The sequence below is a fragment of the Primulina huaijiensis genome, chromosome 12 (genome assembly GCF_012295235.1).
Source record: "Primulina huaijiensis isolate GDHJ02 chromosome 12, ASM1229523v2, whole genome shotgun sequence".
Classification (NCBI taxonomy): domain Eukaryota; kingdom Viridiplantae; phylum Streptophyta; class Magnoliopsida; order Lamiales; family Gesneriaceae; genus Primulina; species Primulina huaijiensis.
In genome coordinates this window covers 8,714,075-8,786,163 of record NC_133317.1, presented here as the reverse complement: position 1 = coordinate 8,786,163, position 72,089 = coordinate 8,714,075, and the positions used below count along the sequence as shown (strand labels likewise).

At 35.5% G+C, this 72,089-nt stretch overlaps 4 protein-coding genes and 1 pseudogene across 5 annotated transcripts; 1 reads left to right on the top strand and 4 right to left on the bottom strand.

The window, feature by feature from the left end:
* Positions 1 to 12,008: 12,008 nt before the first annotated feature.
* LOC140990426 (tRNase Z TRZ2, chloroplastic) lies at positions 12,009 to 15,252 on the top strand. 2 transcript variants are annotated; one of them, XM_073460105.1, is made up of 8 exons: positions 12,009 to 12,464; positions 13,080 to 13,242; positions 13,322 to 13,392; positions 13,504 to 13,599; positions 13,684 to 13,797; positions 14,086 to 14,154; positions 14,340 to 14,414; positions 14,927 to 15,252. In XM_073460105.1, the coding sequence occupies exons 1-8, from the start codon at positions 12,075 to 12,077 to the stop codon at positions 15,014 to 15,016; spliced, it is 1,068 nt and encodes a 355-aa protein (XP_073316206.1). In that variant the 5' UTR covers positions 12,009 to 12,074; the 3' UTR covers positions 15,017 to 15,252. The 2 variants fall into 2 exon arrangements, with proteins under 2 accessions (XP_073316206.1, XP_073316205.1); XM_073460104.1 differs by having other exon boundaries at positions 14,292 to 14,414.
* Positions 15,253 to 15,724: 472 nt separating this feature from the next.
* LOC140990428 (uncharacterized) lies at positions 15,725 to 16,375 on the bottom strand. Its single transcript, XM_073460106.1, has one exon. It carries the CDS (start codon positions 16,328 to 16,330, stop codon positions 15,857 to 15,859), a length of 474 nt encoding a protein of 157 aa, XP_073316207.1. The 5' UTR covers positions 16,331 to 16,375; the 3' UTR covers positions 15,725 to 15,856.
* A 7,255-nt stretch (positions 16,376 to 23,630) lies between these two features.
* LOC140989874 (uncharacterized) lies at positions 23,631 to 32,750 on the bottom strand. The gene is made up of 3 exons (XM_073459365.1): positions 32,615 to 32,750; positions 29,118 to 32,492; positions 23,631 to 23,754 (listed from the first exon to the last, which is right to left on the bottom strand). The coding sequence occupies exon 2, from the start codon at positions 32,481 to 32,483 to the stop codon at positions 29,331 to 29,333; it is 3,153 nt and encodes a 1,050-aa protein (XP_073315466.1). The 5' UTR covers positions 32,484 to 32,492; positions 32,615 to 32,750; the 3' UTR covers positions 23,631 to 23,754; positions 29,118 to 29,330.
* LOC140989388 (uncharacterized) lies at positions 27,563 to 28,554 on the bottom strand. The gene is made up of 2 exons (XM_073458594.1): positions 28,200 to 28,554; positions 27,563 to 28,083 (listed from the first exon to the last, which is right to left on the bottom strand). The coding sequence occupies exons 1-2, from the start codon at positions 28,552 to 28,554 to the stop codon at positions 27,563 to 27,565; spliced, it is 876 nt and encodes a 291-aa protein (XP_073314695.1).
* Positions 32,751 to 37,468: 4,718 nt separating the features above from the next.
* On the bottom strand, positions 37,469 to 50,564 carry LOC140989387 (ABC transporter G family member 9-like; annotated as a pseudogene).
* Between the last annotated feature and the right edge of the window lie 21,525 nt (positions 50,565 to 72,089).

Genomic DNA, 72,089 nt, shown 5'->3' with positions numbered 1-72,089 from the left:
CTACGAGGCGATCATCACCACACTTTGTGAGCCGGGTACGGTTTGGAAGCTCAATAATCAACGAGATTCCCATCGACATCCATGACAAGGGAAGGCATATAACCGGTATCATTTTTTAGCCTTGTGGTTGATGCCATCTGGGCATGTTATAGATGTGACGAAGACGAAGGCAGCGTTGGTTTACTGTATCATCACCGGCAAGACAGTGGATGCAGACCGAGTGATCATGACTTCGATCTTGTAGGTTGGTCAGGGCACCTCCACAGTTAACATGCCCCATTCTTCGACCATCACGGATCTCTGCCACCTGTAGGGGGTTACATGAGATGATAGTGAGCCGGTGTTGCACACAAAAGACGGTATCTTACTAGTTGGGAAGCTCCCGAGGGATAAGAGACGGAGGCAGATTGATAGTGGTCCGGGCGACGCTTTCGGGAATGGAGCATAGCCACAACCCGCCCCCCAGGCATCACACACATGACAGGCAGGGACCGGGAGAGGACAGATTGTAGCGCCCAAATTCTGTACACGTATAACCCATTCATTTATTTAATTGTTAAATCATTTGATTAATTGATTTTTACCATGCATGATTTATTTAAATGCATTATTTTAAATTACTTATGTTATATGATGCACGTTAAAATGTTTTTCAAGTTTCATGTTTCAGGCGATTACTCGAGGCGGGATCGAGAAAAAGACCGATGACGATCTTGGCAAATTAAAATGAAGTATTTTTTATTTTTAGTTAAGGATGGGGCGATTTAATGATTTATTGAGTTTTAGTGTTCTTTTAAGCTTAAATCATTTAGTTAGTAATTATAAGAGTTTAAAACTTTTAAAATTTTGCATTTTTGGGTGTTATTTGAATTAAGGAGTTATTTAAAATTAGTGTGTATTTTACTTTAATTAGGGGAGACTTAGTATTCTTTTTAGATTGGCTAGTTAAGTTAGTGTTTTAATTGGTGACTAATTATTTAATTAAGAAATATTTTAATCCCCTAATCTAGCCAAACACACACACTACACAATTTACACACTTTTACACACACCGAAACCGTAAGACACACACACTATCACAATTCAGATTTTTCTATTTTTGAGAGTGCAAAACCTAGAGTTTTCATATAAGAAGCGGCCGCCCTTCTCCTCCAAACCTTCCAGCAAATTTTCTTTAATTTCGTTGCAAGATTTTAGCGCCACGATCATCCCGGATCAACCTCGCATCTCTCCCTGCTTCGGTATCGTCGTCACGGTATTTTTGAATATAAAAAGGCACGTATATTCTGTTTCTTTCTGCGTCGATAATGTCATAGTATGCGTTGCGTCGTATTTTGTATGAAAATCATGTGAATATTGTGTAGAAGTTTGAGCAATTAAGTTTAGATCATTTTTGAAACCATTTTTGGATCTAAAATCACGTTTTTGCTGTCTTTTTAAATACTGTGATTTTTTGGTCATGATTTTGAGAAAACTTTTAACACAAAAATCGTAGAACCATTTGATACCTTCGATTTGATATAATATTCAAAAATTTTGGATAAGAATTGAGTGAGTTATGACGTTTTTCGTGGGACTGCTCAAACTGCGACTTTTATGTAAATTGTGTTGTTGAAATTATTTGTTGCAGGCTTCGTTGGGAATCGACGGGCGATCGTTAATGCGTTTAAGTAAGTCAAGATCGATGTTTGGATTATTGTTGATGTCTCTTTTTGTGTCGTTAAGCACAAGGTTGAACTAAGAGTCGTAGGAAGAAAAGTGGTGTCGAAACCTCGGGTTGTGTCGTTTGTTATTATTTGTCGTGTTTGGTGGCAATTGTAGTATCTTGTATGGGTTGGAGTCATCACCTTAGTGTCCTAGGAGGGGTCTCGGGGTATCGATTCTCAGCCCTTATGGTTTAGTAAGAAGAGGGAAACGTCATGTTAAGTTTTCGCGCAGGCTTCGGTTTTTCCGAGACTACACGGACCAGAGCGCGGGGTCCGTGCCTTTGTTACATTCGGAGTGTCAATTTCCAGTATGTACACGGAGGTGTACACGGACCCGGACACGGGGTCCGTGTCTTTGCTTTCTTCGGAGTCTCTTTTTCCAGTATCTACACGGACCCCTACACGGACCAGAGCACGGGGTCCGTGCCTTCCCTTTTCTGCACGACTCATTTTACAGTATCTACACGGACCAGGAGCCGGACCTGAGCACGGGGTCCGTGTACTACTTTTTTTAATTTAGGTTGAATACTTTGAGGTTCGTTGTCTTAGTTTAATGCAATGTTTTAATAAGGCCGAGTCACGGGAATTTTAGAGCGTACTAGGGAAATGAATGAGCTTGGATTTGAGCATGATTACTACGTCTAAGCTATTAAAGTTAAGTGTTTGAACTCACGTTAGTATGTTGCAGTAGCGGCCCCAAACAAGATCCAACGAATCCCTCAACGCCAAGTAAGTATGTTCGACGTGCAAAGAAAATATTTTCAAGCTTTTGAGGTATGCTAATTGTCTTGTGACCAAATTATGTTTAGGATTGGAAAGCGCTAAACTATGAACGGGGACCAATCCGCCCGTTAAATTATGAACGGGTTTAGATCGAGATTTGAAACCGTTAAATTATGAACGTGGACCAATCAGCCCGTTATATTATGAACGGGGATCTCATGTATGTGGTAGTGGATACGTCCCTGTCATCCCAGTACTGTGGTTTGTCTGATCAGGCATTTATTATGTATGGGTCACTTGCTTTGAAACATGCCTCTACGCAAAAATGATGAAATTATGTATTTTCAAGTACGTTCTAGTATGCAGCATGTTTAAGAAAAATTTACACGTATGGCACGTCTATGTTATGTAAACAGGTTCCAGTTTATTTCTAGTTCAAGTTCTAGTATGTATGTCCTATTTTGAAGTTGCATGTGGTTTTATTACGTATTATTCGTTACTACCAGTTTATGCGTGTTGAGTCTTTAGACTCACTAGACTTGATCGATGCAGGTGAGGATGTTTATGAGGAGACTGGGGGTGGGGACCAAGGAGCAGGCTTGGATTAAGCGGGAGGCTAAACCCGAGGACCACCATATTTTTAGTTTATGAAACCATTGATTTCTTTTGTCAAACGTTATTTCAAATCTTTTGTTGCAACAAATGGTTGAGACGTACAGTTATATTTGCCAAACTTGAAGGTTTATGATTTATTTATGAAAATTTTAAATTTTTCCGTAAATTTTAAGTAGTAAAAAGTACGGTACGTCACACAGATTGTGTAACGCCCCGAAAATTTAAAGATCCACGCAAACCACATGCATGCAATTATTAAATTCTCTTGTATTTTAATTAAATGTTTTAATTGCATGAATTAACTATATTTTGCATATTTGCATGTTTGAAATATATTTTCCTACATTGTTGCATTAAAATGTATTTTTAAAAGGTTATTCGAGTTGCGATCGAGGAACGGAGACCGACGGCTGAAAAAAAATAGAAAATGTTTTTATTATATAATTGTTTTTAAATTATTTAAATTAAGGGTGATGCTTTTTCTTATTTTTGAAAATATGGGGTTTTTAGGTAATTTTATACGTCGGGACGTAAATTTTATCAGTGTTGGTTTTTCAACAAAAATACGAACTTTTTGGCAACCCGGCTAATAAATTCACTAACTTATTTTAACAAAATTATTTTAAGATTTTAATTAAATTATAATTAAAGACTAATGGGCCTAAATTGGGTGCTTAATAGGCCTAAGTCTTGATTAGTGAATAAATTAGTATATAATACTTAAAACCCTCCCCATTATCCCCAAAATTCCCACGCCTCTTTCTGAATTTTTCTCTCCCCAAAAACACTTCCAAACACACGACAACTCACGTGAATTTGAAGAAAAAAAAATTGGGAAAGCTTCAAGGAGATTTCAAGCCACGGTTCTTGCTCCGTTCTTCGCAATTGTCAACGTAAAATCGTGCGTTAATTATGCAAAGGCACGCCTATTCTTTCCTTCAAACATCATCACACCATATTATGATTTATTGCATGTTTTGAATGAAAAATCAAGGGCCATGATAATTATTTTCGAAATTTCATGCACATGGGTTCTAAACTTGAGTTTTGTTTATCAAAATCATGTATTTGTATTGTGTAAGGAGCTGCCATGATATAGGGTATGATCAAACAATGTTTTTCATGATTTTAGAGTCTTAGAATATCACTAACAACGCTGCAACGAAAACACACAAGCTGGTATAATCCAAGTCCCGAGAGCTTCAATGGGGGCAGCGCAGGGTTCTGTTGTGCAGGGAAGAAGGGACTTGGCCTGGGGGTTTCTGGGCTGGGCTAGGTCGCCTCTTTAGGGTCCTAGGAGGGTGCTTAAGGGCCTGGGCAGGGGCTGTGGCGGCTTGGTTGGCTGCTGGTTCAAGAAGACGTGAGATATGCATGGCAGCAAGTGCTGCGCGTGATGTTACTGTCACGTTTCAGTGCTGCGTGCGTGGGTTCTGGTGGCTGGGCTGGGTCTGGGCTTGGTCCAGGGATGGTTAGGGATAGGTGTGTGGTCGGTGGTTAAGGGCTGGTAGAGTCCTAGGCGGCCAGGAGTCCCAATGCAACAAGGACACTACAAACACACACGTGCAGAATTTTAGGGCGAGTTCCAGCAAGTTTTTGGTCGGGCTAGGGCTTTTTTTAAAGGCTAGGCTTGGTCAATAGGGTCCCTAGGTGGGTTGGCTAGGTTTCGGCTCAAGGTGGCTCGGGCGTGGCTCGAGTAAATCGGGAGATGGCTCGGTGGGTTTGTTAGTGTGTCAAAAATGAAAATTAAAAGGCTAAAAATGAATCCATGGGTCCACGGGGGTGGCTCATGACTTGGAAGGGTAGAATAAATCTTAAAAATGCTATGTTTAAAATTTGGGATCAAAATAACGAGTTTTGGATTTATTCCGGATTTAATCGCCGCACGAAACGCTAATTAATGAGCTAATTAAAACGCATAGTTTTAGGCTTCATAAAATTATGGAAAATTGTATTTAAGCTCAAATAATTATTAAAAGTCTAAGTTTTTAATTTGGGAATTTTATATTAAGTTTGGTTTAATTCAGGATTAAAACGCATTAATACGTTATAGTTAAAGATTAATTTAGAAGTCGTCGAATTAAGCTAAATAAAAATATTAGAAAATTCATGTAGGCTTAAATAACTATTTGGGACATGTTAGAGTAAATAAAATTAAGAAAAAAGTCAAAAACGTGAAATTTTAACTAAAGAGGTAAAACGGTCTTTTCACACCTAGAAATTAGTAAACGTCATGGCAGTGCCCTATTTGCTGTTTTATATGCTAATATGATTATGTAACATGTCTATGAATTTTTATATGCTGAAATATGATTTTTAAATGTTCATGGATTTATTAAGTATTAAATTGGACATTTAAAAGATATGTTGCATTATTGGTTCAAAATAAAATGATATGATATACATGTTTTTATTAAGTGGTGATAACATGTTGAAGGATGTGAGGGATTGTGACTACTACATGTTGGAAATATCGTGAAGGTTATGGTCCCAGTGGGAGCCCGACGATCGTGTTTCCTTGGATACGAATACGAATTCGAATACGAATATGTTAATACGTAGGCCAGGGCCCAGTTGACCGGTGAGAGTGTTGCTGGTGTCCCCCGCCGCCCAGTACTGTGGTTTTCTTTAGATGGAACCATCGCCCATTAAGATTAAGAATACGAGTCACAATCACGATCTGAATTCAACAAACACGAACATGAACATGAATATGAATATGGACACGAATATGGACATGGACATGAATATGGATACGATATGAATGTGTTTATGTGATATGTTTAAGTTTTTTGGAAAAATGTTTAAGTTTAAAGTTTATGCATTATTAAAAAAATGATATTTTAAGTACAAGTATTTTTCACTATTATATGTTAATTGTATTACGTATTACTTGTTATCAAAGATAGGACGTGTTGAGTCTTTAGACTCACTAGGTGTGTATGATGCAGGTGATATAAATAACTATGATATTTGAGGTCTTGACGAGTGACTTGCTGGACTGTCGGTGCACATAACCCGATGATCAACGTTTCTATTTCCGCATTTAAGTTTATGATTTTAAGTTAAAGATTTTTACGACATTTTATTTATGTTTTTGAGAGGTTTAGTATGGGCTACGCTTTTCAACATTTAGTGCTTTTTAGGGTTGGTAAAACGCTTTATGATTTACTATTTTGACTATTCTCCTTTGGATTTCAAGTTCTAGTTGGATGTTAAATTTTAAAAATGGTGCAAAAGTAATTTATGTATATGTATATATATAGGCCGAAAATGTGAGGGTAAAAAAAAATTCTAGTACTTTTTAAGAAAACGCATAAGCAAACGGTTTAAGAAACCGTCGCTAATTTTGAATTAGCGACGATTTAATTCATACCCATCGCTATATTATTTTAGCGACGGTTTTTAATTTTGAATTAGCGACGATTTAATTCATACCCATCGCTATATTATTTTAGCGACGGTTTCTAAAAACCGTCGCAAATTTGATCTACCACAACGGATAAAAATCGTTGTCGTTGAACGGACTTTCAACAACACACTCAGTTACAACAGTTTTAAAATGGCTACGAGATTTTGCCGTTTATGTAGTAGTGAATAATAGCACAATAAGAAATACACATTAAAAGTTATAACATACCAAAGCTAATACCATGAAGAGTGATGCGGAGGAGCGAAATCATTGTTATATTCTTCATCAGTATCTCATAGATTAAATTGATTTTGAACATTTGGATATTGACGTGATTGTCCATAAGGATATTGATTAGATTCAGATAACGAAAGATCATTAGAATGGGATGACTGATATTGTAATAGTGTTTCGTCACGACGATTATAATATCCGAATCCACGATACATAGTAGAACTATCAGCTGTACTTGAAGATCTATACTCGGGACCATGACGTCCAACACCATGCCATATAGATGATGAAGATTCGCTAACTTTGCCCCTTGCAAGGACTTGCTTGACAGACATCAATAACATCAACACCCACAAGTAGATATGAATAACGAGAAAAGAAGAAAATTGAAGATATAGTAGTACATAGATCCTTTCAATTTGAGTTTAACGTTCCGTTCCACCGTTCCCGTTCCACCCCACCGTTCCCTCGCCGTTATAACGTTGAAGGACGGCGCTACAAAGCATTCACCGATTTGCCCTGGAACTTTGGAACGCCAATGGCTGTTCCCGTTCCGAGACGGGCGTTCCTGTCGCGACGTGGTCGTTCCGGCAAACCATGGAGACAAGTCCAAGGCCTGGAGTTGCCCTCACACCGTCGGCTTCACCTTTGGTCCGAAATACAACCCAAAACAAGCCACAACTCCACCCAACCTCTCGGCCCTTACCACCCGCGGCCAAAGCATGAATCCAGCATGTTTCCCCTTAAATATTACGTGGTTCAGACTTCTAATGACAGCAGTTGACAGTCCCCTTTCAGCAAATTACAACAAACGTGAGTTGGATGTTCTATAATGCAAGGACTTGAAACAAAACTGAAAAATCTTCATGAATAATGCTGAACCGAGAATTCCACATACAAATAAACACATAACAGCATATATATAACGTATATGATGCAGAAATAAAAGTACGTGGCGTGCCTGATGATGTTTCCTACGCAAGAAGATGAAGAAATGAGCAATGGGGAGCGCCGGAGAAATTCCCACGCAAGAATAAGCTATGGCCGATGGGTTGTTGCTTTGGAGATACTGAAACCGAAAAGAAATAATGGTGGAGGGAAAGGTGTCGGTTGGTGGGTTGTGAAATAAAGGTGTAGGGTTAATTAGGTATTAATGTATCATTAACAAGTAAATTAATTAGCTTGTATTTTAAATTAAAAGAGTTTAAGCCCAATAAGCTTAAAAATAGGCCCATTAAATCTAAAAACACACCCGAAAAATATTTTGTGTTGGAAAGTTTTTTGAAAATATTAGGCGAATACTCAAAAAGTCCCCCGATTCGATAAAATTCGCGTACCGTTATAAATAAAAATCATGCGGGTAAAAATACCCAATAAATCTCATTTTTTAAAAATACACTTAAAAACACCTTGTAATAATTAATAAAAATTATTCATGTAATAAAATAATTTTTCCTTAAAATTCTCTAGTCTCCGTTCCTCGTTCGAACGCGAAATGCAACTTAAAACTCTAATGCGTGAACTTTTAAAAATATCATGAAATAAATCCTATCATGTAATAATTATGCATAAAATGCATAAAAATAATTAAACACAAATTAATAAAATAAACATGCATTTTATGCTTTAAAAGAATTTAATAAAATACCAAAGAAATTTAATAATTTGCATGCATGTGGTTCACGTGGACTTTTCGATTTTCGGGACATTACATTTTGTGTGCCTACCTCAGATAACATTTTGGTTGAACAGTGCATGTGATTGGTTTGTATGAGATAACTAATGGATTGAGGGTAATCTAGAACTTGCTTGAACACTTTTCAAGACGAAATATGGATAATATGTAACATAGAAATGATTTAGGCAATCTTTGGAACCGTTCGAGCCTTCGAGCCTACCAAAACAAAATGAAATATCCTTAGTGTCCCATTTTGAGCTTACTAAAAATCAAGTGGTGTGTGTCAATGATATACAGTGCCTCCACTTGTATCTATTCTATATCCCACAACAACTATCAAATGAAGCTTATAAACTTTCTATCCTACCTAATTTTGAGAGAAATAAGTTCATTGGTGTTGAAATGATTCAACCACTCATTAGAAAGAAAAATAAAAACAATTGTGTATAAAAGAGTTGAAAAAGAAACGAAACAAAAAGAAGAAAAAATGAATCAAAAGTGGTGAAAAGAAAAAAATATGGGAAATGGAAGATATTAATGATGAGAAAACAATAAGTTGATGGTGAATGAAATGAGTGAAAATGATGAAAATTCAAATATTTCTCTCAAATTTTGATTTCCATACCCTTTATTGTAGCCATGAGTCGTAGCCTAATGTTTTAAGCCTACAAGACCTATTAACCTTGTCTCATTTATCCAATATACTAGTAGAGAAAAGTTGTTCAAGTCAAGCTTATGGATACCTGAGAAACATAGTTAGTAAGTATAGACTTTAATCATTTGCATGTAAGCATCTCATTGTTTGAAATCATTAATCATTTTTGGTATACATGTGTTGACCATCTTATGAGCCAAATAATCACTAATAAAGTCCTGTGTGATTTGTGTAAGTGAATTTGTATTTTAATGAAATGTGAGTTAAACTGAGGTGAAGATTTCTTGAGTTTATAAGGCGAGTGGGTGTTGTGAATTTATTTGAGTATTCGATTGGGTAAATGAACATTGACATATCACACACGCACATGATTCTTGAGTAATTGTGAATTACATGAAAATGGATAAGTCGGAGGCCGAGGTCAATGTCTGCATATCCATGACTTATAGTTGTTAGCTTTAATTCTTGATTAAATGTTTATTTTTATTTTTCTCGAGACTAACAAAAGTTCAAGTTTGGGGGGTTTGATAAGTGCAAGAATTGCACTTAATTTATATGAGAACCCATTTGAATTATGTTAGTTTCGGACATAATTAAGCTTGGTATTTGTTGTTTTTGTATCGTGCAAGTGATAAACCACTATTGGATGATTGAGGACGATTAGGGACAATTTTGGCGTCGAACGGTTGATGGACGAGAGCCACAGAGCTACTGTGTGCGGGGGACAGGCACCACAGAGCTGCAAATGCAGCGCCGCAACGTTATCATGCCGAGTAATAAGCGCCTAAGCGCTGACAAGCAGCACCGCGGCGCCTACACTGCCGAGAGACAAGCGCCTAGGAGCTGATACTTAGCACCGCAGCGCTCAACTGCCGAACTATGAGCGCCTAGGTGCTAAGGAGCAAGCGCCGCGGCACCACACCGTCGACACATGGGCTCCTAGGCGCTGTCCCAGCAGCGCTGTGGTGCTAGCACGTGCGGAGACTAATCAAATGGGCTTTAATAACGGGCTCGGACGAAACATAAAAGATGAATAGGGTTCAGAAAGAGGCAACAACCGTTTTTGGGAGGAAACCGCGAGAGAACAAGAGCACACGCACGAGACGAAGGATCGGAGCGCAAGCTGGATCGCAACAACGAAGAACGACAAATTTGGGGACAGAAACGCCACTTCTGATTTGTCATCTAATCTTTCGCCCTTTTTTATTTCTTGTGTTGTGATATATAAACTTTCGAACATGCATTGTTTTTATTTAAATTTCATTATGAACTAATTTTCCATTCCAGAGGGTGATGTAACTTTGTAGATACGATAATTTGAATCAATTGTTTATGTGATTGAATTCTTTTTGGTTTAATTGTGTTTCTTTGTTTTTAATCGCTTGTGATTTACTGACAATAAATTATTTGTTGTCTGATTAATTCTACAACTCGGGAGAAAGACTAAGATTATAGATCATTAGAGTACATCGTTGAATGTTTATATTGTTCGGAAGACATATAACTTTAGCGAGACCTAGGTAAGAATATCGTTTGTATTTATCATTTAAACTTAGATTCTTATTAGGAATGTTTGGATCAAAGTTTGAATGATACAATTTATTCTTCATTTGAGAAAGGGAGAATAAAAAAATTAAGTGTTCTTGGCCATTAAATGATTGGAATTCATGAATATAAATGCAACCAAGAATAATTATTGTGGAAACTTAGTGAAATCACTCATCTAGATATTTTCTCTAATGGATATTTTTCCATTCGATGATTAGATTAATATTTATTTGCAATTAATTCGTTTTAAGCAGACCAAATCATTAATTGATTTTTCTAGATAAAGTCGTGACTATTCTAATTACAAGCATTGGTATGTTTATTAATACACTCTTCGCCATTTATTTTTATTATGATCGAAAGACATGTGATCGATTTGAAATGGACTCAACCATCTGGGGCACATTGTTAAGTTCACGTAGTGATGGGCTCGGGCCAATTAGATTCGGGCTGTGTAAAAAATTATGGGGATATGAATTAAGTATTTGGTTGAGAATCACTAAAATAAATTTTCTTAAATATGTTAAATATGTAGTATCAAGATTGATATTTAATCTAAAATAAATATCTATACCTATTTCTAAATTAGAATATTTGATTGGTCTATATTTCATCTACAGTAATAATTTTCTTCATGTTCCAATATCATTAGATCATACGAGTCTTTTATATTTTAATGAAAATCACATCACATGTTGATTGTCCAATGACTTAAATTTCATCATATCACTAGGAATGAAACACTCCAGATGTATCATAGAAAAATCTGGTTAAATGTACAGTATGTTCATAAAATCATCACATCATTTTCAATCCAAAAGATTTTAAAAATTATATCATATTATATTTTAAATTTTAGAAATAACATAGTATCATACTTAAATAATTGTTTTAAATTAATTATCAATTTTCGGAAAGTAATTTTTATCTTAATTTTAGTATAATCTCTGAATTTTTTCACAAAAATTATTTTTATGTACATAATATTGGTAAAAATTATTGTCCATGCACTTGATTAACAGTTGTTTGATTATATTTATCAAGAACAGTAACCCATTTTCTGTAGTTCAGTAAAATCCATGCTTTATTTTTTAAAAAAAAATAAATTTTATTTTGAAAGTTTCTTGAATGTCTTTAGCTAAAATACCAAACCGAGGCTTGTAGATCGATATATTAAAGTATAAAACCAAACCGAAATGAATTTCAATTTCGGATTAGACATTTGTAAAACGAAATCTGAAAAATCTAACTGGATAAAATAAAACTAAATCGACCTCGATATATTAAATATTTACCTAAAATAAATATATTCAACATTTAGCTGAAATAAATATATTTTCTAATAAATTTTTTATTTTTATCAAAATTTGTGATTTCAAAAAAATTAAAATTAAAATTAAAATTCAAATTGAAATGGAATGTGTAAATCAGATGGCTTAACGAAACAATGCGGACTTCTTTTCTTTCTCCACTCTCAGCGGTCGGTCAGCACCCCATCCGACCACAATGCAACTCATATCATCACCCAACATCTCCACCCCAAAATTGCTGAATTTGCATCCATTTTTTCACCAACCATCAAGTTACCACAAATGCAACAATCTCATTCAATTTCGTAGTGTAAATGCAGTGGTGAATGGAGGAGAAAGTGAGTCAGGCTTTTTGTCAGCAGTCGGGCGTGCAATAGAGGAACAAGAGTACAGGAAGGCGAGGGCTGAGGTTAACAGAAAAGGGTTCGATTTAGAAGGCTATTCAATTGAAGGGCTATCGGTTGGTGGGCAGGAAACATGCGTTATTGTGCCTGAGTTGAAGTCCGCTTTCGATATCGGGAGGTGCCCTTTGAGGGCTGTTCACCAGAACTTTCTCTTTATCACCCACGCGCATCTTGATCATATTGTATGGTTTGCTTTGCTATCATCTTTTCACCTTTTTTGTTACATTTTTGTGAAGTAATGTTGCAAAAGTTGTGCTTTATAACTTGCCACATTCAATAATTTATCGGTATTTACGATGCACAATTGCTCATTATGGTTACCTATGCGCTGCTACTGTTTCTTGAGATTGTAATGGAACTGGAATAGCTGACCCCGAGGCTGTTGATGTCAACTGTCTTGCGAAGCTGAACTGTGGACAGTTTCTTGAAATATTTTCAAATATGCAAGTGATAACTACAGATAATGTTTACTATTCTCGATTTTTTATGTGGTTGTATTGTGATTTGAGTTCTTGAAGTTAATAGGTACATTTTGATATACTATGATGTCTGTGCACGGAATCCACTTTTCGTGAGCCATTTCAGGCTGAATGTGTCATTTGGGTGATAAATATCTCAAAATAGTAGAATATGTCATGTTATCTGGAAAATTCCTAGATGGCTGTGCGGGGTGGATAATCTTGGGGCAGCTTCTATATGTGCTCCGCATTCTGTACTTCCCATGATTTTGCACTACTTTATTTGGTTATACCTTAAAGATGGAAATCACAGTCATGTTGTTGTATGCACTGGTTCAGGGTGGGCTCCCAATGTATGTGGCGACTCGTGGTCTTTACAGTTTAAAACCTCCAACCATATTTGTCCCTCCTTGCATAAAGGAGGATGTTGAGCAGCTCTTTGAGATTCATAGGACTATGGGCCAGGTGGAACTGAACCTGGATTTGGTAGCTTTGGATGTAGGTAATTCGGTTATCTACCTTTATTTTTCGTGTGCGATTTATACGTCTCATGTTTAACAGAATCTGAAAATTTTACATAGGTGAAACATACGAAATGCGGAATGATCTTGTTGTGAGACCGTTCAAAACCCAACATGTTATTGCCAGCCAGGTAAGATACATCTACCCAAAAAAAAAAAAGCCTTTCTTCGTTTTACAATATTGGAGAATTTATGTTCTAGTACCTTTTTTATCCTTGTGTCTTATGATTATATTTTTGTAGGGATATGTCATCTACTCAGTCAGGAAGAAGCTGAGAAAGCAGTATGCGCATTTAAAGGGAAAACAAATTGAGAAACTAAAGAAGTCGGGAGTTGAGGTTCGCAAACTATTTCACTAGCTCATATTGCTGTTGTATCTGGTTGAAATTTTAGTGTGTGTCACAAATATGTTCCTTTGTCAGATTACAGATACTCTCTTATGCCCCGAGGTCGCCTTCACAGGAGATACAACGTCAGATTTTTTACTTGATCCACGTAGTGCAGATGCCTTGCGTGCCAAAATTCTCATAACCGAAGTAAGTAGTCTTAATCCCATCAATCAATCGTGCAAATGCATGAATTTGTCTTTTTTTTTGTTTTTGCGGTTTCATCAAATTTTTTGCATTTTCTTAAGGCTTCATTTCATCCCACTGCGTGCGTATGTTGTGGTTTTGAATATTATCGGCAAATGTCACCAAAATAGAAATTACAAATGTTGTAGTGAGCCATGATCTTGTCACCAGCGCTGTGCCAACAAACTTCTCGACCTTTGTGGAAAAATTGAGCCTCTAGTTTTTCACCGGTAAATGTTTCTCTATGGGCAGGCAACGTTTTTAGATGAGAATGTCAGTGTTGAACATGCACGAGAACACGGACATACCCATTTGTACGAGGTACTTGAATTATTCTAATATTTTCCCTGAAAATCTTTACTGCTCTCTTGTTCCATTCAATCAGAACCTTTCTATGATGACATGAGAAGGCTTAATCTCTCCTGAAACTTTAGCTATAAAAGTATAAAACCGAGGAGCCTTTAAAAAGGCACGTATATATTCATGCCAAGATATTGGAAGTGCAGATCATGGAACATGCAGGGTGGATTAGGAACAAAGCCTTGGTGTTGACTCATTTCTCGTCTCGCTACCATATTGAGGTAATCACAGGGGTTGTAATCTGTAAACATCACCCTTCAAATGCTTCATTAATGTGAAATACATACATATCAACGTTAGTTAAATGTTGTTCCTGCTAAGTGGTAAAACATCAAAAATCACTTTCTCCAGAGGGTAAGAGTATGTGAGAACTGTGAAAAGTGATCCAACAATAATATTTATATTAACACATCCTTCAAGGGCAAAAATCCTTCAAGGGCAAAACTGATATCAGGAAATATATACACGAAATAAACGTTCAAGACGTATACATTAATATGAAGTGGATAAATTACACGGAAATATCGTCCAAAATCAACTTAATGAAATATACGAGGCTTTTATACACCAAAGAATTTGAACTTGTGAACCTTGGTTTTGATCTCATAATACAAAACAATAGTTCAAGCTGATGGGAGATTGCCAATGATAACATTAGCATTTTAACAGCAACTTAAAAACAAAAATAAGACTCTTTATGTTCCTATTATGATGATCTCTTTGTATTTCATAGGATATACGTCAAGCTGTGGCGAAATTGCAGACCAAGGTGTCGGCTAAAGTGGTTGGCCTAACTGAAGGGTTTAAATCAATGTACACTTAGGTAACCATGTTTACTGCCAGGTTTTGTAGGCTTTGTAAACTTTGGTTTTTGTAGTTGATACAATATTGTCTAGGAACATTGTTTGCTAGATATCCAGATGTTATGGCAAGGAAATGCTGGTTTCTAACATGGCTTAGCATTGTCAATTTAGTTATTTTTGTTGTACCTTTCTGTTCCATTTTGTGAAAAATGAAGTTCCATCAACAGAGGTACAGGGTTGCATACTAGGTTGATTATTTTATATTATAATGATTTAATATATATTCTCCTTCCAGTTGAACTGAAGTTAGCTACGACATACTTCGGGTCCAGACTCGAGAAACTCCACTAGAAAATAACAAGTAAAATTTTAATTTTTCCGAATTTAGGAGGATCATGGCCCCATCCCCACCCCCCCAGTTCCGCCCTTACTCTAGCTGATCTAGTCATTGAGATCTCGCTCTCAACACCATTTGGGATGCAGCAAAGCTACAAACTCGAGGGAGTCTTTGAAACAAGCGCTCGTCTCAATTTGAGGCACCGCTTCCTGTACTCAAGAGTGTAACATATGACTACTTCAGTGTAAAGTTTACACACACTCTCCGATACCCACGTTACACATCCATATGATGAAACTCCTAGAGCAAGGGCCAATTCTAAAACATGGACTTANTATATAAGGCTTCCAGCCATCTGATATGGTTGATTATCATAACTATGGCATGAATCTTGAACAGAGTTCCAAGTTATGGACCAAGTAAATATGATATACAGGATACATTTTATCATTTTTGGAAAAAAAATAAATCGACAAATTATCCAAGAACAATCAAATACATGGTTTTACTGTGTGGTGTTCGATCATTTCTTCTTTTTACCTTTCTTTTTGTCGAATTCAACTTCATCATCGGTTTCATCGTCGGATGTTGTACCAGAAGGATCAAGCCTCGCGGCATCCACCGCCCATTTGATCACCTTCTCCACTTCATCATCGTCGTCGCCATCGCTTTCTTCTTTACTGGTGCTCTGCTTCTCGTCGTTGTTGTGAGATGGGATTGATTTCTTCAGCGCCGCAAATCTGGCGAACAGATCATCCGAATCTTCCGGTCCATCAATTCTACTCTCGGACGCGGCGGCTGCTGTTGCTGGTATAGATGTTGATTTGGGGTTTAGTTGGGCTTTGAGTGCCTCGTAGCGTCGATCGAGATCTGGGTTGATGGAATATGCCGCGGCGCGTGTAGTGTGAGAATCGAGGCTGAGCTTGAGCAGCACGTCGTCCTGCGCCACTCGCAGCAACTGCTCCACTTCGTCTTCGTCGGCAGCTGGCCTGCTCATTTCCCGGAGTGTCCTTTGCTCCTATGAAATCCCAGTCATGTTATTAATATGTTTTTAAATGACCGAAAAAATAATTAATTAAATTAAATCAATAATTTATAAGTACATAATAACTCTTTTAGACTGTCTCAATTTTATGATATGAATTTTTATTTGGATCATTCATAGAAAAATAAATTTTTATGTCAAAATTTTTACTTTTTATTGTAAATATGGACATGTTTGATCCGTCTTATGAATCTTTATTCATGAGAACGCTCATAATAATTATTATAAATGATGTAGAATAAATGTTTTCATAACTGGATCGATAATCAAGCTGGTTCGTTCAATGGATCGAACAAATTCGACCTGACGATCAGATAAAAAGTGTAATATTATATAAAATAATAATAATAATAATAATATATTTAAATTTTAAAGATCCTAAATCTATATATACGTAATAAAAATATATATTTATCTATTCAAATAAGCTTTAATAATATTAAAATAGTATTTTTAACAAATATCAAAATCAAAATAATTATATATATAACCAAAATTCGAATTTAAAAAATAAAAAATATATGTATGAACCGGTTCATACCGGTCCGACCAGTTTTGATCGATTTGACTGATTAAATAGTTTTTGGGAGTAGTTCGGACTGGATCCGTGACCATTTATCAATTAAACCGACAGATCTATTTCGATTATAAAAACAATGCTTTGAATAACTATTTCGGGATTATGATACAAATTATTTAATTCTGAATCTGATCATAGTTATTTATGTTATTTTTATTTAAATTAAATTAATTGTATATGATTGAGATATTATACGCTATGTATTGAGTGGCTAGTATTAATAAAGCAAAAATCCATTTTAATAACTATATTTGATAAAATCCTTTTCTTAATCCAAAAATTATTCTTTATACATATTTAGCTTTAAATAATCCATTTTAATAACTATTTTTGATAAAATCTTTTTCTTAATCCAAAAATTATTCTTTACACATATTTATCTTTAATTAATAAGCAAAACGTGCATTGTGGGAACATATTATTTGAAATCATCAAATAATTTTTTATTTGGTCAATCCATTAATTGAAATATGATAACAATGTCACTTCATTAGAAATGAATATTTTATATCATAACACATCATTATTCTCACATCATTTTTTTTATTTCTTGTTTCATATAGTCTCTTAATCTTTCATAATTTTTACAAGGATATTATTAAAACCAATTATAATATATATTTACTTAGAAGTTAAAAAATGTTATTTATTCATATTATTTTTAAAATTGATTCTTTTAGTTTTCAATATTTTCCAGGATATCATTAATAAAAAAGAGTCACTTGAGTACAACAAGTGTATTCTCCATAGTCATATTTCTCTCTTGTATTTATTTTCAGTTCCATATAAATTTACCTAATTAATTTTGTGAAATTTGTTGAAATTATATAATTTGATGTGGAATGGTCCACTTGAATTTTATCTATCTAATTAATGATAATAACATTTTACGGACACTCTTTTGAAAAATTGAAAAGCATAATAATATATAAAAACTTTTATATTTTTATTTAGTATGATAAATAATAGTAAACATAAAATATATAAATATAATACACAACTCAAAATCATAATCGAAATTAAATAGAATGATATAATTAATGCAGATACTTAAATGTAGTTTATATTTTCAAAGAACATAAAATTTGAATTTGAATTTGAATTTTAAAAAATAAATTGAAAAAAATTCACATTTAATTACATTTTTATTTCTTATTTGTTTCAAATATTAATACGGTAAGTGAATATATTAATAATAATAAATTTTTCCTTTCATAGCATATTATTTTTGACGAAAACATTTCAAATATGACAAAAAATCTGTTTATTCACTATTTCTGTAAGGTTTAGGAAATTCGAACTACGTAATCTGACTGCATGCAATCTAGGGTTTTATTTAAAATGTGTTTAATGACTTTTATGCATTTTATTGCATAAGTACTACAAGTATAGGTGTCATTTCATGTTGATTTTAAAGTTTCATGCATTAGGATTTTAAATTGCATTTCGCGCTCGAACGAGTAACGAAGACCGAGGATAATCAGAAAAAATATTTTTATTAAATAATTATTTTTAATTATTTAATATAAGGTGTATTTAAGGGAGAAATGGACCTTGGTTGGATATTTTTACTCGTCGGACAATATTTTAAATTGGTACGCAAATTTTATCGATTCGGAGGACTTTTTAAGGGTTCGGGTAATATTTTCAAAAATGTACCAAAACGAAATACTTTTCGAGAGTGTGTTTGAGCTTGATGAGTTTATTTTAGTGCTTAGTGGACCCAAAACCTTTTTTAAATTCATTTAATTTTTATTAGGGCCAATTTATGCATGAATTATCTATTTAAACCCTACATCATCAAACCCTAACCCTAAACCTATTGCACGGCCGCCCCTCCCTCTCATAGCAGCAGCATTTCGAAATAATTTTCAGCAGCCCCTCTTGGTTTTCTCCATAGTTTCAAGAAAGCTTCTTCCCCGCCTCTACGGTGCAAGTCCTACGCGCATACCTTCGAGTTTTGAGCACAAAAACGTTAAGGCACGCCATGTATCTTCTTTTTCTCATCATTCATGTTGTATATATGCTTATATGTGTGCCGTGTATGAAGATTGCTTGGTCCTTGCATGTTAAATGTTTTTGACTTCGGTTTGTCATGAAATACGTATGTTTATGCATATATCTCACGTTTTTTTGCTTTGTGCAAGGGGATGGTAGATGTAGTGTTGTAGGGGATGTATCGCGTGTAGATCATGGATACCTAGGGCTGAGAACCGATCGAAACCTGGCTGGTTTAAAGGTTGAGTGTTTGGGCCGTGTAGAGCATGAAACGGCTAGATGGGTTTAGTTCAGGTTGCAGCGACGCAAGGGTGGTTCCAGGCTATGGACCAGGCTCTGATGTGTCTCAAAAATTGCCTGGGATAGCTCGAGCAGCCGCATGTGGGCTAGGTGATAGATCGCGGGGGAAGAGCACTTTGGCTCGGGCTGCGCTTGTTTGTTGAAAACCGCACGCTGCGTGCATGGGACTACTGGCCGTGATTGATTGGGTCCAGGAAGGTCTGGTCGAGGTCCTAGGGTAACTGTTGGGGTTTGGTCCGGGCTGGTGTTGGACTAGGATCGAACTAGGGCATAAGTTGGCTTAGGAGTTAACTAGGGTTTCGGGTACCTTGGTGCAGAAAAATTACAGCAAGTTCCAGCTAGGTTTTAAGGTAATAAGTGGCTCGAATTGGGTGGTTGTAGGTCTGGGTGTTACTAAGTCATGGTTTAAGTTTGGAAAGATTTGGTTGAGTTTTGGGTTAATTCGGGTTAAAACCGGGACTCCGGTCCAAGTTTTAAAACGAATAATATAAGTTTGAAACGGCTCGAGTCTACGTCTAAGAAATGCTTATTATTATTTTTTTAGGAGTTTGGTTGGATTCGGGTCGAAATTCTGAGGTTCAGGAGTAAAATGGTAAATTAGGGTTTTCAGGGGCAAAATGATCATTTTGCACCTGGGTCGAGTTTTTAGTCCTGGAAGCGCCCTAAACACGATTTTGACATGTTTTAAATGTTTATGTTATCATGTATATGACTTTTTTGAAAGGATGAAAAATACGTTGCATTCTTGATTTTAATGGAAAATTACATATATGCATGATTTTTATAAGTGATGAAAATGATGACACGTTTTGAAGTAAGGGAGTTGGTTGTGACTAATATGTATATTTACACGATGAGCTGTAAGGCCAAGGCTCAGTGGATGGGTAATAATGTCGCTGATGTCCCTGCCGCCGGGTACCACGGTTATACGTAGATGGATCCATCGAATAGAGCTAATACGAAAGTCACAACTAATAAATGAAATTCAATTAAAAGAGATGAACACGTATATGATGATATGTTGAGACATGCTTTGACACGTATGCTTTATTATGTATACGTTTACGCTTTTGCTTTTAAAATCATTAAATGTATGTTGATTACAGTACTTTTCACTGTTGCATGTTATGTATATACACTAGTTATAACGTTACAGGTGTGTTGAGTCTTTAGACTCACTAGATGTGAATGATGCAGGTGAGAATATTGATCGGGAGATTGGAGGTGCCGCAGACTAAGTAGTCAGAGTTGTACGTGCGCACGTGAACCCGAGAACCGTGTTTTCCGCACATCATGTTTTGAGATTGGAGTGATTTTGGATATTTACATACTATGTCTTTTTATTATGTTGTTGGTTATCAAGAGTTCCACATATTTCATATTTGATTCATTTTTAAAACGTAAGCTTGGAGATGACGATTTGTCATGAATTTTAACTGCAATATTCTTACCTGTTAGTTGATTACTAGTATTTTAAAAAACAAATTTGAATTTTCAGCAGTTTTGCATGCATGCATTTAAATATAATTTTCGAGTATTAGCTTACAAAAAAAATTTAATAGACGTTGGAATTTCCATGACTGAGGGCTTGATTATTCCATATATGTGTGAACCTTAAAAAATAAAAAATATATAAATAATACCCTTAACTCAAAAAAATAAAATGTAAAGAAAAAATAATAATAACCTCTTGATAATGAAAAATACATTTTAAACTTGAATCTCCATTGTTTCTATATCCAGGTAGATCGTATTAACGAACTAATCAGAGTTTAAGTGTCAAAAATATTTTTGAATAATTTACCTCACAGGTGATTCTGAACATAGCACTCTTTTTTTTTTTTTTAATTCTGATTGAAAATTTATTGTCTGAATGTGATGGAAAAATCAGACTGAAACATTTATGCAATTTATAATATCAACTAAATATATCATAGTAACACAAAATCACATTCTAAATTAAATTAATTGATATAATAAATGCAAAATTTTAATAGTAGCTTATATTTTCAATGGAGTTCAGTTTCAATTTGAATAAAGATAATAAAACATATAATTCATAAATTACATTTGAATTAATATAAAAATAAATTAAATTCAAATTTGAACTAATTAAGGAATTATATAATCAATATAAGCAATAATTGATGTTTATGCTTTTAAAGAAAATAAAGAAGTCTTTATAAAATAATATCAATAAAAATTACATAATATTAAATGTTTTCAAGTATTTATTGCATTACACCTATTTCAATATTCATGATATATNACACACTCTTGTAACGATGACATTTGTATCCAAAAAGATCACAAGAGAAAAAATCATGTAATAAAAAAAAATAAAAAGATAAAAAAAATTCAGTATGTCTATACGCTACAATCTCGGAAACTACCATGGACATTTCACGTTCAAATCATGGACTTTTGCGATATATTCTGCCTCGGCTATGTCATCTGACAAGTCCGAAGCAATGGACTTGATTAGAACTTCATTCGTGTCCTCTTTTGAGAAGTATTTAATTATCCAACAACAAAAAACCAAAAAAAAGTTCTTTTTTAGAATTATTTTTATGCATCCTCAAACATCGTGTAGGAATATAATAATAACTTGTTTCCTCATGGGAAAAACAAAAAATTCTCCTTTAAAATTATATTCTAGTATTATCGGGCATTGTGAATCTCCTTTTGAATGTGGGTGTTCGTATAAATGACATTTGAACGCATCAATAGCTCTCCCTTTGGGGTGTAAAAAATAAACAAATGATTGGTCCATTTCATCATAACGTGCCAATATTTGAAAGACGAGAAGAATTGATATTTTGCTTAAAAGTTTTGGGAAATTGGCCTTCAGTCCTCAGCCGTCGATTTTTTTTGTGTCCAGTCTCTGGGTACTTTTTGAGTACCACATTTACACATGAAGTGTACCACATTTCCACATGAAGTGTATCACATTTTGTATGACATAGTACCACAATTTTGTGGGTAGGGAGTGAACCCAAAGAAATATTTTGATTGGTGATTTTTCACCAACTTCCCCTAAAAGTTTCACTTTATTTATTTATGGTTTTATACCTACAACAATGACATATGTAGTCAAAAAAAAAATCACGAGAGAAAAATAAATATAATAAAAAAATGCAAAAATAAAACAAATCAGTATGCATATGCGCACACAAGCTAGGAAACTACCATGAAAATTAGGGTTCACATTCAATTCATGGACTTTGACGAATATCGATTCTACCTCAGCTATGTTCTCTGACAAATCTAAGGCAATGGACTTGTTTCCAACTTCGTTATGTGCCCTAATTTGAGAAGTCTTTCATTATCTAACAATAAGAACATCTAACAATAATCTAAAACATTATTGTTAACGGTATATATTCAATTTCAAGCGTTACATATATTAGAGATGAATTATAAACACAAAAGCAATTTCAAACTACCAAAACAATATTCAATATATTACTGCAACGACGATATCTTAGAGGAAACGATTACAAAAACTGTGTGATATGAAAATAAATTATACAATATTGATGTCGAACACTCTGTACTCGTAGAGCAAAACGAAGATAATATTTCTGGCATAAAAACTCAAAAATAAGAAAGTATTCTTTCTCGCGTGGAATCACAAAATGCTTGTATGACATCCACAAATCTAAAATAAATAAATAAACTATCATATTAAGAAAGACCGAGTTTTTCGATCTTCTGTGAACTACATACACAAAATCAATGGACATAACCTAACTTAGATGATTATCTTTTATTAAATATTAAGACTAAAATATAAAATTACAACCGATATTAATTTTTATTCTTAATTAAAGAAAAAAATCAAAATAACTTTATGATTATGTTCACATATAGAAATCTATTTCCACAATATAAACATCAATTTTTCTTCCTTTTATTAAAATAAATTATAAATTCTCAAATATTTCGAAAAATTAAAATATGTATTAAAACTTTCAACTATAATAGTAATTAATTTAGGAAAAAATTATATAAACATTCTCCAAAATAATTTATTTTCAATTAAAATCCAAATTTTAATATCTAATATGTATTAACTGAAAAACTAGAATAACCATAGCACAAAAATCTATGAAAATGAAAAGGAAAACATGTATTCATCATAAGTCATGAATTTTCAATAACTTCACTCGTGATTTTTCTATTTAAGATTTAACTCTTTTATTTAGATTTCAAGACGAAAAGCTATATATTTTTTAATTTCTTATCATTGACTGATTGATCTTGTACTTCTTGTACTGCAAGTGCTCAAAGTAATTCCCTCTTTACAAATACAATCAACCGTCATTCTTACTTAAATAAACGAGCAATAAATAAAAAATAGTAATAATTATTGTAAACAAAACATCAATATATGATAACATATTTTTTTTGAACGTAAATTGTACAAATAATAAATATAACACTAACATCAAAACAACACATTAATCACCTCCTAAACTACACATATCTTATTAGTCTAAATACTGTAGAGAATATATTTATAGAGGACGATTCTCGAAAACGAACAAACAAATAATTAAATAATCGAAGACTTGAAACACGTACGAATACACTTTCCTAAAAACTATATTTGTCCCCTCTCAATGTTACTTAAGGAGTATGACAAATAGTTTTTGGGATATGAAAAGCCTTTGCAATATTTTCTATAAGTAACAATAGAAAATATTTTGGAACTTGGATATGTGTATTGAGTTGAAATAATGGATTTCAATAAGTTATAATAATTAATTTAAACTCATTATCACAAGAACTATTTATAGCCACCGAGGAGTCCTCTTCAACAGCAACAATGAAAGGATGCATCTCTTCTCAAATAATACACGCCAAAGGACACCATGTTAAATTTAAAAAAAAATGAAAATTTAAAAAACTGCATGTGGCAGTTAATCTCAATGGCCATGACATTTGTAGATAATGATTTGAAATTGATATTTTCAACGGACGTTTCAAATGGCTAAGAATTTGAAAATTAATTAATTATATTGAACAAATTCTAACAATCTCCCACTTGTTCAAAATAATTTAGCATCCAACTCATACTCGGTATTTATTAATACAACATAATATCTTTATATTTGAATCACACCTTATTGAAAAAATCACAAAACAATGGTAAAATTAATGATAGCTTGATAGCTTTGAATGATAATTTCTTATTACAATACCAGTGAATTAATCACACATAAACATTCATTTTCACAAGTTCCAATTTCTTGCTCAGTGCTTTTATAGGCTTTGCACTCATCCATTCTATGAACTTTTCAGAAAGCAACTCTCAACTTCCTTTTAAGACGGAACCACCTTTAAGTTCATATAGGTAAGATTCTTCCAGTATCTATGTTACATTGAGATACTTGTTTCTTAAACTGAATCTTATTAAGAACAATTTATGTTCAACGATCTAACTGTAACATCCAGTACCTTTTCATCAAAGATGGTTCACTTATAATAAAATACTGCATACTTTTCACAATCAATAACTTGTTCTTACCCTTTGAACCTTATATTATTCAAATAATAATATTTGGTAGGGTTGCCATTATTGGTAATTTATTTCAATCAAGGAGTTTTAATCCCATCTTCCTCAATGTAGATTTTACTAATTCTCTCATAAGAGACTTAGTAAAAGGATCTGCTAGATTTTCACTAGATTTCACGTATGTGAGAGAAATAATTCCACTTTTAATTAATTTTCTCACATAAGTATGTCTTAAGCTTATATGCCTAGATTTTCCATTGTATATCTCATTATACACCCTTTCAAGAGTGGCTTGGCTATCGCATAATATTGATATTGAACCAATAATTTTTAAAGTCAAAGGTATTTCGTACAAAAGATCACGTAACCATTCTGCCTCTTTTCCTGCTTCGGCTAATGCAATAAATTCTGACTACATGGTGGAATGTGTTATGCAAGTTTGTTTCTTGGATTTCCAAGATATTGCACCTCCTCCAAGAGTAAACACCCACCCCGAGGTAGATTTATTGTCTCCAACACTCGATATCCTACTAGCATCTGTATATCCTTCTAATATAGCAGGAAATTTTGAATAGTGCAATCCAAGGTTCTTGGTTTTCTTTAAATAACCAAAAACTCTTCCAATAGCCTTCCAGTGATCATTATTTGGATTGTTGGTAAACCTACTCAGTTTACTAACAACAAAAGCAATGTCTGGCCTTGTACATTGCAATGCATACATTAGACTACCAATTGCACTTGCATACTCAAGTTGTGCCACTGTCCTTCCATTATTCTTGATTAGTTTGATGCTTGGATCAATTGGAGTACTAGCTTCTTTAATATTCAAATGTTGGAACTTATCAAGCATTTTCTCAATATAATGTGCTTGGTTTAGTTCATAACCCACATTATTTCTTGTGACTTTAATCCCAAGTATAACATCCGCTTGTCCAAGATCCTTCATTTTGAATATGGAAGATAGAAACCTCTTTGTTTCAAATATGCCTTTCATGTTATTACTTACTGTTAACAAATCATCAACATAGAGACAAATAAGTAGGATGCGATTTTCAAAAAATTAATGATAAAGACATTTATCAACAATATTGTGAACAAAACCATTTGAAGTAATATTTTTATCAAATTTTGCATGCCATTGTTCCGGGGTTTGCTTCAAACCATATAAAGATTTCAATAATTTGCATACTTTCTTCTCATTTCTTGGTAGAACAAAACCTTCAGGTTGTTCCATGTATACCTCCTCATCGAGATCACCATTAAGAAATGCCGTTTTTATATCCATTTGATGTACTATTAAATCATGAATAGAGGCTAATGCAAATAAAATTCTTATGGTTGTAATTCTAGCAACAGGGGCATATGTGTCAAAATAATCGATTCCTTCTTGTTGTTTATACCCTTTAGCTACTAGTCTAGCTTTGAATGTTAGAAGTGTTCCATCACTATGATACTTTCTTCTAAACACCCACTTACAACCAATAGGCTTAGAACCATAAGGTAAGTCAACAAGTTCCCAAGTGTGATTTGATAAAATAGAATTCATTTAGTCATCTACAGCATCTTTCCAAAAACTAGAATCTCTTGAAGACAAAGCTTCTTTATATGTCATAGGATCACTTTCAATCTGTAAGACAATTGGAATTGTTCTCACTATTTCTTTTCTACTTCTTTCTACTAAGCACAGAGATATTAATTGAGAATCAATCTCATTAGGATCTATATATTTTATTTTCCTTGTTCTTTTGCTTTTCCTATGCTCAAAGGTTTGCTCAATAACCTTAGTAGATTTGTCATTTTGTGATCCATATACAATTTCTCTTGAGATTTATTGTATAGAACTAATTTCGTACGATCTTCCGCAGTTAGTGAATCCTCAAAAAATTCAAAATCCCTAGATTCTATTATAACGTTAGATTCTAAATCTAGAAGTCTATATACTTTACTATTTGTAGCGTATCCAACAAATGCACACTTAATTCCTCTTGGACCTAATTTAGTCCTTGATGGGTTCGTGTTTTTGCAATAAGCAAGACACCCCCATACCCTTAAGTAACTTATGTTTGGTTTTCTTCCTTTCCATATCTCATAAGGTGATATATTATTCTTTTTTAGAGGAATTCGATTCACAATATGACATGCATCTAGCAATGCTTCTCTCCATAAAATAAATGGCAATTTTGCATTTAAAATCATAGAATTTATCATCTCTACACATGTTCGATTCTTTCTTTCCGCCAAACCATTTTGTTCGGGAGTTCGAGGTGCGGAACATTGATGCAAAATTCCATTTTCTTCACAAAATAAATTAAATTCATTTGAGAAATATTTACCACCTCTATCACTCCTAAATATTTTAATCTTTTTATTAAGTTGGTTTTCTACTAAAGCTTTATATACTTTAAACATGTTAAAGGCTTCATCTTATGTTTTATTAAATAAACAAAAGTGTACCTTGAATAATCATCTATGAAAGTTATAAAATATCTATTTCCTCCTCTTGTTAACATTCCATTTAGTTCACAAATATCCGAATGAACAAGATCTAGAGTTTTAGTATTTCTTTCAACATTTTGAAATGGTTTCTTAGTCATCTTGCATTTAACACAAATTTCACATTTTTTAAATTTATTTAAATCACAAGATATAAGGCCACATTTAACCATTCTGTTCATTGTAGATTTTCCTATATGTGCTAATCTACTATGCCATAAAGAAATAGAATCAATCATGTAAGCAGAAGAAATACGTTAATTTATTTTATTGTCACTAGTACATAATTTGATCATCCCATCACAAGAAAATCCTTATCATATGCAACATGGACTGTAGCACATGTGTCATACCACCAACCTAGAATTTTTCCTTGAACAACATTAACATGACTTATAGTTGCCACAATGTTGTCCATTTCCACGGAGTTAATCTTTGCCTCTTTATCACTTGGTTTCTTTTTAAACCTGCAATCTCGAGCATAATGCCCGGATTTCCCACAAACAAAGCATGCTCCCTTGGACTTCTTTTTGATTTTATCTATGGATTTTTTCGGACCAAATGGATTTCCTTTCCATTTATTATTACTGTTGAATTGCGTAGGCTGTTTTATGACGTTGGCTTTAGATGTACCTTCATAAGAATTTTCATTCTTATCTCTAGTCATAGATTCTTCCTCAATACGCAAATGCTTTTGTATTTGTTCCAAGGAAAAATTTTCAGAACTATGAAGAATCTTTTTCCGGTAACTTTTCCACGTAGATGGCAATTTTGCAATGATTGCACCCACTTGAAAGGATTCCGGTACTCGATCTTGACAGCCCTCATTTTGTTAACAATAACTTGCAATTCATGTACTTGAGGCAACAATGGTTTATCATCAAGAAATTTAAAATCAATGTACTTTGAAATTAAAATTTTCTTCGTACCTTCTTCTTCGGCTTTATACTTGTTTTCTAATGCTTTCCATATTTCTTTAGCAGATGTGGTGTTTGTGTAGATATCGTAAAGACGATCGGATAAGGCGTTTAAAATATGACCGCGACACATCAAATCATCTTCTTGCCTTTTCTCTCTTTTAGCCCTTAGTTCTTTATCTTCTCCATCCATAGGTGCCGGAATTTCTTCCAAATTTGGATCAAGAATGTAGAAGATCTTCATTGCTGTAAGAAGAAATTTAAGTTTATCTTGCCATCTCGTAAAATTCGTACCATCAAACCTTTCAAGTTTGACCATGTCTTGATTCATAAACTTCAAGGTTGCCATGTTTGCTCCACTCTCCATGAATCGTAATTTCAGATTTGCAAGGACAGATTATAGTTTTTAGATTGTCGAGAATATATTTGTAGAGGACTATTCTCGAAAACGAACAAACAAATGATTAAATAATCGAAGACTTGAAATACGTACGAATACGCTTTCCTAAAAACTATATTTGTCCCCTCTCGATGTTACTTAATGAGTATGACAAATAGTTTTTGGGATATGACAAGCCTTTGGAATATTTTTTATAAGTAACAATAAAAAATATTTTGGAACTTAGGTATGTGTATTGAGTTGAAATAATGGATTTCAATAAGTTGTAATAATTAATTTAAACTCACAATCATAAGCACTGCTTATAGCCACCGAGAAGTCCTCTTCAAAAGCCACAATGAAAGGATGCATCTCTTCTCAAATAATACACGCCAAAGGACACTATGTTAAATTTAAAAAAAACTGCATGTGGCAGTTAAGCTCAATGGCCATGACATTTGTAGATAATGATTTGAAATTGATATTTTCAACGGACGTTTCAAATGGCTAAGACTTTAAAAATTAATTAATTATATTGAACAAATTCTAACATAAATACACACCTACTTTTGGTCCAACATTTTCACACACTATCCACACAAATCCATACAAAAAACGCACACCCAAGAATAACAAAGGACCTAAATGACTGGAATAACTCGTAAGACTAAAATGCTAGTTTATCGAAGAAACCATCAACTGTACATTAACGAACCACAGAAATTAAAGCTTCCTCTGCACCAAATCAATCACTAAATTTTCTTCTACCACAATGCCCTTCCGATGTGATCACCATCCAAATCAGGTGCTACCAGGCTTTCCATAAAGGTCGTTGCTTCAACTTCAAGCCTGCATCCGAAATGATGAACCTCAGTGTTTCTCGGGTCGTATACTGCCAATGAAGTTCCATAGTCGAATACTATCTTCCCATCTTCTTTAAAAAATAATGGCGTCGGGCCAAGGAGCTGATGTTCCCTCAGATTCACAGAAAAGAGGACGCGAACCACTTTAGTCCACGATGCCTGGACACCGTATTCGTGCATCAGCCATATATCCATATAGGTATCACGTTCACAAGATACAGCAAGGCAACCCTGTAAAATGTTTACCTTATTTCTCACATCATCATCCTCAAAATTAGGTGCAGCAAGCTTCACAAAGGTGTCCGATGAAAGATCAAGGGAAACGATAGCCCATTTGGTCGGTCTATTCAGATCTTGTACTGACCAGTGAATGGCTCCATTAAAAAACTTACCCGACCCATCAAATATGTCACCAACATCAGGCCAATTTGACAGTGTCTTCCAAGAGTTGGACCTCAAACTATAAACCTTGAGTTGAGTCTGGTATGTGTCCATATTGAGCATGACGTTGAAAATCACCACCACTTTATAATCATCATGCAACTCATCATAAGCAAGACCATATGTCATGCTATAGGGGTCGAGCACATTTGTACCAGAATATGGTAAAACTTTGGATCTTCTCGTCGTTGGATTCCATAAAACCATGGTGTTAGGAGTTAAAAGAACACAGACCAGACCATTGCAAGAACCCAAAAGCCATATCTCATCATCTGCCCTGAAATAAGGAAAATCCAACCACACAGGGTGAACCAATAAAGTTTCATCGGCTATAGGGTAAATGATGCCACCAGAAACACGATCCTTGACAGCAATATCAAGAGAACAACTGTACAAATCCATTGGAAATGTTTTGGAACCGAAGATGAGCATATCATTTTTGGTTTGAATCTTGAGATGGGCCTTCACAAATTGAGGACTTGAAATCAAAGAAAACCATCCTTTTGACACGGAGCTAAAGCGTACAAGAGACTTCACAGGTAATCTCACGAGTACCTCCATGATAATATCTAGGGGCAATGTCCTTCCAGTTCTTGTATCATCTTCCAAATTTGGTGAAATTAGGCTTTCACAGTGGGTAATACCTTCAACTTCAGAATTGTCACTAAAATGGTGAATATGCGGATTTATACGATTATACACACTTAAATTTGGCCCATAATTAATCAGTATCCTGTTGTCTGTCGACAAAAACATTGGACATGGTCTAATGTACTCATTATCCATCAAGTCAAGAAAGAAGGGTGTGCAAGCCACTTTAGTCCAAGATTCTCTCACACCGTATTCCTTCATCAACCATATATCCATGTGAGTATTTCGTCCACAACGTACAGCTAGAAAACCATTTAAAACCTTTACCTCGATTGTAACATCATCATTCTCAAGATTGGGTAAAGGTATCACCGTAGAAGTGTCCATTGCAAGATGATGAGAAACAATCTCCCACTCAACCGGTCCGTCATAGTGTGTGACCGACCAATGTATGGCTCCATTCAAATACATACCAGACCCACCAAATGTTTCACCACCTGGCCAATTTGACAAAATCGTCCAAGAATTGGCCCTCAAACTATAAACCTTGATCTGAATCTCAAGCACGTGTGACCCTGTAACACGCTCAAAACTGAAAAACTGCACTACCTTGTAATCAACATGCAACTCATCATAACCAAAACCATATGTCAGGCCGCAACAGTCAAAATCCATATCTGTACCACAATTTGGTAAAACCTTAGATTGTTGTATCGTTGGATTCCACAACATCACAGTGTTAGGAAGCAGTGACACGCAAACCAACCCATGACAAGAACCCAAAAGCCATATTATATCATCAGGCTCGAGAATAGGATAGTCCCAACACACAGCCTGAACCTGCAAATGTTCATCCATTTCTGGGTAAATGTAACCACTTAAAACAGAATCTGCCACTGCGCTATGAAGAGAACAAGTGGATAAGTCTATTGGATACGTTCTGGAACCGAAGATGAGTCTATCAAGAGTGTACACATTGTTTTTGATTGCATACTTGAGGTGGTCCTTGGCCAATTGGGAACTTGAAATTAAAGAAAGCCATCCCTTTGAAACCGTACTAAAACGCTTAAGAGACTTTGCAGGTAATCTCAAGAGTATCTCTGTAAATATTTCCGGTGGCAAAGTCCTTCCAAGGATAACTTCATCCTCCAAATTTGGAGAAACAAGTCTCTCAGTGCAGGTAATAGCTTCCACTTCAAATTTATTACCAAAATGATGAATATTTGGATCCCTTGGATCGTACAAGCTTAAATTTGTTCCATATTTAACTAGCATCCTTCCATCCACCGGCAGAAACAATGGACATGGTCTTGTAAACTCATACTCCCTAATATGCAGAAAGAATGGGATTCTAGCCACTTTAGTCCACAGTTTTTTCACACAACAGTCCATCAACCATATATCCACGTGAGTGTTTCTTTCACAACATACAGCAAGAGAGCCCCTTAAAACCTTCACCTCGACTTTGACATCATCATCATCAAAAGCAGGCAAAGGTAACACCGCAAAAGTGTCTGTTGCAAGATCTTGAGAAACAATCTCCCACTCAACCAGTCCATCGAAGTGGTGGACTGACCAATATATGGCTCCGTTCAAAAACTTTCCAGACCCACCAAATGTGTATCCACCGGGCCAATTCGACAAACTCTTCCAAGAGTTAGCCCTCAAACTATAAACCTTTAGCTGAGTCTCCACTAGGCCTGCGCTTGGAACATGCTCAAAACTAAAAACTTCCACCACTTTATAATCATCGTGCAAATCATCATAACCGAAACCAAATGTTATGCTGTAACATTCCAAATCCAGAACTGTACCAGAATTTGGCAGTTTTTGGAATTTCGTTGTGACACATGTCAATCCATTACAAGACCACACATGCCATATCACATCATCAGGCTCGTACACGGGACTATCAAAGCAAACACGTTGAACGAGTAAATTTTGATCAAGCAGAAGGTAAATGTGGCAACCAGGAAGAGAGTCATCAACTGCAGATTGAACAGAACAAGTGTAAAGATCCATCGGAAATCCCTTGGAACCAAAGACGAGTCTATCATCACCACATACACTATTCTTGCTCGAATTCTTGAGCTGGGCCTTGGCAAAATCGAATCTTTAATTTTTTTAAAAAAAGCCAAGATTTGGAGACGCACCTTAGTTTCAAGAGGGATCTCGCCGGCATCCTCAAAACATTGTTTAGTTTTAACGTGATAATTCCACTGGTTTAGTTCAATATTGATTATATTTCATTCTTTCCATTTCTTTGTAAAATCAGTGGAAATGCATATATATATATATATATATATATATATATACACACACACGCAATATATATAATATTTGTTAGAGCTATATTTTTTTTTTGGGTTATGGATTATTATTGTTATCCGGGTAGATTTGAAAGATTTGTAACATGATTACTGATATGAAATTTGCCTAAGAACATTGACTTTTTACATTTTTTTTTAAATTTATAATATATGCTGTAATCAATTGAGAATATGTCCCTCATCACTCGTGAAAAGATATATTCTGAAACAGATAGGCGCACCTCAATCTTCAATGAAAGATTTGTGGGACCCACGATGGTGAATCTCATGGGACAGTACTTGTTTTCATTTGTATACCATAAACGGAGCTAAGTACTCTACCGACACAATTAGTAAAAAAAAAACAAGACATTTGAAACGACACAATTGGTTGGGCGGATGAATTGATTGAAATAACTTATTGGAAGTGAATTATTGAATTTTATGTGATATGACCAAAAAAAAATAATTGTTCGGATAAGCATATGTAAACAATCATATATCAGTACTCTATTTAGCTCGTAAACAGGTTCAAATAATCGGTAGAGATTAAGTTTTTGTGGGTTATCATTTGCGTCATGAACACACGTCAAAGGCGTCGGGGTTGTCCGACATAAACATTTCGACACTCGAGTCAGAAAATAATTTAAAGATGTACTCTGAAAGTTAAACATAAAATAATGAGAGTGTATTTTGAATAATAAGTCTTACATATTTATTGACTTTTTAAAAGTGTCTAATAAGCTTGGACCTTTGCAAGTAATTTGGATTTTAACAATAACGCTGTGTTTGGTAGGCTTGATTAGGTGAGTTTATGTTTTTTTAAACCCACTTAATCTCATGTTTGGTAGGATTTTTATTTAACCAAGTCAATCAATCATATAAATGATTAGCTTATATTAACTATGATAAAATAATTACTCCTCACCCCTTAGGATTATTTATCCAACTCTTAATTCATCCTATTTTTTCAATTTTACACTTTTTCTATATCCAAACTCACCACCACTTCCCGCCAACCACCCCCGCCGTCGCCGACCGTAGTCGGTCGCCGACCACCGCCACCCCCAGTTCCATCGCCACCGCCAGCCGACCACCGTTGCCGCCGACCACCCCCACGGCCGACCGCAGCCGCCGTCGCCTCCGACCGGCTACCACACCGTCGGCCGAACCGCCGTCGCAATAGTAGAAGGGCAATTTAGTCAATTCATCAAAAGATTCTAAATTATCTCATTGGTAACAATCATACCAAACATAATATTTTTTTATTATTATCTAATTCAATCATTTTCTTTATCATTTATCTCTTAATCATTTCATAATTTTATCCTCCAACCAAACGAAACAATAATAAAATTGGAATATAACCCATCATTATGAAAACCATTTTTTGTTTCGTTAATTTGTCAAAAATATCAAATAATACATTTTGTTATTTACTAATCATGCACATTTATTATTACACAATTTTTAAATTAGCCTTTTGCGCATTTTGGAATACTAAAATATTAAGTGTGAAGCGTGAATAGAAATCTATGATTTGAGCAAAAGCAACAAACAAAAGGTTGACGCATGAAAAAAACGGGTTTTTAAGATAAAATTTCTGAAGTTGACCATATTACTTTTACCATCTTATCCCCAACAAAGTCCATCATTTGCCAATGAGACGCAACTTGATCCATAATATGTTAGTCCATAATAAATATATACATTTAATCTTAAATTTATTATATTTATGTATTAATTAATTAACTAAATAGAATTAAAATCTCAGTAAAAATCTTTTTACGCTTAAACTCATTCTGAACATAGTTAAACTTGTAAAATTTGAAGATCGACTCTCAGATCATGCTACTCCAATTTATAAGAACCTTGCTAAACATACTTGAATTACTGCATCTTATCATTTGGATGCAAAGCTGTTGTATTTGTCTCGTCTCCTCCAAAGCCTTAATATTAAAATATTACGATATATTAATATTTCTAAAAACTTTGTATTGGAAATTAAAACAAATAAACATCATACACAATATTCAACTCTATCAAAAAGTAATTAAACAATTGGATGCTTATTTCTTATGCTTTTTATTTTAAACCATTCTTGTTCTTTATAAAAGTTTAGAGCATTTCCCTCTTCTTTTCTTTTTTTTTAAAAAAAACTAAATGTGAAAATTTATTTTTATGTACATATAATTTCTTAAAATTTTTCATATCAGAGAATATTTGTGGTATATATGATATACTACGTACAAAATTTCGAAATTAAGGACTTGAAATGTGACAAGTATGGTAGACTTTGGCCGAGAAAACTAATCACTAGAAAACTATGAAATTTGTATTTATATTTGTGGCGAATATGATAGGCTTTATTTTTTGTTCTTAAATTTTTTTTTCATCAAATAAGATTTTTAATCAAATTTTATGAAAGCTCAAGGTTGCAAGAGACACAAGCCACTATGTCTTGGCATGAAAGAAATAATTTATTCTTTTATTTTTTTACATGAGTTTGGAATCTCTATACTAATGTTATTTAAGATAATATATATATATTAACTCTAGATATGATCTTTTTTATTTAAAAGATTTTATTTCCTAATAAAATTTTAATTTTCATGTTTTGTGTATATCTATTCAAATAATCATCTATAGGTTAAAGAGATTAAATATGTTGAAGGATAGATGCTGTAAAGTAGAGAGACGACGAGAGAAAGAGCAAGGAAAAATGGAGCACGTGTGTGTTGCTTCAAAAAATCGAGTAATTAAGTCTCCTCATGTTTTTTTTATGTGTTCACGTGGAGTATTAAAGACATTCGAGGACAACACTTGATTAGGATGCAATTTTCTCTCTTGATTTGTTAAGAGAATGAGCTTTTTGTTATTCACTAGTATTATTTTTATGTGTAAACTTATTATTTTTTTAGTGAATGAATCTTTTGTATTGAGACACCGCACAAGTGTTTTTATTTGTGCATGTTTATTTGCATCTTGATTTATTTACGTAAATTTTTTTGTTTTAAATTATTCAGTTGCATGTTGTTTTAGGTGTTACAACACCACATTCAACACTTACATCTGAAACATACATTCTTCAATTATATCGTACTTTTATGTTAAACTATTCTTTCAATAAGTATCAAAGATTCTGTCACACCACATTCCTTCATCAACATCTAGAGTTTATACATATATGGTTGAGTTTCTTTCATTCCTTCATCAACCATTTAAGACCTTTAGCTCAATTATAACAACATCAAAGAAAAACATTTCTTGGCATGAAAGAAAGAATTTATTCTTAAATTATCTTTTATTTTTTACATGAGTTTTTAATTTCTATACTAATGTTATTTAAGATAATATATGTATTAACTCAGATATGATCTTTTTATTTAAATGATTTTATTTCCTAATAAAATTATAGTTTCCATGTTTTGTGTGTATCTATTCATGAAATAATAATCTCTAGGTTAAAGAGACTATATATATTGAAGGATAGATGCTGCAAAGTAGAGAGCCNAAAAAAAAAAAAAAAAAAAAAAAAAAAAAAAAAAAAAAAAACAGAGCACGTCGTGTCTATCGAATGTTTAAGCTTGATTCTAAGAGCGACAAGTGTTTGTTCTGTGGATATTTAACTAATAGTCGTATCTATCAAATGTTTAATATAAGAACTAGGATGACTATGAAATCAACTAATATTATGTTTAATGATTTTGCAGATTTGACAGGAAAGACGATTGAGGATAAATATACTTTTAACGTTAGCCGTTATTGGTACCCTATAATATTTTAATCATAAGTGTTCTAAAAAATATGAAGCGTGAGGAATCAGTAATGTCAAGCTTCAAGATTTTAGAAGTTTAATTTTTTTTAATAATAGATTAAGAATGAAAAACATTTTTATTATTTATAATTTTATTTATATCAAATTAATCAATAAATTAAAGAACAGATAAACATACAAAATTTAAGAATAAATTTATAAATCTTAGAAGGTTTTTTACGATCAAAAGTAATCATCAAATAACATTTAGATGTCTTTAGAGATTTTTTTTTAAAAAAATTATACTTCAAATATTTATTAATTATTATGTAAAACATAAAAAAAATAAACTTCAACTTAAAATTCAAAATAATAAAATTTAACTTTAAATTTTAACTAAAATGCTCACGATTTTTCGCTTTTAATGTATTAACTTGAGTTAATCATTTTTCACGCTTTTTAAACACTGATATTAATACGAATCTATGACTACAAATCATAATGATTAATGCAAATCAAGCAGCATATTTGAACAAAGTAATTGAACAAATTAATAATCAAACACTATGCATTGATTTAAATCATCAACTCTTGGCCATTCTTTCCTGTTTGGTACTAAGACTGAAATCATTAAAAAATTTTATGTTAACTTTCATGATGGATGCTCATCAGCTAGTGTTTGTGTGTGTATATATATATAATATAAATTTATTTCCTAATTCTTTAGATTGTAAGTTACTATTCTTAATTTAATATATATATGCATCAAATAACATCTTCACAAAAACTCCTATAAGACCGTATAAAAAAATATCACTTGGCACTTTAAGTATAAACTGAGTCAACCCATTCTCTCGAATATAGATCCGTAACCTTCGGACTTTCTCTATTTTTTTTTTAAAGTTGGAAAAGTTACAAACAGGTCAACATGATATCTAGTTTCAAACTTGAAACCTTACCCACTGTTTTTTGGGTGCACCAATTCTAGTTAGAGCTAGATACGCCATTAGCCTATAACCCAAGAGCATTATGGCCAAAGCGATCACAGATATGGCTTGCCCATCCAACCCCGCAGCCTTCACCGATGGAATATACTCAAAAGAACAGGATTTAATCACTGAACACGGATACGTTTCGCCCAGCTTGTGCTGTGATCCCAGCAAGATCTTCAAAGTGCGGTGACTAATCGATGTGTACTTGAACCATCCAATGAATCCGGGCACATGCTGAACAAAGAATCCACTGCCTAGGAAGAATATTAACATTACAATCGATTCAAGAGTCATGGCTAATTTCTGGTCCATAACCATCGCGCCGATGGCAAGCCCGAGCCCTTGAGGCTTGAGAGCATAGCACGCTATACAGCAGAATCGACAGCCCGAATAAGAAAGACCTGGCTGTGGGTTTCAACCCCACCATCCAGTAGGTTATGAGGAAAAATATGGTGGGTAGGAGTAATTCCATTGACATATCGCCCACGTTTTGTGCCATGAAGTAGGATGATAGACGGTACATGCCGAAAGATCTTTCTTTTCTAGCATTAGATGTTCTTGTGGGATAGTGAAAATGGCCTGGAACAGAGGATGGGAGCCCCAAAAGCACGTGTTGAAGAATAAAGGCCCCACCAGCCGTTGATTTGCGTTTAGAAATGAAAAGATCGATTCGTTAATTTCTAGAAGTTACATGCATCGTGTTCTGATGATCCATATGACAGCACTTACCTGATCTTGGACGTGACTGATGTCAGATTTCCACCACAAACATCCACACAGGAAGGATATGATGAGAACCTAAGAAGGACCTGGCTGTAGGTTTCAACCCCGCCATCCAGTAGGTTATGAGGAAAAATATGGTGGGTAGGAATAATTCCATTGGCATATCGCCCACGGTTTGTGCCATGAACTAGGATGATAGACGGTACATGCCGAAAGATATTTCTTTTGCTAGCATTAGATGTTCTTGTGGGATAGTGAAAATGGTCTGGAACAGAGGATGGGAGCCCCAAAAGCACCTGCAGAAGAATAAAGGCCCCACCAGCCGTTGATTTGCGTTTAGAAACGAAAAGATCGATTCGTTAATTTCTAGAAGTTACATGCAGCGTGTTCTGATTATCCATATGACAACACTTACCTGATCTTGTACGTGACTGATGTCCGATTTCCACCACAAACACCCACACAGGAAGGATATGATGAGAACCTAAGAAGGACCTGGCTGTGGGTTTCAACCCCGCCATCCAGTAGGTTATGAGGAAAAATATGGTGGGTAGGACTAATTCCATTGGCATATCGCCCACGGTTTGTGCCATGAAGTAGGATGATAGACTGTACACGCCGAAAGATCTTTCTTTTGCTAGCATTAGATGTTCTTGTGGGATAGTTAAAATGGCCTGGAACAGAGGATGGGAGCCCCAAAAGCACGTGTAGAAGAATAAAGGCCCCACCAGCCGTGGATTTGCGTTTAGAAACGAAAAGATCGATTCGTTAATTTCTAGAAGTTACATGCAAAGTGTTCTGATGATCCATATGACAACACTTACCTGATCTTGGACGTGACTGATGTCAGATTTCCACCACAAACTTCCACACAAGAAGGATATGATGAGAACCTGCGCGATCCTGAGGTCGGATAACATTGCTGCTTTTGTTCTTTCACATTCTGCTCAACAAGACGGAGAATTGATAGAAACCAAGTGTTTTGCTTTTGCTCAAATCTCCAATCCTCGGTTGAACAAGAACCTGGTCTTTAATGGTGACGAGGTCTGCCTTCGCCCTCTCACGCAGATTGTTCCCATAAGCATGAACAAGTGCTTTCTTAATATCCTTTTGATTGTCATGTGAATCTGTTGGGACATCGTGTTCTCGCACCCAAGACGCAGTGGAAGTTTAAAAAAATTGTTTTTGAGCGTCGTGTGTTCAAAAACATTCATAAGATGTTCTAAGATTTTTACCTTTGCGTTCTTAATGTTGGGTAAGAAGAATGTGAAGCAGAAAGCAAATGTAATAAAGAAGAGGAAAATGATAGACTGGAGTTTACGTGAACATCCACTTAATTAATTAAAAACCATTTACATATGCTATTTATAAAACAGAGTAAAACAAACAAATATTAACCACTAAGCCACTAATCCCATTATCCAACTATGAGATCCACTAAAGCTTAACCAAATTGACTAAGCAATACACTTGAGCCACCAGCATGACACGTAGACTAACTAAACTAAGACTCATTCTTCAATACTCCCCCTTGATTCAAAGTAGCAAACACCAAGGAAAGCTCTAAAGTAGATAAACTTCTCTTTTGGCATGGACTTTGTCAATATATCTGTCAGTTGCTCATGATTGTTACAATACTTCAACATTATCTCCTCCTTTGCAACCAAATCACGAATAAAATGGAAACAAATATCGATATGCTTTGTTCGGGAGTGAAATTCTGGATATTTTTTCATAAAAATTGCTGCTTTGTTGTCACAGAAAATCTCAGTGGGTCCTTCTTGTTCTTGTTGAAGTTCAGCTAACATTCTTCTCAACCAAATGACTTGACATGCTGCTGCAGTGGCTGCGATATATTCAGCCTCTGAGGAAGATAATGCTACTGTGGCTTGGTTCTTTGAGCTCCAAGTGATTACTCCAGACCCAAGAGTAAAAATAATTGCTGAAACACTTCTCCTATCATTCAAGAAACTTGCCCAATCGCTATCTGTGAAGCCACATAATCTGAAATTTGAAACTTTTGAGTACCAAATCCCATATTCCATTGTTCGAGCAATGTAACGCAAGACCTGCTTTGTTGCTCCAAAATGAATCTTCGAGGGATGTTGCATAAACCTATAAATCATACCAACAGAAAATGAAATATCGTGTCGAGTGTGTGTTAGATAAATCAAACCTCCAACCAAGCTCCTAAACCTTTTTGCATCATCCATCTCTGCCCAATCTTTATGCTGCAATTTTTCATTGATATTCATTGGAGTGGCATTAGGTTTACAATTCATCATGCCAAATTTCTTAAGGAGATCGTTGGCATATTTTTGTTGCGAAATAAAAATCCCATCTTCGCTTGTTGAACTTCAAGTCCAAGAAAATAATGTAGTAAACCTATGTCCGACATTTCGAACTCATTCATCATAATTGCTTTAAACTCACCCACAAGAGAATTAGAGGATCTTGTTTAAATGATATCATAAACGTAAAGGAAAACGATGATAAAATCATTTTTACCTTTTTTCTTCACATACAAATTAGGCTCATTTTCACTTCTCATAAAACCATTTTTTTTTGAAAATATGCATCAATTTTGATATACCATGCCCAAGGAGCTTGCTTCAATCCATAAAGCGCCTTTCTCAACCTGTAAACTTTTGTTTCTTTGCCTTCAACAATGAAACCTTCTGGTTGTGCTACATAAACCTCTTCTTGCAAATTTCCATTTAAAAATGCAGACTTAACATCAAATTGATACACATTCCATTGTAATTGAGCAACTAATGCCAAGATAATTCTCTATGTTTCAAAATGAGCTACTGCAGAAAATGTTTCTTCGAAATCAATGCCATATTGTAGTGCATATCCTTTAGCCACAAGCCGGGCTTTATGCTTTTGTATGATACCATCTGCACCAAATTTTGTCTCGAAAATCTATTTCAAACCAATTGCATTTTTTCCTTCCGGTAAATCCACCATCTCCCATGTCTCATTCTTTTGGATTGCTACCAATTCTTCCATCATTGCTCTCTGCCATTCTTCAGTTTCAGCTGCTTCTTCATATGAAATAGGATCTGAAACATTAAGAGCAAAGTGACAGGATTCATATATATCAGTCAAAGATCTAAACCTTTTCTGCAGTATTTAATCCGAAGAGCTTCGACTTTGTGATTTGCAGGGAGAATTTGATGATGTTGAGGATGACGAAATTGGAGAAGCCGTAGAAGAACTAGCTGGAGAATTTGTTGAAGTTGGCTCTTGAAGTTCATTTGAAGATATTCCATTGATCCAAGGAATATGTTTCTGCACTTTTTCGTTGAAATCCCAACTTGCATTTTCGTCAAAAACTACATCTCTTCTCACCAAAAACTTTCCATTAAGAGGGTTGTATAAACTATATGCTTTAGATTCAGTGCAATAACCAATAAAAATGCATTTTCAAATTTTTCATCAAGTTTTTGATGAAATTGAGAATTGACCAGAGCATAAGCTATACAACCGAAGACTCTTAAATGACTTACAGATGGCTTTGTGCCACACCAAGCTTCGAATGGAGTTCGATTCATGACAGACTTTGTTGGAGATATATTCAATAAATATACTGATGTTGCCACAGCTTCAGCCCAGAAATCATTTGAAAGATTTTTGGCTTGCAATAAACTTCTCGCCATCTCTACAACAGTCCGATTATTACGTTCAGCGACGCCGTTTTGCTCAGGAGTGTAAGGAGCTGTCGATTCCCTGTGAATGCCATTTTCTTCACAGAAAATATTTAACGCTTTGCACAGAAATTCTCCACCCTTATCTGTGCGAAGGACTTTGATGCAAGATTCTTTTTTTTTTTTCCTCAACTTTAATTTTAAAGTTCTTGAATTTCTCATATGCTTCAGACTTGTTTTCTAAAAAATAAACCCAACTCATGCGACTATAATCATCAGTAAAAAGCAAGAAATAACGACTCCTACCAAAAGATTTAGTCTGCATAGGCCCACATAAATCGACATGAATTAATTCAAGACACTTTGAAGCTCTCCAAGCCTTTCCAACAGGAAAAGACTTTCTAGTTTGTTTTCCATATATGCATCCTTCACATAAACTGATAGAACCAATCTTAGGCAGTCCGAAAACCATACCTTTATCACTTAATAATATCAGACCTTTTACGTTGAGATGCTCATAACGCAAATGCCATAGAATTGAGTCAACTTTTCCATCAGCAACAAGAACAAAATTCTCAATGCGTGAAACTTCCAGTGGGAACATTTTGTTTTGCGTCATGTTGATGGTGATCAACGTATTTCCTGAATTCTTTTCCTTAATAACACATGCACCGTTATCAAAGGAAATAGAATATCCACATGACATTAATTGTCCAACACTAAGCAAATTATATCCCAAATCAGGTACAAATTGAACATTGTGCAGTAGCTTTATTTTACCATTGGTGGTTTCAATGCCTACTGTACCTTTCCCTTCAACTTGCACATCTTTACCATTCCCAAGCTGCACCTTCAACTTTTGTGTCTCATCAACCTCTTTAAACATGGATTTTGTGCCTGTCATAAGGTTTGAACAACCGCTATCTACAAACCACACACCACTTGAATTATTGTCATTATTAGAATGAACCATAAAAAGCTTACTTTCCTCTTCATTCTCTGCCACATAATTCACTTGCTGGTCTTTGTTTGGACAATAAGCTTTTACATGCCCATATCCCTTGCACTGATAGCATTGAACACCATTCTTGTTAGTTCTTTGCTCACTGGTGTACTTCGATTGCCAGTCGAATCTACCTCTGCCTCGTCCTCTACCAAAACCTCGACCACGACCATGACCACTGAATCCTCATCTTCCACGGCCTCTAGTTGTTGAGATTTCAATTTCTCCAAGTTTTGAGACTGCCTCCTTCGCTTGAAATGCCTTTTCTTCATGTTTTTCAAGTAACCTGTTAATTCTTGACTCATGGGCTTGCAAAGACCCCATTAGTTCATCAAATGAAAAAAATGACAAATCCTTAGATTCTTCTATTGCAGCGACAACATGATCAAATTTCTGATTTAAACTTCTCAATACCTTTTCAACGATGGTCTGGTCAGTAATCTTCTCTCCGTAAGATCGCATTTGAATGATTATTGCCATTGCTCTTGACAAAAAATCAACAATTGATTCTCCCTTGTTCATTATCAATGTTTCAAAGTCTCGTCGAAGTGACTGCAGCCGCACCACGATGATTTTTGAATCACCTTGAAATTTTTTCTGCAGAATTGACCATGCTTGCTTTGACGTGCTCGCAGATGCGATTCTTGAGAAGATGCATTCATGAACAGCCTGCTGCATAATTATCAATGCCTTTGAATCTCTCTTCCTATTCTCCCTCAATCTGCTTTCTCCATCAGGATCGATAAACCCATGTTCTACCAAGTCCCAAAGATCTTGAGATTTGAGCAGAGTCTTCATACGAATACTCCAGAATTCATAGCCTTCTCCTTTAAAAATTGGAATAAGTGGTTGTGCAGCACCCATTGTAGAAGTACTGTTGGCTATGAAAGTCTTTCTCAAAGTGTATCCATCAACTCACGTGTTTTCACTCTACTCTCTCTCAAACCTGGCTCTGATACCACAAATGTTGGGGAAGAAGAATGTGAGGCCGAAAGCAAATGTAATAAAGAAGAGGAAAATGACAGACTGGAGTTTACGTGAACATCCACTTCATTAATTAAAGACCATTTACATATGCTATTTATAGAAACAGAGTAAAGCAAACAAATATTAACCACTAAGGCCACTAATCCCATTATCCAACTATGAGATCCACTAAATCTTTACCAAATTGACTAAGCAATAAACTTGAGCCACAAGCATGACACGTAAACTAACTAAACTTTGACTCATTCTTCAATACTTAACACTTGGACTCCAAACTATTCCGGTGTTTAAGCGGATATAACCCTTCTTGTTAATCCCTACGAACGGCTCTTCTTCTTTGATCGCCTAATTAGGTCCACGATCGAAGACTGTCTTCCTTTCTTGGTTTGCACCAGAAAATCCAAACGATTTATGCGTTGAAAATGTAGACTCCGAATTTCCAAAATCCGGAGATGAAGCGACGCAGCGGTGGAAGAAGGGAAGTGGCCGAAACTTTCATAAACAATTTGTGAAGTGGCCGTGAGTTCCATGTTTATAACCATGGATTTTTGCTTAATTGATTCTTAATCAATCATTAACCAATAATTATTGATTCTTAATCAATAATTAAAAAATCAAATTTTTTTTTGGTTGCAAAATTTCTTCCAAAATTCAAGAGGTGGCCGTGGGTTTCTTTGTAATTGGGAGAGGAATTTTTGTGAAAAATTGTGGTATTCAATTATGAGTCATAGTGGTGTATGTATAGAGGTTGATTCTTAATCCCATAAAGAATCTCACTCCCACAAAGACTCTAATAATTTCATTATATTAAAACTCTCATATAATTAATATATAATGTATTTATTAATTTTTAATAATACATGATATAATAATACCATATACACATATTTTATATCACCATATAAAATATATATGTACATTAATTAAATTAAATAATCATTATTTAATTTATAAATTAACTCCTTAATTAATTTAATTCTAGACTCCTCTAGAACGTATATGAGAATTTGTGCATGTTAGTAGTCTACACCACTAGCACAATCATATAATTAGTAAATTTCAAATTCACAAAAAAAAATAATTTCGAACTGATTATAACCTCGATCGACGATCTGAGAGCGCCGATGTACCAAGGATGCAAATCTTGTTCATATAATGAAAATAAAAAATTTCGAAGATCAAAATTTTCACCAACCATATTTGGCAGCTGCCAATTTTAGTGAACTCCTTCACAAAACAGGCAGTTCCACTTGACTTATTTATTTAGCAATCATGCTAACTTCCATTTCTTCCATCCTATGAAATCAGCTCATAAACTCCTTTATAAAATTCTTGTTTGATCTCCATTAAATTATAGTCGCCAAATTCCAACTCTTTGAAATTTGACTATCTCAACGGGAACACAGAATCCGATGCTTGTGTGACCCTCAATGGTCCAGGGATACAACTAGCCGTGGGTTCACATCTCCATGTGATTCAGTTTATTCTTATTCGGACTTGCCCTAGTCAGCCTCATTCTTTTCATCAACACCTTGATCAAGAATGTCAGAACGCATTTCTGATTGCACCAATCGGATCATGGTAAAAGCATCTAGTAGCATCGCCCCATGATCCCCTAGATATCACTGATAGTGTCTGCAAGAACCTTTAGTCATGGTTAGCGTATGAGATGGTCCCTTCATCACATATATCCTGATCGAATCTACAATCATTGGTATATCAAGAGTTGCATATAAATTCGATAACGATGCGATTTATATTTGAGTACTAACAGTGGCATGGTGTGTGCAAATAGGAAAACACCTTTCCCTAAAGCACATTTCTTGCTCTGACCAGAGACTCCTTGCACTATTAACTCATCAGATCACATAGGATATCTTCACCTGTAGGCGAACTGTGAATCCCCGACTACAATGTATTTGCTCCTACGTATTTCGAAACTACACCCAACCTCACTACCTGATGACCCTCGATGGAGTCGGTAAACGGATCAAAATGCATGCTAATACGTATATCCTCTACAATGTCCAGGGTCAAAGGGCTAATGGTGTATAACCATAACCGAGGACTATTTCACTCGATAAGTGAGAACCACTTGGACAATCCGAGGGAGGGTTGTTCAATGCATCATCATATGATCACTCATCCATGTAAATGGACATCTCCATGCCCTTGCCAATGAAACATGACATTTACATCACAGATGCTAGTCTCGAGCTCGAGCGACCTTTATCCTTGTTTTAGGCGGCTGATTCGACTAAGAACCTGTTTAGAATATACGGTACACTTCCTAATGAGTTTCATGATTTTACGTTGCGACGCAGATCTCGTGGTACCTATTGCATATCCAAGGACTTTATCTATGCAGCTTGCTTGGGTATACATATAAAGTATAATGACATAATCGAATGAAATCATAAAATATTATTAAAATAAAAGTTGTTTTACATCAGAGTCAATAAAACAGGAGCCACAAGTTGGCTTGCCGAGCACTTACTCTAACAGAATCATCTGGTGAGACCCCTGCAAAAACATTCGATCATATGCCTTGTCACTATACAAGATTAAAGAAAGTACTTGATCAAAATTCAATACCCTTGGCAAGATCTAATAGGAAATCAGCAGGATTCATGACGATGGATGGGGCAAACTCGATATCCGAGAAATAATCCAAGGCAGACGATCCCTTCCCATAATACAACAGATTTCCTTCAGACAATTAAAGAATCTTCTGAAACTTATAAAGCAGCTTGCTCGAAGGATGGTGGATCGTCATCACTATGGTTCGTCCTCCGTTAGCTAGCTCACACAACGTAGACACGATCCTCATGGCGGTCGTGGAATCAAGATCGGATGTTGGCTCTTCAAGAAACATCAGGCTTGGATCTATCAACATCTCTTGACCAATACTAACTAGTTTCCACTCGCCCCCGAGACTCCCCTCAATTGAGGCCCTCCAACGATGCTATTACTGAACCCAGAAAATTCGAGTTGAGTTACAACAGCTTCCGCGTGCCACACCTTTTCCTCCTTGGGAAGAGTCCTCGGCAAGCGCAACAACGCGATATAGATGTGGGAATTTATAAAATAATTTTAATCAACTATTTATTTAAGCAAATGACTTCCTCAAATATATTTGAAAAATACCCCGAGACCAGGGTCTCTGTTACGATCTGCTGAGGATAGTGGAAGTTATCTTGTGTAAAGAATCCCATGTTCTATTTCAAAGCGCTAGAAAACATCTTGCTGTGGTATGTTACACTGTCGGAGGTTAGGCCGCCGAGTCGACCGCCTAACTTACAGCTGCCGAACGGCCCCAACATGGCTAGAATTTCACCCGGAAGCACAATGCCGGATAGGCCTTTCAAGATTGTCTTCTCTTCGGATTTTGGATTTTTCTTCAAGAATACTCCTCTTGTTGGAGATTTAGTAAAATAAATCTATAAATCGTACGATTAAATCCATTTATCACAACACGTTAGAGATTAATGTCGAATTATTAGAAAATATAAATAACAGTAAACGCGTACTATAATCTATTGATTGATCTAGTGTATAAGTTATGGATCTTCCAAGACAATAGAGAATAGACCACCTTATTCTTGTCCTAGATGGGAGAATGAGAGAGATCTAGAATATGTGTCTCGTATATATTCTGTGTTATTTTGTGTGTCTCGGGTGTCACGTCTCTAGACTGGAGTTAGTCGACACCGGCGTTGTTCATCAATCACACAATCGAAAAACAACCAACCTCGTAACACAATATAAACCGAAACAAGTTTATTCCATAAATTCCCAAAAATAACATTGTCTTTACAGAAGAAAAATAAATAAAGTGGAAGAGTTTTAAAAGAAGAAAAACTCTCGAAACCTATGCACTAGTGATCTCGAGAATCACCAGCCCTAGAATTGTTCTGATTTCTCTTGCTCAATCTGTTTTTCGGATTTATCTGGGGAAAGAATAGTAAGGGATGAGTGATATGATCATAACTCAGCAAGTGGGGGCCGTTCGAGCACAACAAAAACAACATGCAACATTTTCGAAATATACAATGTGCATAACATGAATCATACAACATGCATACTATCAACCAGACACTGAGATTCCTCTACTTTATATGGTTTACTGATATCAGTCCCTAATTTTTACTCCTCTAAGGGGGCGAGGTCATATAATGGTTACATCCCTACCGCGCAAGGGTCATATCATATATTTGGGATTCCCTCCCATATCAAGTTGAATCTTGAAAGTGTCAACACATACATCATGCGACAATCGTAACTAGAAGGAGGTAGAAGAAGAATTTGCATTCGACCGAATTTTCAAAAAACGAAAATGCATATAACCAAAATTAAATATTTAAAACAAGCTCACTTACCTTGGATTTTGAAAAAAAAAAACTTGAAAAGAAGGGGGGTGGGTTCCTGCACTGGAATTTTTGAATTCTTACTCCGGATCTGGACTACAGCAGCGTTTCGATAATCGGTTTCGATAATCGGTAGAACTAAGAGAGAAAAATCTCGAAAATTTCATAGGGAGGACTAGAGAGAATTCAAAAATATAGATGAATTATGATGTGTGATTTTCGAATGGCATTGCTCTCCTATTTATAGGGGTTGGCTGTTATTCTGATCATACATAATACTCGCGTTTGAATTTTCGAATCAAACTTTAAATCTAGGATAATTATCATTCTTTTATCTGTGATCTTGGATAATATTTCGATAATATTTCGAAATCTAAATATCCATCCCTTGGATATTTATAAATTTATACCTAGTCCCAGCCTGCAAAATTTCGAATTTTGTGTCCAAATTTCCAATACTCATTAGATCTTTTGTTTTCCAGTACAATTAAATCCTTTTTCTTAAGTCCCAAAAATTTCTCTTAGTAATTAGAACTTCGTGGTAAATTTTCCAAAAAATAGTACTTTTGATTTTTCCTAAAATTCTGGTAGGCAAACTTTTAAATTTTTTTTTCCCATGCTTGCATTTTTATATCGTGTAGACTTTTCCCTGTATGCATAATTTCAAAAACTATACATTAAATACATCCTTGAATTCGAAATCTAGGGATCATATTATCCTTTGCTTGATCTTTATCCAGGTATATCAATATCATCTCAAATCTTATATCTTTATCTGGTAAGAATCTTTCCAACTTTGAATTTATATCTCCAACTTTACCTCCTTATATCTAATTTCCTTATTTAATTTCTTGGATTGTGATAGATTTATTTACTATCCCAAGTTCAAAATATATGCACGATATTATCTTAAATCTCGAGCTCCAAAAATATTGTACACTGTACAATTATCCACATTACTTTAGATAAACTTGCAAATCTTACATCTTAAATAAAATAATGAGATAGATACTCAAAGATTGCATAATCCTAGAACAATTGAATTACAAAAAATATATTATCATGATTATACAAAATCTTGGGTTTTACATCCCTCCCTCCTTCTTTCGTCCTCGAAACTTGTGTTGGCTTGGTCTATGAAAAGGTACGGGTATTGGTTCCTCATTCTCTCTTCTAGCTCCCACGTGGCTTCTCTTTCAGTGTGGTTAGACCATTGCACTTTGATGTAGGAAATGATTCGTCGCCTTAGCAATTGGTCCTTGGTGTGCATGATTTTGATGGGAATTTCTTCGTACTTCAGCTCTTCTCCCAAATTATTTTCGATCATGAGCGGTTCCACCTCCAACACGTGGCTTGGGTACGGGATGTATTTCTTTAGTTGGGGCACATGGAATACTTTATGGGTTCTAGACATGTTCGACGGCAGTGCCAATCTGTACGCCAATGTGCCAAATTTTCCCAAAAATTTCAAAGGGTCCCACATAACGGGGGTTCAGCTTCCCAGCTTTATTGAATCGGATAACCCCTTTCATAGGCAAGACTTTTACGTAGGCCTTCTCGCCAACTTTGAATTCCTCCGACCTTCTTTTCAGATCTGCCCAACTCTTTTGTCGGTCTTGAGCTGCCTTGAGTTTCTCTCAAATGACTCTAACCTTGTCTATTGTTATCTGTACAAGCTCGGGTCCTACAACTGCTTTTTTTCACACTTCATCCCAATATAGGAGTGACCGGCATTTCATTCCGTACAGAGCTTCACATGGAGCCATCCCAATACTGTTGTGATAGCTGTTATTATATGCAAACTCGATCAATGGTAGATGATTGTCCCAATTGCTACTGAATTCTAGGGTGCACGCTCGCAACATATCTTCTAGGATTTGAATTGTTCTCTCTGTTTGGCCATAGGTTTAAGGATGATAGGTCGTACTAAGAGTAAATTTTGTTTCCATGGCCTCATGGAAGCTCTTCCAAAAACGTGAGACGAACCTCGGGCCTCTGTCAAACAGGATGCTCACTGGTACTCCATGGAGTCGTGCAATATTGTCTATATACAGTGTAGCCAACTTGTCAAGATTATAGTTCATGCGGACGGGTAGGAAGTGTGCAGATTTTGTAAGTCTATCTACGATTACCCATATTTCGTCCTGACCTTGCCTTGACTTTGGTAACCCTACCACGAATTCCATGGAGATATGCTCCCATTTCCAGTTAGGTATCTCCAAAGGTTGCAGAAATCCTCCGGCTCGCTGGTGCTCTGTTTTGATCTGTTGATAGACTCGACATTTGGAGACAAATTCTGCCACGTCTCTTTTCATTCCATTCCACTAAAAATTCCTCTTAAAATCTTGGTACATTTTTGTACTCCCTGGATGAACTGAGAATTTGGATTTGTGTGCTTCTGTCAGTATTTCTTGGCGAAGGTTATCGTTTTCTGGTACACACAGTCGCCCTTTCATCCAAAGGACTCCCTTGTCGTTGACTCGTAGGTCTTGAGACCTCCCTCTTTTAACTTGCTCCTTAAGTTTTGTTAGCTCGGGGTCTCGGTCCTGATTTAACTTGACGATTTCTTGCAGACATGGCCGGGCAGAGAGTGAAGCTAGGGTGATCTTACCCCCATTTTTCTGACTTAAAGCATCGGACAGTTTGTTTGCTTTACCCTGATGGTAACTTATGGTCAAGTCGTATTCTTTCAGTAGTTTGATCCACTGCCTTTGCCTCATGTTTAGTTCCTTTTGAGTAAACAAATATTTGAGGCTCTGGTGGTCTGTGAAGATTTCACACTTGGAACCATAGAGATAATGCCTCCAAATTTTTAAAGCAAGGATAACTGCTGCTAGCTCAAGATCATGCGTACGTAGGGTAATTCCGCTCATGCTATATCAAGTGCCTTGATGCGTAGGCGATTACTCTTCCTTCTTGCATGAGTACGCATCCCAAACCTTCGTTAGATGCGTCACTGTAGATGGTGAATTCCATATCTTCAGTGGGTAAGATTAGTACTGGCGTGGATGCGAGCTTTCTTTCAATGTCAGAAAACTTTTCTCGCAACCTTCATCCGAGATGAACTTGGAATTCTTCTGAGTGAGTTTAGTCCGTGGTATGACTATTGAAGAAAAAACTTCGACAATCTTCTTGTAATAACCTGCCAGTCCAAGAAAGCTCCTGATGTCCATGGCGTTCTTAGGTTTCGGCCAATCTGCAATTGCCTCCACTTTCTTGAGATCCACTAATACTCCTGATTCAGAGATCACATGTCTTAAAAATGATACACTCCTTAGCCAGAACTCACATTTCTTGAATTTAGCTTAGAGCTCCTTCTCTCTCAGGGTTTGTAGTGCAAGGCGGAGGTGCTCTTCGTGATCTTTCTCATTGAGAGAATAATAAATGAGGATGTCATCAATAAATACCACTATGAACCGGTCCAGGAATAGTTTGAACACTCTGTTCATTAGGTCCATGAAGGCCACATGCGCATTGGTCATCCGAAAAGGCATCACTGTGAACTCATAATGCTCATATCTTGTCCGAAAATCTGTCTTGGGGATATCTTCAGCCCTGACCTTCAATTGGTGGTATCCAGTCCTCATATCCAGTTTAGAAAAGACTGCGGCTCCGATAAGCTGATCAAATAGGTCGTCTATCCTCGGGAGAGGGTACTTGTTCTTGATTGTGATCTTGTTCAGTTATCTATAGTCGATGCACAATCTCATACTCCCATATTTCTTCTTTACAAAGAATAATGGAGCTCTCCATGGGGACACACTTGGTCGAACTTGCTTTTTGTCCAGCAATTATTGGAGTTGCTCCTTTAACTCCTTGAGTTCAGCCGGCGCCATCATGTTAGGTGCCTTAGAAATTGGTACAACACCAGGAACTAGATTAATTTCGAACTCAACCTCGCGGTCCGGGAATTTCCCTGGGAGTTCTTCTGGAAAAATATCCGGGAAATCATGTACTATCGGGATGTCATCTAGCCTCAGTTCGACTTCTTCCTGCACTTCGCCGACCATTGTTAGGTAGATATCTTCTCCGGATTTCATGGTCTTCCATGCTTGGGAAGCAAAAAGGAGTGACTTCCATTCCTTTGATTTACCATGATACACGATCTCAGGTTTCGAGTTTAACTCTTTTCCCTTTACAGTCCACTATTGCATTGTTTTTTGTTAACCAATCTATCCCTAGAATGATGTCGAAGTCGACCATAACTAATTGTATGAAGTCGACAATGAAACTCTGATTATCGATACTGATTTTACAGTCCTCGTGAATATCATGAGTTTTAATGGCCTTACTTGTAGGTGTGACTATTCGAAAAGGCTCAGCTAGTGATTCGGGATTAAGTCCTAATTTCTTAGTAAACCTCTTAGACACAAAAGAGTGTGTAGCACCACAGTCAAACAACAAAAAAACAGGTACTTTTCACAAGCAATAGTGAAAATATTGTTTACTTAAAATAACATTTCAAGAACATGGATAAACATAAACGTTTTCCTTTCATCATAAACATTTTTCTTTTCATCATATACGTATACATTTTCATTTTCGTTGAATTCATATAGTTAATTGTGACTTTCGTATTAACTGAAGGTCGATTGATCCATCTACGTATTACCAAAGTACTGGGCGGCGGAGACATCGACGACACTCCCACCCTTCAACTGAGCCTTGGCCTTACATATCATCGTATCATCATAATCATCGTATTAGTCACAATCACTTCACTTCCTTCAACTTTCCATATTTTCATCACTTATAAAAATTAAAGCATGTATAAATCATTTTTCTTTTAAATCAAGCATGCAACAAATCTTTTAGCATTAACGTTTCATCATAAATTCCTTAAACATTTAAAATGAACATATTAACATATTTTACAGCATTCAGTGCACTGCCAGGACGTTTGCTATTTTTTCAGGTGTAAAATGACTGTTTTACCCCTAGACCTAAACTTTCTCGATTTTGACTTTTTCTTGCTTTCATTGACTCTAGACCATCCCAAATTATTATTTGAGCTTAAATTAAATTTATTATATTTTTATTTAGCTTAAATTCGAGGCTTTCTATTTATTTCATAATTATTAATTCATAGAGAGTTTAATTCCCGAATTAATTCAAACTTTATTATTACATTTCCAAATTTTATACCTATACTTTCATTGCCTAAATTATCCTTGTGAGCCATGAGTCACCCCCGTAGACCCACGGTTAAATCCCAAGCTTTTAAACTCTAAAAATCGAACCCTTAATTGAACCCCTCAAGCCAACTCTCGGTTTCATCGAGCCATGCCCGAGCCACCTTGAGCCAAACTCTGACCAGACCTCCCATGGACCCTACTGAACCCTCTGGAATCAGCCTAACACACACTGCAACTCCCTGCACATTGCAAGAGCCGCGCGACTTAGTTAAAACCCTAGCACTCTACGCAACTCGGCTAGGACTCCTACCCTCGAGCCACCACCGAGTCCTCACCCTTTGGAACCTCTCTAGACCCCCTTTAGACCTAGCCTAGACCCCCTGGCCAAGCTGTAACTGACCCCGCACAGCTGTTGCTCTCGGCTTGCATGGGGAGAGCCCTATCACGCAAGGACTCCTCCCTAGCCGCTGTGCACGAGTCTTAGCGTGACTAGGACTCTTCTTCACACCTCAACACATCCAGCCCGAGCCCTGGTCAAGCCCTGGTTGAGCCGCATGCTATGGTTCCTTCTAGCCGAGACCCTAATGCACCATCATGCGGTTTTTTGTTCATGCTTGGCTCGCCTACGTCCAGCCTTTGTGTAGCCTTGCCTAAGCTCTTAAACCCTTAGAAATTCATTACTTTTTATTCTCCTAGGATGGCAGCCCCTTTATGCAACATATACATGAGTTTTGGGTCATAAAAACATGAGCTCTAGACATGCCAAACGAAATTAATTGCAAGGTAACCATATTTTTCATGCAAACATAATTCAAAGCAATAATATGGTGTGATAGATGAGAAAGAAAGAATTAAGACGTGTCTTTGCGTATTTTACGCACGAAAACGTTTTGGCGATGCGAAGAACGACGACGTAGAAAATCGAATAGCATGTGTGCAAGCTTAGGCCCATTAGCATGGTATAATAGTCCCATTAAGCCCATTGAGTGATATTTAAAATATTTTGTTTAGGAAAGTTCGTGAAAATATTAACCGAGTTCTCAAAAAGTTCATATTTTTGTCGAAAATCGAATACCGTTTAAAAATACGTCTCGGCGTATAAAATCGCCTCAAAACACCCCATTTTCAAAAATACCATTTTAAATTCACCACGCATTAAACAATTAAAAATAATTATTTAATAAAAATATTTTTTTTTCATACATCGGTCTCGTTTCTCGATCGCATCTTAAATAATCTTTAAAAATACAGTTTTAATGCATCCAAGTAGAAAACTACATCCTAACCATATAAACATATCTAACATAATTGATTTATGCAATTAAAATCATTAAATTAGCTATTTTCTATTTTCCATATACGTCATCTTATTTTTGGACCTTACAATTCCTCCCTTCCTTAAATAAAGTTTCGTCCTCGAAATTAGAACTTACCGAATAACTCCGGGTAGCGACTCCTCATGTCCCTCTCGGTCTCCCAAGTAGCTTCATCTTCCGAGTGAATTAGCCAGTGGACATTGATAATTGGTATGACTTTGTTTCGGAGTCTTCTTTCTTGTCTACCCAAGATTTGTATGGGTATTTCCTCATAAGTCATGTTTGGAGTCAATTGCAGAGGTTCGTGATTTAGTACATAAGAAGGGTTCGACATGTACTTTCGCAGCATCGAGATATGGAACACATTGTATACTCCGGATAGCATCGGTGGTAACGCCACCCTATAGGCTAGTGTTCCGATCCTCTCCAAATTCTCAAATGGCCCTATGAATCTTGGGCTAAGTTTTCCTTTCTTGCCAAATCTCATAAAACCTCTAATAGGTGCTATTTTCACAAATACGTGGTCGCATACTGCAAACTCTAGCCTTCTTCGTCGCTTGTCGGCATAGTTTTTATGTCTGCTTTGTGAAGTCTTCATCCTCTCCCGTATCTTGACTACTAGCTCCGTTGTTTTCTTGATCAAGTCCGGACCAAATTCTCCTCTTTCACCAACCTCGTCCCAATGTATGGGTGATCTACACTTCCTCCCATATAGTGCCTCGTAAAGAGCCATTCCTATTGATGATTGATAGATATTATTGTAGGTATACTCCACTAGTGGTAACTTAGGCTCCCAACTTCCTTAAAAATCAATCACATGAGCTCGAAGTATATACTCCAAAATTTGAATCACTCTTTCATATTGACCATCGATTTGAGGATGAAATGTTGTACTGAATAATAATTTAGTCCCCATCGCTGCATGCAAACTCTTCCAGAAAGATGATGTAAATCTTGGATCTCTGTCTGTCAGAAACGATATACACTGTAATCCCATGCAGTCGAACTATCTCTCGAATATACAAATCGGCATACTCTGTCACGGTGAATGTCGTCTTGATAGGTAGAAAATGCGATGACTTCGTAAGACGATCGACTATCACTCATATTGCATTATACCCCTTGATAGTCCTCGGCAATCCCACTACAAAATCTATGGTAATATTTTCTCATTTCCACTCGAGAATAGGAAGTGGCTTAAGCTTCCCCGCTGGCCTCTGATGCTCGACTTTAAATTGTTGATATGTCAAACACTCGGACACAAAACGCAGGATGTCTCGTTTCATAAGCGGCCACCAATATAATAATTGCAGATCTTTGTACAACTTCGTGCTTCCAGGATGAACGGAATATGGCGTGTCCTGAGCTTCCTTCATAATGAGCTCTCTCAAAGAATCGCAAATAGGAACCCAAAGTCGATCTCAATATCAAACTATACCATCCATCTCAGAATACAGCTTCCGACCCTTAACTTCATCTCTCACTCTCCACTTGTGCAATTGCTCATCAGAAGACTGTCCCTCACGGATTCCATCTCTCAAAGTCTATCGTACTGTCATGGTGGCAAGATTAGGAGCCTCGCCCCTAGCATATACCGTAAGCTCAAACCGCTGAATCTCAGACTGAATTGGTCTTTGAAGTGATAATTGAGTAATAACTGCTGTCTTTCGACTCAATGTGTCCGCCACTACATTAGCTTTTCCCGAATGGTAGCTAATATCACAGTTGTAGTCTTTCATCAATTCAAGCCATCTTTGCTGTCTCATATTCAACTCTTTTTGAGTGAAGAAGTATTTCAAATTTTTATTGTCGGTGAAAATCTTGCACTTCTCCCCATATAAGTAATGTCTCCAAATCATCAATTCAAATACTACCACTGCAAGCTCAAACCAAGTTTCAAGGCGTCAATATAAAGAATATATTCTCCTTGCCCCGATGGCATCGTTAACACTGGCGTTGAAATCAGAGCTTGCTTCAACTTGTCAAAACTCTCTTGGCACTCGGATCCCCATATGAACTTTGCATTCTTCTTTGTCAAGGCGGTCACGGGTACCGCAATAGATGAGAATCCTTAAATAAACTTTCGATAATAGGCCGCTAACCTCAAGAAACGTCGGATCTCGATTACGCTCTTCGATACTGACCATTCTTTCACTGCCTCCACTTTACTCGGATCAACTTCAACTCCATCCCTAGAAATGATGTGTTCTAAGAACGCCACTCTCTCAAGTCAAAACTTGCACTTGCTGAACTTAGCAAACAACTTTCTATCTAGCAACAATTGCAGAGCCGCTCTCAAGTGCTGACTATGCTCTTCCCTAATCTTTGAATAAATCAAGATGTCGTCGATGAAGATTATAACAAATTGATCCAGATACGGCTGAAATACGCGATTTATGAGATCCGTGAAGATCGTTGGCGCATTGGTCAACCCAAATGGCATGACCATAAACTCTTAGTTCCCACATCGAGTCCTAAAAGCCGTCTTATGAAACTCCGACTCTTTCACTTTCAACTGATGGTATCCCAAACGAAGATCTATCTTTGAGAATATCGATGCTCCTGCCAATTGATCAAATAAGTCTTCAATCCTCGGTAAGGGATACTTACTCTTGATGGTGACTCTGGTTCAGCTCTCGGTATCAATGCAGAGTCGCATACTACCATCTTTCTTTTTCATGAACAAAATCAGTGCGTCCCATGGAGAACAACTAGGGCGAATAAAACCCTTGTCCAGCAATTCTTGAATTTGATCTTTTAGTTCTTTCATTTCAACTGGTGCTAGACGATAAGGCACTTTATAAATTGGTACAGTGTCCGGCATCAACTCAATAGCAAATTCCACCTCTCGATCCTGTGGAATACCAGAGACGTCCTCAGGAAAGACACTAGGAAAGTCTCTGACGATTTCAACATCCTCTTGCTTCTGACTGACAGGGGCATGTGCTGCAGTAACGCATGCTAGAAAAGCTTGGCATCCTCATCTCATAAGCTTCCTCGCGAACATACAAGAGATAATGTGCGGCATTTGTTTGTTTCTTGCTTCCTCAAATACAAAAGACTTCATGCTGGGTGGTCGAATAGACACTGACCTCTGCCAAAAATATATCGAAGCTCCATTCATTGATAGCCAATCCATGCCAAATATGATGTCAAATTCAGGCATAGAGAGTATGATAAGGTCCGCCCGAACCACATCTTTTTGCAATCGAAGCTCCAGATTCTTCACAATGCTAGCAGTGACCATTTGATCACCGGAAAGAATAGAAACTTTGAAACTCAATCCTATATCCTCATGTATAATATTTTGTCACTTGACGAAAGTCTCAGATATGAAAGAGAGTGTAGCTCCCACTTTGGGCATGATTGTATATTTTCGAAACTTAAGTGACTAAATTGCAATTAATCAAAACTTAAGGGACTAAATTGGAATTAACCAAAACTTATGGGGCTAAACTGTAATTTCTGAAAAGGTTAAGGACCAAAATGAAAATTTTCAAAAAAAATAATGACCAAAAACGCAACTTCCAAAAATTTAAGGGGCCAGAATAGCAATTTTTGAAAATCTTTGGGACTAAAATATATATTTCGAAGAATTGAAGGGTTAAAATGCAATTTTCAAGAAATACTAGGGTCCAAGCGAGTAATCTTCAAAAAACTTTGGGAAAATAATGATAAAAATTCCTTAAGCTTCAATATGAATAGATTTAAAGGCGTTTTTGTCACAGGGAGGATATTCATTCTAAGTGTAGCTACCTATGCATTGCTGGGGAGTTTGCAATTTGGCCTTTAAAGATTTCGAATTCTTTACAATTTGGCATTGCAATTCTCGAATATTGCACTTTCGTCCCCAAAAGATTTCAAATTCAGTCCAAATAATTCTTTAAAATTTTCGAAATTTACGAAATTGATCCCCAAAAATTCAAAAACTTGACAACAACCCTAAAATTTCGGTTTTTGAAGTCAAGTCCTTAAAATTCCTAACTCAACAACCAACATAAAAATTCATGCATTCGAGATAGTAAATAAATGAAACTTTTAAACGTAAAGGTTACCGGTGATCAACGTAGAGTCTGGCTCGACTTCTGTCTCCTCTGCATGCATCACGTAGGCCCTGTCAGTAGTGGGGTCCTGATTCCTCGGGTAGTCAAGCACTTGAAAGTCCTCCACATACACTTGCCATAGTGTAGTTTGTTGCACTGTTTGCACGGCGGTCCTCTCTCCGTCTTAGGAGCCCCTGGTGCCTAGGGTGGCCGCTGCTATCCAGGCCTCTTGAACATACACTAGGGCGTCTGCTACCCCTTCTTCCTCGGTGGCCCTGAATAATGCTTCTTCTGCGGCTGTGTGCTAGCCTGAGTCTGATGCCTCTTCCTCTGCATCTCAAAATCGATGTCCCTCAGTGCCTGCTCTTCCTGAAAAGCACACGCGGTGGCCTTGTCATAGTTCGCTGATCTCATCAACATAACATCCCGACGCAAGGTAGGTCTCAGGCCATCCATGAAATGCCTCAGCTTCTGAGCGACATCTCTAGCGATAAGGGGCACAAAGTGGCAGCCCCTGTCAAACTTCTGAATAAACTCTGCCATAATAAAGTCCCTATGGCGGAGACTCGTGAACTCACACGACAGCCCGTTATACAAACACAAGGAAAGACGTGAGTATGAGTCAAAAGAAAGCATATTTCATGACAAACCTTTGCACAAGTGATGCTATATAATAAACCAACGAATTCTTCATGCAAATACATATACATCAGCACATATATATGGTGTAAATGATGAGAAAAGAGATACATGGAGTGCTTTAACGTTTTTGTGATAAAAACTCGAAGATACGCGCGTAGGAGTTGCACCGAAGAGGTGGGGAAGAAGTTTTCTTTAAAACCTAAGGAGAATTCGAGAATGGCTGCTGATTTTTCTTTGAAATGAGGCTGCTGAATGAAGAAGGGGGCAGCCGTGTATAAGGGATTTGGTTTAGTAAGGTTTAAGTAGGAAATTAACACACTAATGGCCCTAATTAAAATTAAATAGTTTTTGGGCCCATTAAGTAATAAAATGTACCCATCAAGCCCAAACACATTCTCAAAAAATATTTCGTTTTGGTACATTTTTTTGAAAATATTGTCCAAACCCTCAAAAATTTCTCTGAATCGATAAATCTGCATACTGGTTTAAAATACGGCACGGCGAGTAAAAATACCCAACTAAAGCCCATTTTTGAACTTCCCTCTTAAATACACCTTATATTAAATAATTAAAAACAATTATTCAATAAAAATATTTTTTTCGATTATCTCCGGTCTCCGTTACTCATTCAAACGTGAAATGCGACTTAAAACTCTAATACATGAAACTTTATGATAACATGAAATAAACATCTATCCATGCCATACTCATGCAACAAAATGCATAAAAATTATTAAACACATATTTTAAATAAAACCCTAGATTGCATGCAGTCGGTTTACGTAGTTCGAATTTTCTAAACCTTATAAAATACATCCTTGAATTTCAAAATCTAGGGATCATATTATCCATTGCTTGATCTTTATCCATGTATATCAGTATCATCTCAAATATTAGATTTTCATCTATTAAGAATCTTTCCAACTTTGAATTTATATCTCCAACTTTACCAACTTATATCCAATTTTCTTATTTAATTTCTTGGATTGTAATAGACTTATTTATTATCCCAAGTTCAAAATATATGCACAATATTATCTTAAATCTCGAGCTCCAAAAATATTGTACACGGTATAATTATCCACGTAACTTTAGATAAACTTTCAAATATTACATCTTAAATAAAATAATGAAATAGATACCCAAAGATTGCATAATCCTGATACAATTGAATTACAAAAAATATATTATCACGATCGGGACCATAACATTACATATTCGACCATCATAGAAGACTTAATTGGGCTGTGTTTCTATACATAAGGTGGATCATAGCAATTTATTTAATACTTTGGAAACTCATAATGAATTAGATCACCTTATTAAGTTCTTTATTAGATAGCTTATCAATGTACAAATAATTAAATTATGCGAGCCCACGAAATAACTCCAACACCTCTTTCCCCCTTCATTTTGATCTTGTAAACAACATCCATGAACAGTGTTTAAATCAAGTATAGCAAAGAAGTAAACCATTCGAATCGAGCAGAATATAAAAACGAATCTAAAATTTGAATCCGAGAGAGAACCCAATATAAGTATATATTTTACTCCATACCATCAAGTGAAGGGACACATGACTTTGTTGAAGATGGTTGTGCTCTCGTTTTCAACAACATTGCTGGTTTGTGCTTCCAAATCCGCCATCGCCATCTTCGACGCTTCTGACTTTCAAATGAATGGAATGTGCATATCAAATAGACTTCATATATTCCTATATCACTTGAAAATTTGACAGATTGTGTTGTATTTGGTAAAGAAATGATTATGAATATCAAAGGGTATGAAAATCAAATCAAGATTGCATATGATAAATCTGCATGGGAAAGAAAATAATTCAAATCTGTTTAAATGTCTACTTCTTTTTAGTTATGTGTTAGTCTTTAAACCATGTATTTTTAATCAATATAATTTTAGTCCTTTTCATCCAAATTATGTAACTAATTGACGAATATCATTGCTAAAATTTATAATTAACTCAAGTGTAAATCTCGATAAATTTTTCATATATTTATAAAAGTTTAACAATAAGAATAACTAAAATTGATTAACCAACATAATTACATGAATATTTTTTTTATTTAAAGAAACATACAAAACTAAAAATGTCACACATTAATACTTGTAAGACTAAAATTGACATTTTGCTATATATATGTGTCATAATGATTATATAACATAAAGTTCATTGGTAGTATTAAGGTCTCAAAATATATTTAAAAAAATCACATATTCTGTGATAAAAAGTCACAAGCATATATAACGTAAAAGAGAATATGATGCAAAAANAAAAAAAAAAAAAAAAAAAAAAAAAAAAAAAAAAAAAAAAATAGAAGGTAAATTAAGAACAAATGTTCATCTAAAAGTAAAAACCACAAAAAATGGGGAAAATTGAAGTCAACAAAATCATTTAAATACTAAACGTGTATATATTAGTTATTCAAATGGAATGATATGATTATTTTAAAAAAAAAACTGAAATGAAATGAAGTTGGATCGAACATTTGTCGTTTTACCACAAATTATAGCTGGTGATAATTGTACAACTCAAGACTTTTAAACTGTGTAACAACACATCTGATAGTGATATCAACATGAAAAATTATTGCACCCCGACAAAAGATACAAATGAATTATTTGAATGGAAGAAAATATAAGACACATAATATCATTTTGACAAGTTTTGTCCTATTATGATAAATTCTAAAAATAAAAATATTCACATTTTAATAATTTCAAAGTAATTCACAAAAAAAAATCTAATTATCTTCCAATTAATAATAAGCTTTGCGTAATTAAAAAAAACAATAATATTTTTTTGTAAAAAAACTATAAGCTATCTTCTTAAATTCTTTAATTCAATTAAAAATCATCAATTAGGATTTTTATGAAACAAATTAAATCATCATTAATATGATTGTGATTATTTGAAATACATATATCACGTTTAACTTATGTTATACATGTATTATTTGAAAATAACTAAGCCATTCTCACAGTATCAAAAACTCGAAAATATAGTCATCCAAATTCTTACGACAGTGTACCTTTTATTATATTTTCTTCCACCAAACTAGTGATTTTTTTCTTCCGAAAATTCGAAGAAGTGTGAACTTCGAATTTTATGATATTATATGTTTTGTATCTCGAAAGATCCTCACGAACCATTTACACCCGAGTGAGCTGAATTTTAAAATAGCGCTACCTTGCACATCAGATAGTTTTCGTCTTCTATTATTTGGTGTTACTAACGTTTTGTTCGTGACGTAGTTGAAGATCCACTACCTTTATCTAAGAGTTCACAAGAACAACGTATGCTAATCCGGATCCGACATTCTGCAAATCCCTAAATTTTTCTAGTCTAGGTAATTATTTTATTTGGCTACATTAACAATATATTTATAATTATATATATACTATTATATTTGTTGTCCCTTCTAAAAGTGCAAAGACGTCAAATTAAATAATTTTTTGAGTTACAAAAACAAAAATCTTAAATTGTGCATCTTTATTTTTAATTAATAATAATTCATAATTAATAATCATAATCATATTTATAATTGTTGGATTCAGAATTTCGGAGTTCGACAAATTAAGCAATTGAAGATTGCAGAACTGATCGGCTCAACTGAACTTATTCGAACTGAAATTACCTGAACTGAAGTTGCCCGAACCAATAATTAATGTGCAAAATAATCGAAGGCAATCGAACTGATAAAAGCTAACTGAATATGTTAAGATAACTGAACTATCAGTTAAAAAAGTTCAGTTATACATTCAGCTAAATTACTCGGCTATATTATTGTCAGAAGAATGTTGACATGATCAGAAAGTATAAATCAACAGATATAATTAATTCAAATGCATTCAATATTACCGTTGGAAGCAAAGCCTATGAATAGCCGAGAAGTTCAGCTGAGAAGAAGATTTTGGGTGGACATTTATCATGAGTAAAATCTTTGAACTCAAGCTTTCAAAATCAGTTACAAAAAAGCTCACGCTTATCGGATATATTCATAGCTTTCATGCTATCTATTGAGAAAAAGCACTAGCACATCTTTGTTGTATTCGATCTTTTAAGATCAGTTGTACTAAGAAATCCTATCAGTTGTGTACTAATAAAGTTGTAAAACTACTAAGAGTTTCAGTTTGGCAGTGTTTAAGACCAAAATGAAGTGGGTTATTACAATTTCTGTAATTAATCAAAGTCTTTTAGTAAATTTCTATTCTTGTGATATAAGGGGTGACGTAGGAGCATTTAAAGTCTCCAAACATCTGTAAAATCTCTGTGTTCTTATTTAAATTATTTTTAAGTATTTAGCTATATTAGTTAACTAATTGACATTGACAACAAGATTTTGAATGTAGTTTATCACTAAACTAATTCATTCCATCGAAAAAGGTTTGAAAATCTTAAAGTGTTTATTCAACCCCCCGTCTAAATACTTTCACCCATATATTCGATCCTAACAAGTGGTATCAGAGCAGTTTTCAATCTTGTTTCCGAATACCTTCTATCTATACATTTGTTCACCATGTCGTCTTTCAACAAAATCCACATGTTCTCAAGAGAAGAATTTTATGACTGGAAGATCAGAATGCAGGCTCACTTAGCTGAACAAGATGATGATATGTGGTACGTCATAACTGACGGACCAATGAAAATATTGAAAGAAAATACAGCTATCGCCATAACTGAAGGAGCACCCCATCGCATCGAGAAACCAAGAGAAGAATGGAAAGCTAAAGAAAAGAGGAAAGCCAACTTGGACAATGTAGCAAAAGACATTCTGTATAAGACACTGGACAAGATTACTTTCAGTAAGATCAAAATGTGCATAATAGCAAAAGAAATTTGGGAAAAATTGATTCAGTTATGCGAAGAAAATGAGCAAACAAAAGAGAACGAACTCTCAGTCACTGTCCAAAAATTTGATAACATCAAGATGAAGACTGGAGAGTCAATGATTTAATATCATGAACGAGCAAGCAGAATTATCAACAAACTGAATGCACTCGAGAAAGTGTATTCAAATAAAGAAGTTGCGTTGAAAGTTGTTCGAGGTCTTCCCAAAGAATGGGATGTTAAGACGATGGCTATGAAAGAATCGAAAGACCTGAACAAAGTAGAACTACACGACTTTTTTGCAAATCTCAAAGCCTATGAATTCGAACTGCAGACGAGAGAAGGATAACCTTCAACGCCACCAGTTACAGCTGCTCTCAGTGCCTTAAAACTGGAACCAACTGGTTCAACTGAAAAGAACGTGGAACAGCTGAGTAATGATGCCATGTCATTATTCGTAAAAAAAATTTAGAAGATTCATGAGAAGAAATCAAGGTTCCTTTCAAAGACAGTATCAAAAGAACACATCTAAGGAAGAACCAAACTCTTGCTACAACTGTGGCATGACAGGACATTTCATCACTGAATGTCTTAAGCCAAAGAAGGACAGTCGACATTCAACTGAAAAAAGAAAGAAGTCAGTTGAGCACCGAAGAAGATATAAGAATGATAAAAGATCATTAAAAATGAAACATGAAGTTTTGCTGGCCGAAGAGAATAAGTCAAAGTGGGCAGAGACTGATAGCCGAATAATTAGACTCTGAGAGCTCGAGTAGCTCAAGCGATGAAGATGAAGTAAAGCGCTTAATGACTAATGATGCAGAACTGAAATCAAGCAGTGAACATGTATCTGATTTCAGTTCAACTTATTTTTCAAGAGAAGAACTCATCTCCACACTGCATGACATGGTTAATGAGTATCATAAGCTTGTTCTTTCATTTGAAAAAGCCAAAGCTAAGCAAACTGATCCCAAAGACACAAAGCTAAAACTGACGAATCAGTTGACTTGTTGAGTCTAAGAAGGGAGATTGCTAAGCAAAAAGCTGAAATGATTGAGAATCAGTCTTTAATTCAGCAGTTAAAACTTGAAAATTCAAAACAAACTGATCTGATTAAAGCTTGGAACAAGTCTTCAATCACGCTGACTGAGATGCAAGATTTACAAAAATCAGTTACTGATAAAAACTGTTTTGGGCTTTAATAGCCATGATGAATCCTCTGCAAATGATACTATGCCAAAGTTGAATGAGTGCAAAGGGAAATATATTAACTTTGTAAAGTCAACTATGGTACATGAATTCTCAGAATCAAGTAAACTTGCTGTGCAACCGAAAGAAAACAAGAACAAGGCCAGAAAGTATGGAATTAGATATAGCCCTAAGAGTTCAACTGATTTGAGAAGATGGTCACCTAAACGGTTCAGCTACAAAAATCAGAACTCTAAGAATGACTACTTCAATTACTATAATTGTAAGCCAGTTCAGAAGAGATATTGGATGAACAATCAGTTTAAAAACGTTAAAAGTCATATTGTTTCATCTGCACACTACACATCCAACACACACGAGCCGAGAAAAATCATTTGGAACACAACAATTGGAAAGTCAGTCAGACTGATCCAAGTCTGGGTTCCAAAAGGGCTAATAAGTTTAGGACCCAAATAGATGTGCGTACCAAAATTATTCATTGTGTGTGATTGCAAGTAACAGGTACACACAAAAAAGAATCAGTATGGTATTTGGACAGTGGATGCTTGCGACATATGACAGGGGATGCTAATTTGCTATCCCAACTGATCAAGTACTCTGATCCAAACATCAATTTTGGAGACAACTCAACAGGTGGAACTGTGGGTAAGGGTAAGTTTATCCATGATAATATTATTATCAATGATGTCTTACTCGTTAATAATCTGAAGTATAACTTGATTAGCATTAGTCAGTTATGCGATAACAACTTTTCAGTTAAGTTCAACAAACACACCTGTACAATTAAAAACTCAACTGATGACATCATCATAACTGAAAATCGTTGTGGTAATACCTACAAAGTAAGTTGGACTAATCAACCTAATGCACCAGTTTGTTTTGTAGCTTCTAAATCTTCTAAAAACTGATTGTGGCATAAAAGGTTGAACCACTTAAATTTGAAATCCATCGCTCATCTGAGTAATCATGATCTTGTAACTGGTCTGCCTAAAATTGAATTTTCAAAAGATAAAATTTGTTCGGCATATCAGTTTGGTAAACAAGTAAGATCTTCGTTTAAAAACAAGGGTAGTAAATCTTCCTCCAGATGCTTAGAATTATTACATATGGATCTTTTTGGTCCTATGCCAGTTATGAGTTTAGGGAGAATGAAATACACCTTGGTAGTTGTTGATGATTTTTCAAGATTTAATTGGGTTATTTTTCTCAAATCAAAAGACCAAACTGTTGCACAACTGATTAAGCTTTTCAAAATATTATTAAATGAAAAATCAGTTGGAATTGACAGAATAAGGTCTGATCGAGGGACTGAATTTATCAATCAAAATCTTTCTCAATTTTTAGAAAATACTGGAATCAAGCATGAGTTCTTAGCAGCTAGAACACCGCAGCAAAACGAAGTAGCTGAAAGAAGAAATCTAACTCTTAAAGAAACAGCTAGAACAATGCTTGCTGATTCCGGTATATCTCAAAGATTTTGGACAGAAGCAGTAAACACTGCATGTTATATTTAAAACAGATCAATGATTAATAAAAATCATTTGAAAACACCGCATGAGATCTATCATGGACAGAAAAGTGTAGTGTCCTACTTCAAAATATTTGGCTGCAAATGTTTTATTCATAATAATGGCAAAAATCATTTGCAAACAATTGATGCTAAGTCTGCTGAAGGAATATTTCTGGGTTATTCATCAGTTAGTAAAGCTTATAGAGTATTTAATAAGTGTACTTTAAATGTAGAAGAATCAATTCATGTTGTATTTGATGAATCTGCACTAACTGATAAGCCAACTGATCCAGTTGAGCTAACTGACCGCTTTATAGATATCAGTTGGGAGGATGATAGTGAAGAAGAGGTTCACATCAATCGAAACATCCTTCAAATACATGAATAAGAAATAGTGGATCAAATAGTTGAACATGAAGCTATTCCTAATAATTAGTTGGTGGAACAATACGATGATATTCAAATACAAACTGAAGTTGTTGCAACTAAAACTAAAACAAATGTTCAGTTACAAAATGAAACAGTTGCTGAAATTGATCCAACTATTCCCAACTACAGATGGAACAAATCACATCCACAAGAATTGGTGATAGATAATCCATCTGATCCGTAAGAACTAGAAATCAAATGTTCAATTCATTTGTTCATTCGGCATTTGTTTCTCAAATTGAACCAAAGAAAACCGATGAAGCTCTGAATGATCCTAACTGGATAAATGCCATGCAAGAAGAGCAAAATCAATTTACCCATAACAATGTCTGGACTTTAGTTCCAAGACCACTTTCAAAATCCATTATAGGTACAAAATGGGTTTACATAAACAAACTGAACGAAGATGGTTCAGTTGTGCGCAACAAAGGAAGGTTGGTGGTACAATGATATAGGCAAGAAGAAGGAATAGATTATGATGAGACATATGCATCAGTTGCACGACTGGAAGCAATAAGAATATTCCTCGCCTATGCTCGTTCAAATACTTCAGAGTATATCAAATAGATGTCAAAAGTGCATTCCTAAATGGTCAGTTACAGGAAGAAGTCTATGTCGAACAACCACCAGATTTTGTAAATCACTCTTTTCCTGATCATGTTTATGATTTGAACAAAACATTGTATGGTCTAAAACAAGCTCCCAGAGCTTGATAAGAGACATTATCTGTAAGGCCCGAGATTTTATCATTTTAATCCGAGATTATTTAATTTATGAATTTTGGAATGTTGAGTCATATTCCATGGTTTTACAATTCCATAGGATTGAAATCGAATTAAAAGATTGAGCGGGGGCCGTTTTGCCAATAGTGAAAAGTTGAGGGACTAAAGTGCAAATATTGGAAGTTGAGTGGGACACATGTCTTGCCATGCACTTCAACGTGTAAACCATCTATCCAAATTCAGATTTCCAGTAACGAGTTGAGAGAACCATAGCCTAAACCCTCAAGCTTCTTCATGTGTTAGAAATTTGATTTTTCAAGTACCGGCGATCTAATTTTTTATCCGAGCACAGTTCTGAGATCCTCTCGTCAAGAGCTACACAAGGACGTAAGTTTTATTATGTTCTGTTATCATTTGAAATTATGATATTGGGGGAATTATTATTTGATCATTATATGGTGTTCTGGATATGTTAGATATCGTAGAATCGAAGTCCGATCGAAGAACAAGTTGAATTTGGAATTGTTATGATTTTTCAGATTATATTGAGTGAAATTGAATAGATTTGGATTATGGATTGATTACAGATGGTATTGGATATGGGTTATGAATTGTAATTGATATCTGTTGATATTGTATTGACGGGTATACGAGATAGTGCCGTTATACCGTTGATTTGAATTAAATTCAGAGTAATCAGATTCAATATTGAATTGGGAATGGAATAGTGATATTTTTATTCTCGATATGTCATTTCAGATTTACAGAGACAGTCTTGAGTTCAGAACTTATATTGCTTCAGACCGAGACTACGAACGAAAGGTATAAGTCAATGTGGTATTGGGAGATCGACTTGAGTAGGACATACTTGAGTTTCCCTAAATCACATACTGATTGTTATTAGATGCCTTGATTTGAATTGATATGCTTGTTTCTATTGATTTATAGGAAGCATGTTATAGGCGAGTATTAGACGAGTAATCTTGTAACAGAAGTGCCGGATAATGATGGAATCGTCATTGGCACATTGCACTCTGTTACAGGATAGTGTATTAGCGAAAGTGCTAAGGTCTGTGACGGATAGGTCAAGACACTGGATGTTTGGTTATATCGATGTTGATTAGAATTGGAGTTTCTTCTATCACGGATATTCGATATGGAATGCCATCATCTGGAAATCGGGATCCCTAGACTAGGATTGAGTCTAGTCTGAGACGTGGAGTCACGAGTTTATTTACAGTTTTATATGGATTCATGTTTCAGATTTGACATTTATTTCTGATATTTACTGCATGATTTTATATTGATTATATTATCGCATGTTCGTTGATTTATACTGGGATTATATTCTCACCGGAGTTATCCGGCTGTTGTCTTGTTTGTATATGTACATGACAACAGGTGGGGCAGGATCAGGGTCCAGGAAATGAGGAGAGATCGTGATTAGAGTGGAGACTTCGGACTTTGATGTATATAGGGTTTTGACACTTGACATTAGTAGTTGAACCTTAGTTTGAGATGTTTGTATGTTGTATCAGATTTATACTCTCATACTGATATGTATAGGAGTTTGATTCCATTACGTTCCATAATTAAAGAAAAAAAAATTTATGACCCTAATTACTGGATTAGTAAATTGATCCTAATGATGATTAAGAATTGATTAGCATCCGGGTCCCCACAACAGGTGGTATCAGAGCAGTAGGTTCCTGAGATTGAACTAGATCAGAGCAGTAGGTCTAGAACTGCAGGTTCCTGGAGACGGAGATAGAAGCTAGTGAGCGGGGTAGATTCTGCTTTTGATTGCTAGCATGATTACTGCTTTTATTATTACATGTTTACCTGATTATCTGATTTGATTGGTAAACTGTTTTAATTGAGAATGAATCAGAACCGATTCTTGATCAGCAGTAAGATGATCGGAGGGGGGATTGAATTGAAACAGATTTGTTGTATTGGTTACTAATCCTTTTGCTAATAAGATATGCCTCCCTGAAGAGTACCAGAACAGGGCAGTACTTCGGCTAATCCGATGGATGTGACAGCAACACCGATGGAAACGCTACTGAAGAGATTTCAGTTGTTCAAACCACCAACCCTGAAAGGAACAGAGACTTCTGTTGACTGTGAGTGTTGGTTAGATGACATTGAGATGCTGTTTGATTCGTTGGATTACACTGATGAGTGGAGAGTTAAACTGATTGGGCACCAGCTGGATGATGTTGCAAAGAACTGGTGGATCACGACAAAGAGAGCGTTGGAGCATCGAGGTACGAATATCACTTAGAATGTTTATAAGACTGAGTTCTATCAGAGATTTTTCCCAGTGTCGTACAGGAAAGACAAGGGGGCAGAGTTTGCAAATCTGAGACAAGGTCAGCTGAACATTGAAGAGTATGTGGCCAAGTTCTCTACTTTACTGCGTTTTGCTCCACATGTTGCTGAGAATGACGAAGCTGTTGCTGATCAGTTCATTAATGGCCTGAATCCTGAGATTTTTACATTGGTGAACACAGGGCGACCGAACAACTTTGCTGATGCCCTGAACAGAGCAAAGGGAACTGAAGCTGGTCTTATTAGACAGAAAAGAGCTTCGTATGTTCCTTCAGCACCGAGACCACAGCAACCTCCTCCCAGATTTGAGAGTGGTAGCAGCAGTAGTGGAAAGAAAGATTTTCTGAAAGCCCGAGGAAAACAGTTTAAGAAGTCGGGCAGCAGTTCTTCTAGCTCCAGTGGTTCCAGACAGAGCCAGAGTTATACCGGAGTTTACTGCAGAACTTGTGGAGGGAGACATCCCACTGAGCAATGCCAAGGAGTGATTGGTAGTTGCCGCATCTGCAGACAGCAGGGACACTTTGCCAGAGTTTGTCCACAGAGAGGTTCCCAAGGATCCCAGGGAGCAGAATCAGTTGGATCAGTGGCTCAGACTGATAGACGATCATCAGTTGTACATTCTTTCCAGCCACCACCATCCACCCAGTCACAGCAGAGGCCAGGAGGAAGCTAGACAGTTAGCCAGCCTCCTAGACAGCAGGCCAGAGTATTTGCTTTGACAGAGGAGCATGCTCAGGAAGCACCAGACGATGTTGTTGCAGGTAACTGTTTTATTTCTGGTTATCCTGCTTATGTATTGATAGATACTGGTGCATCTCATACATTCATATCTGAGCGATTTTCATTGATGCATTCCTTGCCTGTTGAGTTATTATCTATTGTAGTATCAGTCTCTTCACCTTTAGGGAGAGGTCTTATATCAGTGACATCTGTTAGATCTTGTATACTGCGGTATGATGAGCATGAGATTGAGTTAGATTGCATTGTACTTAGGTTGTCTGATTTTGACTGCATTATCGGTATTGATATGCTAACCAAGTACAGAGCTATCGTAGATTGTTTCCATAAGATTGTGAGATTCACACTTGACATGGCTGATGAGTGGAAATTCTACGGTAAGGGTTCTAGAGCTAGAATTCCTTTGATATCTGCATTATCTATGACTCGATTGTTACAGAAAGGAGCAGAGGGATTCCTTGTCTATTCAGTTGACGTACTGAAATCGAGCTCATCATTGGCTGACTTGCCAGTGGTGTGTGAGTTTGCTGACGTCTTTCCAGATTAGATTCCGGGATTGCCTCCGATTCGAGAGATAGATTTCAGCATTGAATTGGTACCAAGTACAATTCCGATTTCTAGAGCTCCGTACAGAATGGCACCTATTGAATTGAAAGAGTTGAAGGAGCAGTTAGAAGATTTACTGGCCAAGGGATACATTAGACCGAGTGTTTCTCATTGGGGTGCTCCAGTGTTATTTGTGAGGAAGAAGGATGGGTCAATGAGACTTTGCATTGACTATCGGCAACTGAACAAGGCTACGGTAAAGAATAAATATCCTTTGCCTCGTATCGATGATTTATTTGATCAGTTGCAGGGTTCTTCTGTTTATTCCAAGATCGATCTGAGATCTGGATACCATCAGTTGAGAGTCAGA

Bases quoted from the DNA above. Each gene is read 5' to 3' on its own strand.
- LOC140990426 (XM_073460104.1), top strand. From the start codon at position 12,075: ATGCAACTCATATCATCACCCAACATCTCCACCCCAAAATTGCTGAAT. The intron at 13,393-13,503 runs GTAAGATACATC...ATATTTTTGTAG, and splicing joins AACATGTTATTGCCAGCCAG to GGATATGTCATCTACTCAGT. The intron at 13,798-14,085 runs GTAAGTAGTCTT...CTCTATGGGCAG, and splicing joins CCAAAATTCTCATAACCGAA to GCAACGTTTTTAGATGAGAA.
- LOC140990428 (XM_073460106.1), bottom strand. From the start codon at position 16,330: ATGAGCAGGCCAGCTGCCGACGAAGACGAAGTGGAGCAGTTGCTGCGA.
- LOC140989388 (XM_073458594.1), bottom strand. From the start codon at position 28,554: ATGGAGAGTGGAGCAAACATGGCAACCTTGAAGTTTATGAATCAAGAC. The intron at 28,084-28,199 runs GTACGAAGAAAA...AGGGCTGTCAAG, and splicing joins GTATAAAGCCGAAGAAGAAG to ATCGAGTACCGGAATCCTTT.
- LOC140989874 (XM_073459365.1), bottom strand. From the start codon at position 32,483: ATGGATCTTTACACTTGTTCTGTTCAATCTGCAGTTGATGACTCTCTT.